The sequence below is a fragment of the Bos javanicus genome, chromosome 28 (genome assembly GCF_032452875.1).
Source record: "Bos javanicus breed banteng chromosome 28, ARS-OSU_banteng_1.0, whole genome shotgun sequence".
In the NCBI taxonomy this organism is placed as follows: Eukaryota; Metazoa; Chordata; class Mammalia; order Artiodactyla; family Bovidae; genus Bos; species Bos javanicus.
Window position 1 is genome coordinate 5,723,029 of NC_083895.1, and position 72,089 is coordinate 5,795,117.

Here is a 72,089-nt window from a genome sequence, read left to right on the forward strand (position 1 = left end):
TACCGTTTGAGTCATCAGGGAAGGCCCAAACACTTAGTGTGCCAAAACTACTTACTGCTACTGCTAAGTCACTTCAGTCGTGTCCAACTCTGTGTGACCCCATAGATGGCAGCCCACCAGACTCCCTTGTCCCTGGGATTCTCCAGGCAAGAACACTGGAGTGGGTTGCCATTTCCTTCTCCAGTAAACTACTTACTGCTTACTATAAAAGCAGTGGAGCCTCTAGTTCAGTGTCCTTCATCTGTGACAAAAATTTGCTACGTGCACGGAATTCATCTGGGCTCCTTTGCATGTCTCCTGTGAAAATTGGGAAGCAAAGGAAACCAATGCTACATGATACATTGCTTGTTGTGAGTAATTCAGTTTTTTATCTCTGCCCACAATTCTAACCTTCTCTGTTAGCATCTGTGAAATAGTAAAAGGCTGATGTTGTTAAAGTGCTACACTCAATATGCCAGTAAATTTGGAAAACTCAGCTAGTGACCACGGGACTGAAAAAGGTGTTTTCATTCCAATTCCAAAGAAAGGCAATGCCAAAGAATGCTCAAAGTACTGTACAATTGCACTCATTTCACATGCCTAGCAAGGTAATGCTCAAAATCCTCTAAGTTAGGCTTCAACAGCACTAGAACTGAAAACTTTCAGATGTACAAGCTGGATTTAGGAAAGACAGAGGAATAAGAGATCAAATTGCCAACATCTGTTGGATCATACAGAGAAGGCAATGGCACCCCACTCCAGTACTCTTGCCTGGAAAACCCCATGGATGGAGGAGCCTGGTAGGCTGCAGTTCATGGGATTACTAAGAGTCAGACACGACTGAGCAACTTCACTTTCACTTTTCACTTTTGTGCACTGGAGAAGGAAATGGCAACCCACACCAGCGTTCTTGCCTGGAGAATCCCAGGGACGGGGGATCCTGGTGGGCTGCCGTCTATGGGGTTGCACAGAGTTGGACATGACTGAAGGGACTTAGCAGCACCAGCAGCAGCTGGATCATAGAAAAAGCAAGGGAATTCCAGAAAAACATTTACTTTTGTTTTCTTGACTACATTAAAGCCTTTGTCTGTGTGGATCACAATGAACTGTGGAAAATTCATCAAGACATGAGAGCACCAGACCATATTACCTGTCTCCTGAGAAACCTGTATGCAGGACAAGAAGAAACAGTTAGACCAGACATGGAACAATGGACTGGCTCAAAATCAGGAAAGGAGTGCGTCAAGGCTGTTTATTGTCACCCTGCTTATTTAATTTCTATGCAGAGCACATCATGCGAAATGCCAGGCTGAATGAATCACTAGCCGGAATCAAGATGCTGGGAGAAATATCAACTACCTCAGATATGCAGATGATACCACTCTAATGGCAGAAAATGAAGAGGAATAAAAGAGGCTCTGGAAGAGGGTGAAAGAGGTCAGTGAAAAAGCTGGCCTAAAACTCAGCATTCAAAAAACTAAGATCATGGCATCCAGTCCCATCACTTCATGGCAAGTAGGTGGGGAAAATGTGGAAAATAGTGGCAGGCTATTTTCTTGGGCTCCAAAATCACTGCGGATGATGACTGCAGCCACAAAATTAAAAGATGCTTGCTCCTTGGAAGGAAAGCTATGACAAACCTAAACATGAATTGAAAAGCAGAGACATCACTTTGCTGACAAAGATCCATATAGTCAAGGCTATGGTTCTTCCAGTAGTCAAGTACAATGTGAGAGCTGGGCCAGAAAAAAAGGCTAAAAGCCAAAGAACCGATGCTTTCAAATTGTGGTGTTAGAGAAGACTCTTGAGAGTCCTTTGGACAGCAAGGAGATCAAACCACTGAATCCTAAATGAAATCAACCCTGAATATTCACTGGAAGGACTAATGCTGAAGCTAAAGCTCCAATAATTTGGCCACGTGATGTGAAGAGCTGACTCATTGGAAAAGACCCTGATGCTGGGAAAGATAGAGGGCAAGAGGAGAAGGGGGTGACAGAGGATGAGATGGTTGGATGGCATCACTGACTCAGTGGCCATGAGTTTGAGCAAACTCTGGAAGATAGAAGGGCAGGGAAGCCTGGCATGCTATAGTCCATAGGGTCACAAAGATTCAGACAGGACTTAGCAACTGAACAACAACAACTTATTAGCTTTTGTAAGTAATGTAAAATTTCATAGCTTGACAAAAGTATTATATTATAACTCTGTGATAAAAACACTGAAGTGTTTTTGTCAAACGTGTTTATAATGGTTACATAATTACCATTCCGATGGATACATCATAATTTATACAACTAACCCTTGCTTATTCTTACACAGAAAATTGTTTCCAAATTTAGCTAGTCTCTAGTACGTTGAATCCATATCTAAGTCTTTGTTTACATTTCTGAGTAGCTGCCTAGGATAAATTTTAAAAAGTGTAATTGCTCAGGTCAACTGGTATAAACATTTTTAAAAGTCTCTTTTTTAATTGAAGAATTGTTGATTTACAATATTATAGTGGTTCAGGTGTGCCGCTGGTGCTGCTGCTGCTAAGTCACTTCAGTTGTGTCCGATTCTGTGTGACCCCGTAGACGGCAGCACCCCGTCCCTGGGATTCTCCAGGCAGGAACACTGGAGTGGGTTGCCATTTCCTTCTCCAATGCATGAAAGTGAAAAGTGAAATAACTGAGAAGTTATTTCTGAGAAGTCACTCAGTTATGTCTGACCCTCAGCAACCCCATGGACCGCAGCCTTCCAGGCTCCTCCGTCCATGGAATTTTCCAGACAAGAGAACTGGAGTGGGGTGCCATTGCCTTCTCTGAGTAATTCAGGTGTACAACATAGTAATTCAATATTTATAGATTACATTTCACTTAAAGTTTTACAAATTAATTTCTATCTTTCTTTGTGCTGTACAATATATCCTTGCATCTTATTTATTTTATACATAGTATATTTTAACCCCCTCCCGCATCTTGCCCCTCCTTCTGACTCTCTCCCTATTGGTAACCAATAGTTCTTTTTTAATTGGGGAATAGTGAATTTACAATGTTGTGTTAGTTTCAAGTGTACAGCAAAGTGATTCAGTTAAATATTTTGTTCTTTATATCTGTCTGTTGCTGTTTCATTGTATTGATTTCTCTTTTAGATTCCACATATGCGACAACATACATTTCTCTGTATGATTTATTTCATTTAGCATAATACCTTCCAAGTCTATGCATGTTGTTGCAAATAGCAAAAAAAAAAGATGCTGGGAGAAATATCAACTACCTCAGATATGCAGATGATACCACTCTAATGGCAGAAAGTGAAGAGGAATACCTTCATTTCATTATATCACATTTATTTATCTACTCATCTATTTTCTGTGTTGATGGGCATTTGGGTTGCTTCCGTATCTAGGCTATTGTAGATAATGCTGCTATGAATGCTGGGGTGCATGTATCTTTTTGAATTGGTGTTTTTTTGTTTTGTTTTGTTTTCTTTGGGTATATACTGAGGAATGACATTGCTGGATCATAAGCTCATTCTATTTTTGGTTTTTCTGAGGACTGTGTTTACTGTTCTACACAGTGGCTTCTCCAATTTACATTCTCACTAATAGTGTATGCAGGCTTCACATCATTTTAAAAAGTCTTAGTACCAATTGCCAAAGTGCTTTCTAGAAGAGTTGCTCCAAAATGTATTCTCATCAACTTTGTCTCCAACTCATTATACACATGTGAGCAAAACACATTAACATGTTTTTCTGTGTATTTTTTAATACCGCTTGAACTTTTTTTCACTTAACTAATATACACTTCTCTGTGTTACAATACCTTAATATCATTTCCAAATTCCCACTTCAGTCTTTCATTTATTATTAGACACTCGTTTCCCCTCTGTTATACTGCAGCTATAAATATCTTAAACATCTTAAAAGTGTACCTTTGTGCATAACACTGCCCTCGATACTGCACAAGATAACTACACAGACTTAGTATTCAAGCTTTGCTGACTCAGAATAATGTCTACCTACTAGTCAGATAACCAGTTTAATATAAAAAAAAACCCCACTCATAGCACTTCAAAACTGTAAAGTTCATCAGCTCAGTTGCTCAGTCGTGTCCGACACTTTGCAACCCCATGGACTGCAGCACACCAGGCTTCCCTGTCCATCACCAACTCCTGCAGCTTGCTCAAACTCATGTCCATCCAACCAGCTCATCCTCTGTCGTCCCCTTCTCCTCCTGCCTTTGATCTTTCCCAGCATCAGGTTCTTTCCTAATGAGTCAGTTCTTTGCATCAGGTGGCCTAAGTATTGGAGTTTCAGCTTCAACATCAGTCGTTCCAATGAATATTCAGGGTTGATTTCCTTATGATTGATTGGTTTGATCTCCTTGCAGCCCAAGGAACTCTCAAGAGTCTTCTGCAGCACCACAGTTCAAAAGCATCAATTCTTCGGTACTCAGCCTTCTTTATAGTCCAACTCTCACATCCATACATGACTACTGGAAAAACCATAGCTTTGACTAGATGGACCTTTGTTGGCAAAGTAATGTCTCTGCTTTTTAATATGCTGTCTAAGTTGGTCACAGCTTTTCTTCCAAGGAGCAAGTGTTTTTTAATTTCATGGCTGTAGTCACCATCTGCAGTGATTTTGGAGCTCCATAAAACAAAGTCTCTCACTGTTTTCATTGTTTCCCTATCTATTTGCCATGAAGTGATGGGACCAGATGCCATGATCTTCGTTTCCTGAATGCTGAATTTTAAGCCAACTTTTTCACTCTCCTCTTTCACTTTCAAGAGGTTCTTTAGTTCTTCACTTTCTGCCATAAGGGTGGTGTCATCTGCATATCTGCAGTTATTGATATTTCTACGAGCAATCCAGTTTGTGCTTCATCCAGTCCAGCATTTCGCATGATATACTCTGCATATAAGTTAAATAAGCAGGGTGACAATATACAACATTGACATACTCCTTTCCCTATTTGGAACCAGTCTGTTGTTCCATGTCCAGTTCTAACTTTGCTTCTTGACCTGTATACAGATTTCTCAGAAGGCAGATCAAGTGGTCTGGTATTCCCATCTCTTTAAGAATTTTTCACATAGCATAAAGCTAATAAAAATATAATGAACCTAGGAATCAGATCAGATCAGATCAGTCGCTCAGTCATGTCCGACTCTTTGCGACCCCATGAATCGCAGCACGCCAGGCCTCCCTGTCCATCACCAACCCCCGGAGTTCACTCAGACTCACGTCCATCGAGTCAGTGATGCCATCCAGCCATCTCATCCTCTGTCGTCCCCTTCTCCTCTTGCCCCCAATCCGTCCCAGCATCAGAGTCTTTTCCAACGAGTCAACTCTTCGCATGAGTTGGCCAAAGTACTGGAGTTTCAGCTTCAGCATCATTCCTTCCAAAGAAATCCCAGGGCTCATCTCCTTCAGAATGGACTGGTTGGATCTCCTTGCAGTCCAAGGGACTCTCAAGAGTCTTCTCTGACACCACAGTTCAAAAGCATCAATTCTTCAGTGCTCAGCCTTCTTCACAGTCCAACTCTCACATCCATACATGACCACAGGAAAAACCATAGCCTTGACTAGACGGACCTTTGTTGGCAAAGTAATGTCTCTGCTTTTGAATATGCCATCTAGGTTGGTCATAACTTTCCTTCCAAGGAGTAAGTGTCTTTTACTTTCATGGCTGCAGTCACCATCTGTAGTGATTTTGGAGTCCAGAAAAATAAAGTCTGACATGGTTTCCACTGTTTCCCCATCTATTTGCCATGAAGTGATGGGACTGGATGCCATGATCTTCGTTTTCTGAATGTTGAGCTTTAAGCCAACTTTTTCACTCTCCACTTTCACTTTCATCAAAAGGCTTTTGAGTTCTTCTTCACTTTCTGCCATAAGGGTGGTGTCATCTGCATATCTGAGGTTATTGATATTTCTCCCAGCAATCTTGATTCCAGTTTGTGTTTCTTCCAGTCCAGCGTTTCTCATGATGTACTCTGCATATAAGTTAAATAAACAGGGTGACAATATACAGCCTTGACGAACTCCTTTTCCTATTTGGAACCAGTCTGTTGTTCCATGTCCAGTTCTAACTGTTGCTTCCTGACCTGCATACAAATTTCTCAAGAGGCAGATCAGGTGGTCTGGTACTCCCATGTCTTTCAGAATTTTCCACAGTTTCTTGTGATCCACACAGTCAAAGGCTTTGGCATAGTCAATAAAGCAGAAATGGATGTTTTTCTGGAACTCTCTTGCTTTTTCCATGGTCCAGCGGATGTTGGCAATTTGATCTAGGAATAAATATAATCAAAGTTAAGCAAAACTCAATCATTGAAGGACTTTAAAAAAAGAAATAAATCAGGAGAAATTACCATAGTTAATAGAGTTAACTCATTGCCATAAATTCTCCCCCAATTACTCTATATACCCAGTGCATTTTAATTAATAGATTGACAAGGTTTTTCATAGACCTTGGAAAGCCAGTTTCAAAATAAGTAGGAACCATACGATTTAGCAGTTCTATTCCTAGGTCCATACCCAAGAGAACTGAAAGCGTATGTTCACACACAGACTTGCAGGCAAATGTTCACAGCAGTAGTACTCATAACAGCCAAAAAGTGGAAACAACCCAAATATCTATTATCTGATAAACAGATAAAGCATAGCACATATATATATATTACATATACACATCTTTACAAATGAATATTATTCAGCCATGAAAAGATTGAAGTACTGACATATAGTATGAGGTAGATGAATTTGCAAACATTTTGCTGTGTGAAAGAAGCTAGACACGAGAAGGCACATATTGTATGATTCCATTTGTATGAAATATCCGGAATAGGCAACTCCACAGAGGCAGAAAGTAGATTAGTGCTTTCCAGGCACTGAAGAGGGAGGATGGGAAATGACTGCAAATGTGCCACTGGTATATAGACAAACAGACCAGTGGGACAGAATAAGAAACTCGAGACAGAGCCAAGCATGCATGCAATACTGATGACCTCTGTGTTGCTCTAAATCAGTGGAGAAACGATAAAACATCAATATGTGGTCGTAAGATAATCATTTATCAATATATACACTTATTTCAGGTAGAATAAAAACATAAATGGAAATGCAAGTTTTATACTTTTATAAGAAAATATAGGGTGATATTTTCATAACCTAATGTGAAAAGTGAAAGTGTTAGCCACTCAGTTGTGTCCAGCTCTTTGTGACCACATGGACTGTAGCCTGCCAGGCTCCTCTGTCCATGGAATTCTCCAGGCAAGAATACCTGGAGTGGGTAGCCATTTCCTTCCAGAGGATCTTCTTCACCCAGGGATCGAACCCAAGTCCCCTGTTTTGCTTCTTTACTATCTGAGCCACCAGGGAAGCCCCCAACCTGATACAGGAAAGACTATTAAACAAGACATCCAATACACAAATACAAAGGAAAAAATTGATAAATTTGACTACATTAAACTTTAAAGCTTCCTTTCAACTAGTTACTATAACAAAACTGTTACCATCACAAAAGATGATCTACAGATGGGGACCATGTAGCTGCATATCATTTGCTCATTCTTTCAACAAATGTTGAATGTGCATGCTGTACCAGACGCTATATGACAGCCAGTTGTCTGGTGGTGGGAATGATGCAGAAGAAAACAAACAAAAAGTATACATAGGAGAGAAAGGGAAGAATTCCTGTCACACAGGGCAGGGCAAATACCCCAGATATTTGCATGGCCCATTTGTTCTGCTCCTTCAGACCTATGGCACATGCCCCCTTCCCAGGAAGGCCTTTTCTGACCATCCTCTCGCAGATGCAACTCTTAACCCCATCCCAGGAAACCTTCATCTCTCTTTTTTTTTTCACTTTTTCTTTATAGCCGTTATCACTTCCTAGTGACAAATACTTTATTTATTTTGTCCTTCACTCGTCTCCTTTCACTAAAAATAAACTTTATAAGACCAGGGATCACCAGTACTTAGAACAGCATCTAATAGGTTGGTGCAAAGGTAATTGTGGTTTTTGCATTGTTGAAATTTGCCATTTGATATTGGAATACTTTCTGTATAAATTTGGTTTGATATACATCATTTCAATGTGCATTTCTCACTTTATGTTTTTTTCCTAATGACTTATTATTTGCTGTTTATTTTATATTTATTTTAGATTATGGAAATGTTGTTAGACAAAAAGCAAATTCAAGCAATTTTCTGATTTGAGTTCAAAATGGGTCATAAAGCAGCACAGACAGCTTGCAATACCAACTACGCATTTCACCTAGGAACTGCTAAGGAACATACAGTGCAGTGGTGGCTCAAGTTTTGCAAAGGAGACAAGAGCCTTGAAGTTGAGGAGCACAATGGCAGTGGCTGGCCATTGGAAGTTGACAATAATAATTGAGAGCCATCATCGAAGATGATCCTCTTACAACTACATGAGAAGTTTTGGCAGAATTCAACATCAACCACAGTTGATGTTGTGGTTTACAGTTGTTCAGTATTTGAAGCAAATTGGAAAGTTTAAAAAGTTCCATAATTGGGTGCCTCATGAGCTGACCAGAAATTAAAAAAAAAAAATCATTTTGAAGTGTCATCTTTCCTTATTCAACATAATACAATGAACAATTTCTGGATCAGACTGTGATATGTGACAAAAAGTAGATTGTGTATGACAACCAGAGATGACCAGCTCAGTTGCTGGACTGAGAAGAAGCTCCAAAGCACTTCCCAAAGCCAAACTTATACCAAAAAATCATGGTCACTCCTTGCTGGTCTGCTGCCGAGCCACTGCTGGTGGTCCTCCGCAGCCTGCTGAACCCCAGTAAAACCATCATGCCTGAGAGGTATGTTCAGCAAATTGATGAGATGCACTGAGAACTACAATGCGTGCAGCCAGCACCGGTCAACAGAGGGGCCCGATTCTCCGCAGCAGTGCCCGACTGCACACTGAACCACCACCACTTCAAAAGTGGAACATTAAGGTTTTCCTTCATCCACTGTATTCACCTGACCTCTGACTTCTTCAAGCATCTCGACAATGTTTTGCAGGGAAAATGTTTTCATAAAGAGCAGGAGGCATAAAAATGCTTTCCAAGTGTTTGTTGAATCCTGAATCATGGATTTTTATGCTATAGGGATAAGCAAACTTATTTCTCATTGGCAACAATATGTTGATTGTAATGGTTCCTATTTTGATATAAGATGTGTTTGAGCCTAGTCATAATGATTCAAAATTCATGATCCAAAGCCACAATTATGTTTGCACCAACCTAATATAATATGGTAGGTGCTCAACAAATACTTATTGAATAAATAAGAAAATACTTGTGTCCTTAATGGCACAAATCATATTGCTAGGAATAAGCTATGCACAGAAATATTTGTTGAAGATTACCTGATCCTTAAAGGAAAAATATTATATATATATTTTATTACAATTATAACTGTGGTGTTGGAGAAGACTCTTGAGAGTCCCTGGACAGCAAGGCAATCAAACCAGTCAATCCTAAAGGAAATCAACCCTGAATATTCATTGGAAGGACAGTTGCTGAAGCTGAAGCTCCAATACTTTGGCCACCTGGTGTGAAGAACTGACTCATTGGGAAAGACCCTGATGCTGGGAAAGATTGAAGGTAGGAGGAGAAGGGGACAACAGATGATGAGCTGGTCGGATGGCTTCACTGACTTGATGGATGTGAGTCTGAGCAATCTCTGGGAGTTGGTGATGCACAGGAAAGCCTGGCATGCTACAGTCTATGGGGTTGCAAAGAGTCAGACATGACTGAGAGACTGAAAAACAACAACTAATAACATTGAAGTATGTCTACATATCTACACGTATATATTTACAGAATTTGAACAGATTGTTTCTCTTCACTTTTCTAAAAAACTTTTCATAGCTTTATTGAAATATAATTCACCTATTTACAGTTCATCCAATACAAATGTTTTTACTATATTCACAGATATGTGCAAGCATCATTAGTCAATTTTAGAACATTTTCATTACCTCAAAAAGAGATCCAATGCCCTTTAGCTATGATTCTTCTATCCCCTGCTCCCCACTTCTCTCAGTCCTAAGCAATGAATTTTCTGTCCCTATGGATTTGTCTGTTCTAAACATTACAAATGAATGGAATCATATGTATGGGCTTCTGTGACTGACTTCTTTCACTTAGTATAATGTATCTGTGTAGTAGTATGGATAATATTTCATTTCTGTTTGTTGCCAAATAATATTCCATTGTATTGCTGTTGTGCAGACACTAAGTCATGTCTGACTCTTTGTGACCTCATGGACTGCAGCACACCAGGTTTTCCTGTCCTTCACTATAACCAAGAGTTTGCTCAAACTCATGTCCATTGAATCAGTGATGCCATCCAACCATCATATTCTGTTACCCCCTTCTCCTTCTGCCTTCAATCTTTCCCAGTATCAGGGCCTTTTCTAATGAGTTAGCTCTTTGCATCACGTGGCCATGGTATTGGAGCTTCAGCTTTAGCATCAGTCCTTCCAATTCAGGGTTGATTTCCTTTAGGATTGACTGATTTGATCCGCTTGCTGTCCAAGGGACTCTCAAGAGTCTTCTCCAATACCACAATTCAAAAGCTCAATTCTTAGGTGCTCAGCCTTCTTTACAGTCCAATTCTCACATCCCTACATGACTACTGGAAAAACCATAGCTTTGACTACATGGACCTTTACTGGCAAAGTTATGTCTCTGCTTTTTAATACACTGTCTAGGTTTGTCATAGCTTTCCTTCCAAGGAGCAAGTGTCTTTTAATTTCATGGCTACAGTCACAGTATGCAGTGATTTTGGGGCCCAAGAAAATAAAGTCTGTCACTGTTTCCCCTTTTCCCCCATCTATTTGTTATGAACTGATGGGACCAGATACCATAATCTTAGTTTTTTGAATGTTGAGTTTTAAGCCAGCTTTTTCACTCTCTTCCTTCACCCTCATCAAGAGACTTTAGATCCTCTTCACTTTCTGCCACTGGAGTGCATCTGCATATCTGAGGCTGATATTTCTTCCAGCAATCTTGATTCCAGCTTGTAATTCATCCAGCCCAGCGTTTCTCATGATGTACTCTGCATAGAAGTTAAATAAGCAGGGGACAATATACAGCCTTAATGTACTCCTTTCCCAATTTGGAACCAGTCTGTTGTTTCAGGTCCAGTTCAAACTGTCGCTTCTTGTCCTGCATACAGGTTTCTCAGGAGACAAGTAAGCTGGTCTGGTATTCCCATCTCTTGAAGAATTTTCCATAGTTTGTTGTGATCCACACAGTCAAAGGCTTTAGCATAGTCAATGCAGCAGAAGTAGATGTTTTTCAGGAATTCCTTTGCTTTTTTGATAATCCAACAGATGTTGCAATTTGGTCTCTGGTTTCTTTACCTTTTCCAAATCCAGCTTGTACATCTGGAAGTTCTCAGTTCATGTACCGTTGAAGCCTAACTTGCACATTTTGAGCATTACCTTGCTAGGCATGTGAAATGAGTGCAATTGTCCAGTAGTCTGAACATTCTTTGGCATTGCCCTTCTTTGGGACTGGAATGAAAACTGACCTTTTCCAGTTCTGTGGCCACTGCTGCATTTTCCAAGTTTACTGACATCTTGAGTGCAGCACTTTAACAGCATTATCTTTAAGGATTTGAAATAGCTCAGCTGCAAATCTAACGCCTCCACTAGCTTTATTCATAGTAATGCTTCCTAAGCCCCACTTGACTTCACCCTCCAGGATGTCTGGCTGTAGGTGAGTGACCACACCATCACAGTTATCAGGGTCATTAAGACCTTTTTTTGCATATTTCTTCTGTATTCTTACCATTTCTTCTTAATCTCTTCTGCTTCTGTTAGGTCCTTGCTGCTTCTGTCCTTTACTGTGCCCACCTTGCATGAAATTTTCCCTTGGTATCTTCAACTCCATTGTTCTGATATACCATATTTTGTTTCTCCAGTCATGTGCTGATGTAAATGTGGGTAGCTTCCACCTTTTGCTTATTATGAGGAGTGCTGCTATGATCATTTGTGCACAAGGTACACACCTAGAATTATTGGGTCATATGCCAACTCCACGTTTAAGTTTTGAGACTGCCAAACTGTGTTCTATAGTGATTGCACCTTTTTACATCCTTCCTACCAACATATGAGACTTCTAATTTCTCTGTATCCCCACTAATACTTGTTATTTTCTGTAATTTTTTTTATTATAGCCATCCTAGTGGGATGTGAAGTGGTATCTCATTGTGGTTTTGCCCATCCCTATTACTCCCTCTAATATCAACTTCCTTCTTCAGTAAAGATCTAGAACATTAATTTCCTATTACTTTCTAGCATTGCTTGAAAAATATATCTGTGAAATGGTATGTGTACACTTCACGATACCACTTTAGATCCTACAAGTATCTTTTAAATATTGTAGTTATCATTTTCGAAATGGTCACTCAAGTTTCTGGCAGTTTCTCACAGCTCCCTGTCCCACCTCGTTCCCTGGTCCCCCGCCCCCCCGTGCTTTATGTAATAAACACACAATAATGTAAACGCGGAAGCGCAGACCCTTGTGCTGGCCTGCGTTTCATCTCTTACTTGACTTTGTGCTTTCTTAAGTAACCAAAACCAGTTTTTGCATGCAGTACTTTTTCCTGTAAAGGTGACAAAATGTGAGGATTTATGGACTGAATAAAAACAGGTGCATTTAAAAGGTGTAGGACTTTATTCAGAGTCAAATATGGCCAGATAGAATGCAATATGAGGAGGAAAGAACACCATTCCAGATGTGGACTCCTACTGAAAATCTTTTACCTTCCTTTCCCCAACTTAGGGTGGTAGCTTTCCCTTAAAAACAAAAGAAAATATGTCCCACTAAGTACCAAAACTATGTTTATGCATTTGAAGCAATAAAACAAGGAGACACGGTGGAGATGCTTTCTGCAGGTGCCACACAGGTTGAGAGGCATTTCCTGCCAAAGGAGTAGCTACAGTTGGGACACCTGGGGTAACGACATATGCAAATGAGTACTGGGAAAGTATTCCTGGGATTCACCTCCATTAAGTATTATACTCTGAGGCATCATTATAGGTTATGAAACATTATAGGTTAGAAACTAAGTTTCTATGAGAAAGAAGTGAAAAGCAGTTCAATGAAACCCTGCTGTAGTTGAACAGGTGAACAGAAGTGGTGGTTGGAGAAAGAAAAGGATATGATGGATCCAGGTTTTGGAAAGTTGAGGTCTTGTGAGCTGCTATACCAGTGGAGTGGGGAAAAATACCCTTTTCCCACTATGTAGTTCAAGTAAGCACTGACTCTAATAATGTTGTAAATAACTGGCTTCCTTAGATGTAGGAGTCACGTTAAAATGATTACAATTACATGAAAGTTGTCTCTCTCTCCCTCTCTCTTTTTGTCATGGTCAAGTAGAAGACCACTGGCAGGTAAGGGTCAGTAGGATCAGACTTCACACAAACTCGAAATTTTATGACCAACATCATCAGCAAAGCAGTTCAGTACATCAACAAAGCAGTTCATTACATCAGCAAAGCAGTTCAGTCCAGGTCTTCAGGAGCCTACTTTATTCACAAGGAATCTGGCTAATTGATGCTGCTGCTGCTGCTGCTAAGTCGCTTCAGTCGTGTCCGACTCTGTGCGACCCCATAGATGGCAGCCCACCAGGCTCCCCTGTCCCTGGGATTCTCCAGGCAAGAACACTGGAGTGGGTTGCCATTTCCTTCTCCAATGCATGCAAGTGAAAAGTGAAAGTGAAGTCACTCAGTCGTGTCTGACTCTTAGCGACCCCATGGACTGCAGCCCACCAGGCTCCTCCATCCATGGGCTTTTCCAGGCAAGAGTACTGGAGTGGGGTGCCATCGCCTTCTCTGTGGCTAATTGATACATGTATTCAAAGCTGCAGAGACGAAATGAGTGTTTCCCAAGCATCTTGCTCCAGAGCTGAAGAGACCCTAGAGATGAGCTAGAATAGAAAATCTTCCTATGACACAGGTCTGTCAGGTGCTTGAAATCACTGCCGTTATTTCATTTCAATCACTGTTCCTTTTGTTAGGTAGGTAGAATAGGGAAAAGGAGTCCAAAATGGCGGTGGCTAAAAGACAAAGGGAAAAGCCCGCGAAAATAGATCAAAAGAAGGTCCGAGGACCTGAGTGAGGACCTCAGGTAAAACAAATAACACTCCTGGCTGGCCCAATTTACACAGGACAGACCCAGGGAGAGAAAAACATATAAAAAGAGGAGCCAAAGCTAGCTCTCTCTCCCCCACACGCTGGGCGCTCTTCTCTTCCGGTCTTTGGATCTACATGCCCTCACGCCTGAAAGATGGATTTTCCTGCTATCTTCTAAATAGAGCTGTAACACTGAGCTGTAACACTGATTTGTCTAAGAGCTATAACATGGCCCTTTTGAGACCTGAGAGCTATTAATGTCCGTCATTCCAAATCTTTGTTGTGATGAGACAAAGAACCGAGGAACATACACTCGCGTGACACTTTGTTACTAAATAAACAAGGAGCAAAGACTGTGTATATAAAGTGTCTACAATAAAGAGGTTATTTAGGGAAAACGTACTAAAATATAGTACTTGTGTTTTCCCAATCAGCCCCAGGCCGTCCAGCCTCAGCCTGAGTCCTACCCTAGAGGATGCTGTAGCACATGTTCCTTTTGGAAAGCGACGGTGGGAGAAGGGTATCAAAGCTAATCTTTAACTGAGACTTTACTATGTAAGAAACTCTTCTGCGGTTCTTAGTGGTAACTCATTTAAGGGTCAAATAATCCTACGAGGCGGGTCCAAATTTACCCCTATTTTTCAGATGAAGAAATTGAGCTAGAGATGAATTACTTCCTTAAGGTCACGCAGTCACTCAGCGACGGAGACCACTGCGAAAGCAGGCATTCCGGAGAGGAGCATAACCGAGGCCACAAGAAGAGGGAGGGAAAGGGGGAGAGGAAGGGGCGGGAGGGGGACACACAGGGGAGAAATAACCAGCAACGTCTTGCACTAATTGATATGCATATTTTCATCACTTTAGCTTCTGGCGTCACCTCCCGAAACGGAAAAGACTTCTATCTCTGTAAGGTTCAGCCTCGATAACAAAACCCTTGCAGAGGAGACGCGGGGAAGCTCCTTTCCTCATCCGCAGGTTCCCCGGCGCCGCAGAGCGGCCTCCAGCGGCGAACTACAACCCCCACTATGCACCGCGCGGGGGCCAGGGGCCCATGCGGGTGCGCACGCGAGGGTGTTCCAAAGGCGCCTTGAGAAAAAGAAAAAAAGCATACATCTTCCGTTCGCCTCCAGCCTTCACACTGCTCTCACTCTCAGAGGGCTGCAGTCGTCTTTTTTATGATCAGTTAATACGGAAAAGCGTGTAAAGTCGCTTCTGTTTTCAGGCACAACAGAGGGCAGCTGCGACAACAGCACCCGGGAGCGAGGTCCTCGGGCCAAGCGCGGGGCAGAGCCAGCGGAGGCGGGGCGGGAACGCGGCCGGAAGTGTGCGCGGGCGGAGAGAGAAGCCTGAGTGGTTGCTGGTGCGCGCTTCCGGCTAGTGCGTTAGACGTCGGCCGGCTGTACAGGGTGCCGCTGAGGGCTCTTCGGCCGCCGCCGCGCGTACCCTGCTGTCCCCCAGGCGCTTAGTCTCCTCTCTTCTCGCCGTAGGCCGTGACGACATGAGCAGCAAAGAAGGTGGCATCCTCAAGAGCTTTGGGCGTGATTTATTTATTTAATCCAGGCTTTTTGTCGCATTTTCCACTTCCCACCCTTGAAAGATGCTTTCTCCCCGCGCAGACTCGGGGGGCGGCGGCCCTGGTGATTTCCCCGGCCACATGGGCCCTATTTACCTCTTTTCCTTAATCCTCGAGCCATTTTTATCTTAGTTCGGTAATTGCCCCACCTTGTTCCAGATCAGGGAACCTATTATGGGAGGTTTGGATGAGCTTAAGGTTTGGGAGGTGGTGGGGGAAGGTAGGGCTGCTTTTCTGTCCGTTTGCTGAGAAAGTCTCTGCGATGACGGCCCAGGGGAGGTCTGGTTTTAAGGAAGAAAGGGGTTTACCTCTATTATGTGTTGTCAAGTCCTGGCGATGGGAGAGCTCTGTCCAACCTTTTTTTCCTTCTCTATGTAAGGATCAGGAGGGTTCAGGAAAAGGAAGCATGACAATTTCCCACATAACCAGAGAAGAGAAGGGAAGGATGTTAATTCATCTTCACCTGTGATGTTGGCCTTCAAATGTAAGTTCTCTATCATGTACACTGGTGAAGGGAAGAGAACTAAAGACGTTGTAAAAAGGATCACTTAACTATGTTATGCTTCAGTCTCAATTTTCCTGGAGGTTTTGCAGTGGTGCTCGGTCTGTCATGAAAAATTGAGATTACAAAAGTCTTGACTTTATTTTTCCCTTTTAAGTTTCACAGGTAAACATTAACATCAGACCTGCCACATAACTGAAAATTACTGTGCACCTGATACAGAAGCATACATATCAACTATATATGTACGGATATTTTAACGTGTATTGGTTTTCTTTTCTCCGCTAGGCTTTTGGAGACTTTTTGGGTTTTTTTTTTTTTTAGATTTTTTTTTATCTGGAACATTTTTAAAGTTTTTATTGAATTTGTTATAATAACTGCTTCTATTTTATGTTTTGATGTTTTGATCATGAGGCATGTGGGATCCCCGACCAGGCATCGACCTCACACCCTCTTCATTGCATGGTGAAGTCTCAACCACTGAACCAGGAGGGAAATGCTGTATTTTTGTTTTCACTATATCTCTTTGCAGAGAGTGGGCACTCAAGTGCATGTAAATTATACGTGTATATTTATTCCCAGATTCTCTTTTCTCAGTATATTAACTTGGGAAAATTGTTCCTCATTGCAAAACAAAGTATAAAACAAAATTCACATAACTCTTGTCTTCTGTCCAGCATCCTATTTTTTTTGGACACATCGTGTGGCAGGCAAGATCTTAGTTCCCCTACCTGGGATTGAATCCATGCTCCTTTGCAGTGAAATCGCAGAGACCTAACCACTGGACCAGCAGAGAATTCTCCCAGCATCCTATTCTTTATCGTTTCTGTAGTTCAGGAATCCAAGACAGGCTTAGTTACCTGTTGGTTCAGATAACTTGGAGTCATCTGAAGACATGACTTGAGTTGGAGGATCCACAACTATCAGTCACTTAGGCCTTCTGCTAGCAGCCAGCTCTGTGTTCCCCCATGTGGAGCCCTCCATAGTACTACCTGAGAGTCCTTGTGTTACAGAGCTTGGCTTCCCCAGATAGAGGGAGGGAGAAGACCACAGTGCTCTTATGTCCTAATCTTGGATATCACACATGTCACTTTTGCTATAGTTTATTAGTTAGGAAAGAGGCAGTTTTAAAACTCAGCCTCACATTTGAGAGAGAGGGAATTAGGTGCCATTTTTCGAAAGGAGGAGTATTAAGTAAATTGTGGACATATTCGAAGATTTTCATAGCACATAACAGTGATCTTAAGTGGTGTAAGACCACTACTTGTGACTGAGGAAAGAGTGTATTGACAGAGCTATATGCACAGTGGAGAAGCTGCACTGGGTCAAGTGCTCCCTGTCATGGGCTCATGCACTCCATTGCTTGTTTCCAAGCATGTTTTGCGGTCTTATGTTTCTTCCTGCCTTTGTCTTTGTAGCTCGTTAGGCCTGGAATAGCTTGTAGCTTGGTGCCCCATTGCCCCGCTGATGTACTGCTCTTCAGGCCTGGAATAGCTTCTAGCTTGGAGAAGGCAATGGCAACCCACTCCAGTACTCTTGCCTGGCATATCCCATGGACAGAAGAGCCTGGTAGGCTGCAGTCCATGGGGTTACTAGGAGTCGGACACAACTGAGTGACTTCACTTTCACTTTTCACTTTCATACATTGGAGAAGGAAATGGCAACCCACTCCAGTGTTCTTGCCTGGAGAATCCCAGGGACGGGGGAGCTTGGTGGGCTTCCGTCTATGGGGTCGCACAGAGTTGGACACGACTGAAGCGACTTAGCAGCAGCAGCAGCAGCAACTTCTAGGTTGGTGCTCCATTGCCCTGCTGATGTACTGTAGTTTTTTTAAAGACCCATTCCAAGTAGCTTCTTCCTGCTTTCCTGATTTTTTTCTGATTTTTCTCCCAAGCAAATTTGGTGACAGACATTACATTCATTGAACATCCATCCATTTACTCAAGATGTATTTATTGAACATCTGTGTTCTAGCAAGGGCTTCCCAGGCGGTGCTAGTGGTAAAGAATCTGCCAGCCTAGGCAGGAGATGCAAGAGACAGGTTTGATCCCTGGGTCGGGAAGATTCCCTGGAGTAGGAAATGGCAACCCTCTCAGGTGTTCTTTCCTGTAAAATCCCATAGACAGAAGATCCTGTGGGGCTACAGTCCATGGGGTCTCAAAGAGTCAGGACTGAGTGACTGAACACTACTAATACTGTGTTTTCACATATGTTGATAGTGAACAAGAAAGACATAATTCCTCCTTTACTGAACCTTTTCTATATATTTATTATAGCATGATCACATTCAATTCTTTCTTTCCATCTGTCTCATACTGGACTGAGCTTGAGGATAGAAACTGCCTTATTTAACTTTTTATTCAGAGTATCTAATTCACAGTGGTCATTAATATAGTCAAAATGTGAATGCATTTGATTGTCTTCAAATATTAGGCAAAATCCAGCCTAACTATTATCTCAGTAATAAACGACCGGATGTATTTAGGCCTTTGTCAGCTGCTAATTTGGTTAATAGTTCATTCACGTTCTGAATACACTTTTGTATTCAGGTTCAAAGTATGTCTGTGGACTGCCAGACAACTTGCTAGTTCTTTGGAATGATAATTCTTCTAAAATAAAGTGATTATTAAGTAAGTGCTGTATGGGTATTTCAACAGCTAGGGCTTGAGAATTCAGAAAGTTGATGTTATGAAGGTTTAAAGCATAATTTGAAAATCCTGGTTAATTTTTTGTGGATATTTACATTGTACATGGTAAGGTAATTAAAAATAACTTTACATAATTTAGTGAAGTAGTTGAAAGTATTTTTTGTAAGTAGTTATATGTGATAACAATCTCTTTATTAGAACAGATAATTTGTTTCACTATATATACATCTCATTGTGAGGCTCTTGAGTGGTAAAATCTAGTTAAGGCATACCTGTATTTAAAGAAAGAATATCTTGGTTAGTAGCAGAGTTTTTGATTTCCAAGTATTTTAAAAGTAAATAAGTTGATTTTTCTCCTATATACTGACAATATTGTTTCATTATACTTTCAAATGTAGAACAAGCATGCTTATGGTCATAATAATGTGTTTTTAGCATTTCAACAGGAACTTGATGCAAGACATGACAAATACGAGAGACTTGTGAAACTTAGTCGAGATATAACTGTTGAAAGCAAAAGGACGATTTTTCTCCTCCATAGAATTACAAGGTAAGTAAATATCTTTAAATTTGTTACAGTTGGATACAGGTTGATATGTATTTTATATTTATCAGGAAGTCAGTGGGCAGTAACTAGCTGATTTTTTTTGAACACCAGGATCAAGAGGATGTTAGTAGCAGGTGGATTTTATTTTAAGAATAAACATTTTTTAAAAAATAGGACATTTTTCTTATTTTCAGAACAGCTAAGGATTTGTCTTAAGATCATTCACAGAGATAGAACTTTTGTTTATGAACATATTTAAACTTTAATGGTTTATTAGAGCCTATTAACATTAAAGCTTTTCTTGGATGATATGTGCAAAAATTTTAGTATTAGGTAAACACTGCATTCTGCTTATCTTCCCATTCATTTTTCAGTTCATTGGACATTGGGCTTTCTGCCTCACCGAACTGAAATTGAAATTGCCTTTGCTCACTCATATTGATAAATCTAGTATATACTCTTCTAGTGTTTTCTTATTTAATTTTTGCAGCGTGTGATAGTGTTGACTGTTTAATTCTTTGGGGGAATTCTGAAGTTCTTCCACCTTCAGCTCTGTGATATTCTTAAACTATGACTTGACTGTTTTTCTAGGTGAAAGTATTAATTGCTCAGTCCTGTTTGACTCTTTGTGACCTCATGGACTGTAACCCACCAGGCTCCCCAGGCAAGAATACTGGAGTAGGTTGCCGTGTCCTATCCAGGGGATCTTTCCAACTCAGGGATTGAACCCCGTGTCTTCTTCCAGGGGATCTTTCCAACTCAGGGATCGAACCCCGGTCTCCTGCATTGCAGGCAGATTCTTTACCGTCTAAGCCACCAGGGAAGCTTAAATTCTTTGCAAGTTCCCCCACCTTCAGCTCTGTGACATTCTTTCTGTAGGACTTTACTGTTTTTCTAGGGAGCTCTGTATATTTGATAGATTTCTTTGTTGCAAATAAAAGAAGCGAACTTGAACTAGCCTAGATTAAGAGGAGGGAAGTGGAATATTTTATGAATGCAGCTGGGTATCTCCATTTTCTCATCTTGGTTTTTGTATTTCATTTGACTAGCTTTCTTTGCTTTTCTGTTCTTCATTGAGGTAGAAATCATCCATCCTGTAGCTCACAAAGAGAGATTTTTGTTATATTGCCAATTCCAAATGCCTCCAGAAGGCTAGCAAGGATTGGCTCCCCACTGTGTGTCTGACAAAGTATTTAAGCAAGTCCAAGTGTAATTTATGAGCTTTTTATTAAAGTAGTATTGAAGTATTCTATCCACGCACAGCTTTTAAGGTAAGTCTGAAATACTTGAATTTTTATTCCATTAGGTGGAAACAATTTGCCATATGTAGATTAGTGGAATGTGGCACTATTAACCTTTTCTTTTTTATACTTGGTTCTAAAGTTAGTTTTTTGCTTGTTTTTTGAACCAGTTTTCAGATAACTTATACACACTTGAGCTTGTATTATGAAAAAAAGCAACACTGATCTGGTGAATTATGAACACTTTTTTCAATAGAATTTTCAGTTCTAAAACAATTGGCAATATTCAGCAGTTTAAAGAAATAGTAGAGCTGTAACAGGAGAATTTCATATTTTGGAGAAAACCATATTACTGTGTAACGTCATCTTATGGTTGTCTACCAAAAAATAATAAATATTCATTATAGTAAACTTAGAAAATAATAATCTTTAGAAATATTAAAAATGACAGAGAAGTTAAGGTACTGAGTGAAAGAAGTCTGAATGAAATACACTGACAGCCATTATCAGTAAGCAGATTTCGTATGTTATACTTTTTTATCCGAATTGTTTCTGTATTGTCCATAACGTTTTTTGATTAGTAAACTAATAGTAAACTTCAGAAAAATTATAAACTAGAGAAAGTAAAACACTTCATGAAAGAAATCAGACAGAATACATAAAGATAACTACTCTTAATGAGTACTTTTCATATTTTAACTATACTTTCATTTTCTTTAATAGATAAAGGCTAAAATAAATAGATAAAGGTAGATTCCACTTTCATGCATTGGAGAAGGAAATGGCAACCCACTCCAGTGTTCTTGCCTGGAGAATCCCATGGACGGAGAAGCCTGGTGGGCTGCAGTCCTTGGGGTCTCACAGAGTCGGACACGACTGAAGCGACTTAGTAGTAGTAGTAGAATAAGATTCTCTTTACCAGTGAGCTTTGGTATTTTGATCTTTTAAAAAAAATTTTCCATTTTGTTTCATAATGTTCTTTTATTTCTGTAGAGTCTGTTATAATATTCTCTCTCATTCCTGAAGTTGTAATTTGTATCCTCTCTTTTTCCTGATCTCTCTGGCTAGAGGTTTATCAATTTTATTGATCTTAAAGGACTACTGTTGATTTCACTGATATTCTGTATGGTTTCCTGACATACTGATTTCTACTGTTTCCTTCTTTGTGTGTACTTTGGATTCATTTGCTCCTTTTCTGAAGCATTTCTTAAGGTGGAAGCTGGGATCAAAGAAGAAACTGAGATCATTTCTTATTTTCTAATACAGTGCTGTCTGTTTCCCTTTTACATCTCTAAGTACATTTTAGCCACATTCCACAAATTTTGATAAGTTGTTTTTCATTTTCATTCAGTTCAACATACTTTCTAATTTTCATTTTCATCTGTGATTTCATCTTGGGTTGTTTAGATGTTGTTTTGTTTCCAAATACTTGGGAATTTTCCAAGCGTAAATTTTTATGATTTGAATTCTTTTAAATTTACTGAAACTTGATTTTGACCGAGAATATGGTCTCTCTGGACCTTGTACACTTGAAAAGTATATGTACTCTGCTGCTGTTGGGTGTAGTGTTCTATCGTGTCAGCTAAGTCAAGTTGGTTGATGATATTGTTCAATCATCTATGACGTTTCTGATTTTTATTAACATATACTTGTTCTGTCAATTATTGAGCGATATTGAAATCTCTTGACTAATTGTGAATTTGTCTGTTTCTTTTTGCAGTTCTATCAGTTCTTGCTTGATGTATTTAAGTTCTTTGATTTGATGTATTAAATGACATTTAGGATTGTTCTGCTGGCTTGACGTGATGAATTGACCCATTATTGTCATGATTATATCCCTGGAAATATTCTTTGTTTTGAAATCTGCTTTGTTATTAATAACTACTCTCATTTTCTTTCAATTACTGTTAACGGGGTATATCTTTATTCATCCTTTTATTTTTAATCTATTTATGTCTGGACTTCCTGGTGACTCAGACAGTAAAGAATCTGCCTGCAATGCTGGAGACTGGGTTCGATCCCAAGGTCAGGAAGGTCCCTTGGAGAAGGGAATGGCAACCCACTCCAGTATTCTTGCCTGGAGAATTCCATGGACAGAAGAGCCTTGTGGCTTCAGTCCATGGGGTCACAGAATCAGGCATGACTGAGTGGCTAACACTTTAACACTGTATATATTTAAAAAGGCTTTCTTATATTTCTTGCTTTTTAATCCATTTATCAATTTTATCTAATCTCTACCTTTTACAGAGGTGTTCAGACTATTTATATTTAATGTGATTATTGACATGGTTGGAATTCAACCTGTGATCCGTTTTCCTTTTTTTTTTTGCCTTATTTTGGATTGATTATTTTTTATAATTCCATTTTTTATCTTCTTTGTTGGCTTATTAGTTGTACCTTTTTTTGTTTTTGTAGTGGTTGTTTTATGGTTTATATGACTTGTCACAGCCTGCTGTCCTTACTTTGTACAATACCATGTTAACTGAAACTTGTGCATTTCCGAAAATCATGTCTTTCCTTTTCATGGTTCTGTGGTAATAGTTACTTTGTAAATTGAGGTCACAGTGTTGATATGCACAGACTTCAGTTAACATGATGCTGTGCAGAGTAAGGACGGCTTGCATATCACTTTGCCTGTAATATATGAACCCTGTATAATTCTGTTCTTTCTTTTCCATTTTACTTTTACAAGCTTGGCTGGCCTTTGTAATACTTCTGAAATACAGCTACTTCTATCTTATTTATAATCCCTATGAGTGTATACTCAGTTATGTCTGACTCTTTGTGGCCCTATGGACTGTAGCCCTCTGTGCATGGAATTTTCCAAGCAAGAATACTGGAGCGGGTTGCCATTTCCTACTCAGAGGGATTTTCCCAACCCAGGGGTGGAACCTGCACTCCTGCATTGGCAGGCAGATTCATTACTACAGTGCCACCTGGCTTAGCCTATAATCCCCATAGTATACCAGAAATGGTAAATATCTGGAAAAAGATAACTTTTTAATGAAAAAATCATATTGTTTAAGTAAAAAATAATAATTATTTTGGGAATTATTTTTTTTTGGAGAAGGCAGTGGCACCCCACTCCAGTACTCTTGCCTGGAAAACCCCATGGACAGAGGAACCTGGTAGGCTGCAGTCCATGGGGTCGCTAAGAGTTGGACACGACTGAGCGCCTTCACTTTCACTTTTCACTTTCATGCATTGGAGAAGGAAATGGCAACCCACTCCAGTGTTTTTGCCTGGAGAATCCCAGGGACAAGGGAGCCTGGTGGGCTGCTGTCTATGGGGTCACACAGAGTTGGACACGACTGAAGTGACTTAGCAGCAGCATTTTTACTTAAAATTTAAAAATAATATTCTTTAAATAAAAGTACTAATCCCCATAATACATTATTATTTTTAAACAGTATGATTTTTCAAATTAAAGTTATCTTTTTCTATATATTTACCATTTCTGGTGTCCCTTATTCCTTTATTAATAGAACCATGTTTTCATCTGGCATTATTTTTCTTTTGCCTAAAGAACTTCCTTTAACACGTTTTGTAGTGTCAGTGTGCCAGTGATGAATCAACTATTTCTGGTCTTGTATGGGCTCTTGAGATTATTTTGTGTGTTCACTTAGAGTGGGCCTTTTTTCAGCCTCACAAGTTCGCACTAATCGAAATTCAGCTGAAGACATGAGTAGTCCCCTTCTTTAGATCTCTGAAACTCTCTGCATGTGTGTTCTCCTTTGTTTCTTTGCCTTGCAAGTTTTAGCCATCTTGACCACTGTGAACTCCCATCTCCTCCACCTCCACTGCAGGAGACTCCCAGGGTCACCTAAGTTTCTCATGCCTACACTGTCACTTGGAAACTCTGCAGGCAGTCAGATGCAACAGTCATAGGGCACATGTCCTTTTTTTCACTCATGTCTCATGCTGTCCTATGCTGCTTGTTTCACAATGTCTGAAAACCTTTTTATTTGTTTATTTTTTATATGTTTGTTTCTCTTTAGTTGTTTATGGTGGGATGACAAATCCTGTTCATGTGCCATCTGACTAAAAGTAGACCTCTCTAGATGTCTTGTTGTTGAGGATAACTGCTTTACAATGTTGTGTTAGTTTCTGTTGTACAATAGCGTGAATCAGCTGTGAGTATACATACATCCCCTTGCTCTTGAGCTTCACTCCCACCCAACCCCAACCCACCTGTCTAGGTTGTCACAGAGCACCAAGCTGAGCTCCCTGTGCTATACAGTAGCTTCCCATTAGTTATCTCTTTTAAATATAGAAGGAAATCAGTCCTGAATATTCATTGGGAGGACTGATGCTGAAGCTGAAGCTCCGATACTTTGGCCACTTGATGCGAAGAACGGACTTATTGGAAAAGACTGTGATGCTGGGAAAGATCGAAGGCAGGAGGAGAATGGGATGACAGAGAATGAGATGGTTAGCATCACCAACTCAATGGGCATGAGTTTCAGCAAGCTCCGGGAGTTGGTGATGGACAGGGAAGCCTGGCATGCTGTAGTCTGTGTGGTCCCAAAGAGTTGACATGACTGAGCAACTGATCTGAACTGAGTATATATATATGTTAATGCTACTCTCTCAGTTTGTCCCACCATCTCCTTCCCCTGCAGCGTCCACAGTCTGTCCTCTACGTCTGCATCTCTATTCCTGCCCCGCAGATAGGTTCAGCGGTACCACTTTTCTGTACTCCATGTATATGCATTAATATACAGTGTTTTTCTCTTTCTCACTCACTTTCTCACTCTATGACAGACTCTAGGTCCATCCACATCACTGCAAACAACCTTATTTCATTCCTTCTTATGGCTAAGTAATATGTACCACAACTTCTTTATCCCTTCATCCATATATCATTTTTATGAACATAATTTCTCTTGTAGTTATGGTTATGTTATAAATACAGCTTCTTATACTTGTTTACACTGAATATTTCGGTAAAGCATTTTCCATTTTTTAACCTATTTTTAGTAAATTATAGTTGTACTTTTGAGTTAGAAGTTTCAAGATACATAGGATATTTATTTAGCTGTGCATTTGTTGATATGTATTTTATTTCAGTTTTTCACTATCAAAACATCTGACTGATATTTTAAAAGTTCCCAATATCTTGATTGTAGTGCTCCTGATATGGAAGAAATATTGACTGAATCAGAAGTTAAATTGGATGGTGTCAGACAAAAGATATTGCAGGTAGCCCAAGAGCTCTCAGTAGAAGACATGCATCAATTCCACAGAGCCATTACTACAGGTGAGTCTAGGTTTACTTTAGTGGTAACATTTAAAAGAAAATAGTATGTTCAATGATTTATGTATGCATTGCATGAATTATAATTAACACTTAGTGAAATACTATTGGCTTTAAAAAATTGGGACTTCCGAGTAGTAATATAATTTCTTGCTTGGCTTTATTTTCCTATGTAGTGATGATTATTGATAGATTTTGATAAAGTAATTGAGGAGACACTCTTAATAGAGAAACTTTATTCTTGAATGAGTAGAGTGTATTCAGACAGGGTGTATCTCATTCCCCACTGAGTATATTTCACTTGTGGCTCTAAGTTTCAGTCACAAAAGGTTCATAAAAAGAGGATGTATCACCTAGCCAGATGGACCAAAACATCTCATAGTGCGACTCCATATTGGGAATTCTAGGATAATACTGCTGCTGCTGCTGCTGCTGCTGCTGCTGCTGCTGCTAAGTCACCTCAGTCGTGTCCGACTCTGTGGGACCCCATAGAGGGCAGCCCACTAGGCTCCTCTGTCCCTGGGATTCTCCAGGCAAGAACACTGGAGTGGGTTGCCATTTCCTTCTCCAGTGCATGAAAGTGAAAAGTGAAAGTGAAGGCGCTCAGTCGTGCCCGACTCTGGGTTTTATATATTCATTTAAAAAGTTTCATGGAGTATTGGATCTTGGTGATTATCACTATTTATAAATCAGTTGCACAAATGTTTAAAGTACTTGATCTGATCCTCTTCATCCTTTTCTTGTTGTGAGTTCACTGATAGGAGAGAGAACTGTATAATTTAGGCATACCCTAAAATTGGCAGAAAGACAAAGTCAAAGTTTGATTCATATTTACAGAAGTAAATGTTAAGTTGCTTTCTATCAAAGAGCTGATTCCATTGAGCTCAGGTCAGTTCAGTAGTAAGAAATGAGTTCATTTGGTATCTGTTCAATATATGTTCAGGTTTAGTCTGAATATTTATCGTTTCAGCACTTGTTTTTCAGAAATGTCAACCTGTGGTTGTTGAAATGTCTTAATATTAGAGAAAGTGCCTGCATACATCAGTTAAAGTTGAAGATACGTTATTACAAGCTAAAGTGATAAAATAGTTTTATGAAGAGTCATTATGGTATCTTCTGAAAGGAGATACATTTCCATCCTCATAATTTATTATTTACTATCAGGGATTTATTTGATTTTTAAATTAATAGCACACATAATTTAAAAGGCTTTATGAATTCCGTTTATGTTGTCAGGCTGCACATCCTTGCATATGACAAATTTGGAAGGATTGGGAGAGAAGATCAGAGGTCATGATAGGAAGAAAGGTGAAGTGAAAGTTAAACAAGCCTCTAGAAGAAAACATATGAGAATGTCTTTATGACCTTGTAGTAGGAAAGATTTATTTTTTAAATGACAGAAGAAAGTATTAACTACTAAAGGAAATTTGGATCAATTGAATTTTGTTAAAATTAAGAAATTCTCTTTATCAAAAGACATCATTAAGGAAGCAAAAAGGCAAACTGAAGTCTGAGAGATGACGTTTAAATACATACTTTAGATAGAGAACTCATATAGACTATGTGGAGAATTCCTACAAATCAATAAGAAGTCAATTTTAAAAATGGACAAAAAAAGTTGAATAGGGGCCTCAGAATGTGAATATTCAGATGACTATGAATATTCACGAAAAAGTGCTCAGCATCATTATTCACTAGAGTAGTGTAAAGTGAAACCAAATGAGGTACCATTCAATCACCAGCATAACTAAATTGTAAATACTGACCATACCATTTAAAAAAACAGTTTGGCAGCATCCAGCCAAAAACCTGCGTCTACCGTATGATTACTTCTGAGTATGTACCTGAAAAAAGTGAGGGTTATATCACCAAAAAACATGTGCAGGAGACCTCAGAACAGCTATAATCATAATATCCTGAAAGTGAAAGATCAGCAGGTCAGTGGGTACGCTGTGGTGTAGTTGTCCAGTGCAGTACTAGGTAGCATTAGAAACGGTTAAAGGTGTGCAGCATCAAATACGGATTTCTCATTCTGTTGGACAAAATAAGCAGACACAAAAGAGTATCTAACTGTATAATTCCATTTGTGTGAAGTTCAGAGAGGCGTAATTAATCTAGAGATGTTGATTTGCTTCATTTGGCCCAGTAGGTCCTTCATTGATCAACGAGTAAAGTATGAGGAAAGGCTTTAAATAAGAGCAAGGAGCACATGGATAGTGACACACAGAATGTTACTTAAGAAGTCATGCTTGGCTTTGAGAACAAAACCGAGGAATGGGGGGAAAAGGCAAAGGGGACATTTCATTGAATCAGTAGAGTGTTTCTTAAATCAGGAAGGAAGCACTGATTCTTGGAAAAAGTTTAGTTGGGGCATTAGTAAGAATGGAGGAATCTTTCTTCAGATAGTCCCACTTCAGGATCACTGAGGATTATGAATTATTAAATCATAGTCATAGGATTATGAATTTTATGACGATTAGTGCTTATAAGCACTATATTTCATTTAGGGCTTCCCTAGTGGCTGCCCACAATGTGGGAGACCTGGGTTCAGTCCCTGGATTGGGAAGATCCCCTGGAGGAGGGCATGGCAACCTACTCCAGTATTCTTTCCTGGAGAATCCCGTGGATAGAGGAGCCTGGTGGGCTACAGTTCATGGGGTCACAAAGAGTCAGACACGACTGAGTGACTAAGTACATATTCCATTTAAGACCTTTGTTTATGATTTGTACGTTTTGAGATTACCTACTCATGAATTAAATATCTAAGGATTCTCTGTATCTCACTTTTCTTTAGGAAGTCTTTAAAATAAAATGAGGTCCTTTAAATTGATGCAATAAAGATTTATTTCCTTAAAGTTAAGGAATAAAACAGTCAAGAGAAGTGTCTGGGACTTAAAAATTTGCTCATAGATATTTTACTTGATAAAATAAGTTTATTTATAATTAGAGTAGCAGTAACAATGTGATGCTTATGAATAGCTTGCTGCTTGTAATTGTTAAATGCTTGTTTTGGTGTTACTCCAAATAGTTGTTCTTTTGACTTGAAGATAAAACAATTCTGGCATTGAACTAAAGGAGTTCCGTGCTTTTCCTCATTAAGAATAGTGCTAATGGCACGCAGAGCATTTCCCTGAGGGATACTTGTGTGAGCTCAAACATTGAGTATCCTACTAATAACTGAACAACAACAAAAAGTTAGGTCTGTTTTCTACACATTTCTTATCAGAGTACATTACAGATTGTCCCAAGGGATTGTTAAACAAATGACAAATAATTAGTTACTTGAAATAAATCACTTAAAACTTTTTGGTGCCCTGTCATATTTTTAGTTTTTTTTTTTTCCTCTTGTTGAAAAATTAACAGTTGGGAGAAATGTCCTCCATCTCAAAGAAAAAAATATTTTTTTGGTTTAATTTATATCATTGTGATAATATTAAAAATTGTCATTTAATTTTGAGACATCCTAGTGCAGAAAACTTAAGTTCAGACACTAACTAATATTTCAGTTCTCTTATCCGAGAATGCGAATGATGGGTTTAGTGAGTGTTTTGGGCCAGCTACAGATATTTTTTTAAAACTGTTGTTCTTTATATATTAAATATTTATGTTTATGTGACCTTTACAGTATCCCTGAGTCATATTTTTACCACTTCATAAGTGGGGAAATTGAGACTTATAAGAGTTAAGCAACTTGTTCAAGGTCATAAGCTAGTAAGTGGTACCACTGCTTGCGTATTGTGTGGATTTAATTTACCTGTTGAACTTGAGAACCTTACCCCAACTAAAGGCTTTATATTGCTTAAATTTCTCTTTGCCCAAATATGAAGGTTTTTCTTAAATAAACCAGGACACATTATAACTCTTGTGTTGCTATTTTTTCCCCCATAGCACTTAACAACTTTGACATACTCTCTAATCTCCTTATTTATTATGTTTCTTTATTGTTTCTCTTCCTCTACTAGAATGTGGACTCTTAGTTTCTACAAAAAGTTTCTTGTTATTGTTAACTGATGTATCCCAGACACTTAATAGCTGTTTGATAAATGTTGACAGAATGAAGAGCAAAAGTATTTTAAAAGGGCTTTTTTGTTCTTGTTGTTCAGCCAAATCTTTTATCTAATGATTTGCTTTTGCAGATTTTTGTTTGACGGTTTTTTGTTGCTTCCAAAAGGAAACATGTTTCCAGGGGCTGTTGCTTAGATATAATACAAAAATAGGATCAATATTAATCTTTGCAGACATTCTAAAGCTTATATCAGTACAGAAAAATTTGATATCGTTTCAGTATATTAGCACAATTGAGACAGCTTAGTGAAAAAGTGAACATGAAGACATGAAGATCTGCAAGCTTTTGGAATAAATAATGGAAGAATTTAGTGAAGGGAAAAAGATATAGCTAAACATTGAATTTTTCTTTTTGTGAGATTTTTGTATGCAGAGATGTTAGTTCAGGTCCTTTACCTGAACTAATGGGAATGAAGCGTCCCATTCATTCACAGGAAACAAATGGATAAACTTACGGTATTTTGGTGGCTTAACAAAATAGGAATCATTTCTTTCTCATATGAAGTCCAGGCTTTGCAATGGTGGTTTGAGTGTGCTCTGCCTACTTAGTCATTCATAGACCCAGGATCTTGGGGCTCTGATATTACCAGTACGTGGTTTCCAAGATGAGCCAGGACATCAACATACAGCTGGCAGGTTGTGGAAAGGATGAGTACAGAGTCATGCCTGAGGTTTTTATGGCCAGCTCTTGAAATGGCATCCATCACTAGTGCCCACATTTTATTGGCCAGTTACATGTCCACACCTAACTTCAAGGAAGAATGGGAAATATGCCCTCTGTGCCAAAGACAATGAAATATGTTTGATGGATAGTTAATTTTTCTTTGCCCAGTTCAATAATTTGATGTCCATTTGGTTTAGTGGGAAATCCAGGCATATGCATGTTGATAGATTGATGTTTTTTTTTTCATGTATTTTAATTTGGTTTGAAAGCATTCATTTGCCTAATGTGAAAATAATTTTAAAACTGAAAGAGACATTGGAAGACATCTTGTGCTACCATCTCATTTTGTAAATGAGCTTAGAGATGGTATTGGAATTGGCATCTGACTTGTTTATTTACCCTGATAAACTTTTTATACTAACTCACTTTGCTAATTAGTATTTGGTACTTTACACTGTAATTGTTTTCTGCAAAGCCAGCAGCTTTTATTTGATGATCTTAGATCCTATATCTGGTTAAAGAGTCTCACTTCCTTTTGTTTTACATAGATAAAATATTTTAATAAAATATTAATACATTTTATTACATTTATTTAATAAAAAGTTTTAATTACATAAAAATACGTAGTTTAAATTTGCATTAAAATGTGAGATGATTCAGGGTACATTTCTTGTGACTGCTTTGATTGCAATTGTTTATATCATACTACAAACTTTCGCGGTGAGTCCTGTGACCGTGAGAAAATCTCTCATAAGCATTTTCTGGGTCAGAGACTGTTTGTGACCATTCTTTTAAGGTAGATGTTGGATACACACTACTTAGACTGTCTCAAGTGTAGGCAGGCCTTTTCACCCAGTTTCTCTTTTCATCTCTGAACATTCTTACTGCTTTTCTGAAATCCTGTTTCATCAAGTTACTCTTGACATCTATCAGTTGGTAAGGCTTGGGGTGGGAATGCTAAGTAGGAAGCGTGGATGAGACAACTTCCTACTCAGTTTGAACATGCATGCACCAAGTCAGAGATGTCCTTATTCCAACAATAGTGTCCCTTAAAGTAATTTATTATTACTTCTTAATATGATAGTGCACATTGAGCTAGGGTAACATTTTGAAAGAATAATGGCCTCTAAACTGTGAGCTAATGCATTGGAAGGAAGAAAGAAAAACCCTGAAAACCATTGCTTTGTTTAAGGAAGTTTTAAATATTGTCTTATACAGTCAGGAAAAGCAAGACTTGGAGCTGACTGTGGCTCAGATCATGAGCTCCATATTGCAAAACTCAGGCTTAAATCAAAGAAAGTAGGAAAAATCCCTGGACCATTCAGGAATGACTTAGATGAACTCCCTCATGACTAACAATGGAGGTGACAAATAGATTCAAGGGATTAGATCTGGTCAACAAAGAGCCTGAAGAACTGCAGATGGAGGTTCATGACACTGTGCAGGAGGCAGCGACCAAAACCGTCCCAAAGCCACAGAAATACGAGAAAGCAAAGTGGTGGTCTGGGGAGGCTTTACATATAACTGAGGAAGGAGGAGAAGCAAAAGGCAAGGGAAAAAGGAAGAAATACACCCAACTGAATGCGGAGGTCCAGAGAATAGCATGGCGAGATAAGGCCTTCTTTTTTAATTTAATTTTATTTTAGTTTTTAAATTACTTTACAATATTGTATTGGTTTTGCCATACATCAACATGAATCCGCCACGGGTGTACACATGTTCCCCCTCCTGACCCCCCTTCCTAACAAGGCCTTCTTAAATGAACAATGCATAGAAATAGAAGAAAACAATAGAATGGAAAAGACTAGAGATCTCTTCAAGAAAATTGGAGATAACAAGGGAATATTTCATGCAAGGATGGGCATGATAAAGGATAGAAACAGTAAGGATCTAACAAAAGCATAAGAGATAAGAAGAGATGGCAAGAATACACAGAACTATACAAAAAAAGTCTTAATGACCCTAATGTGTGGTCACTCATCTAGAGCTGGACATCATGGAGTGTGTGAAGACAAGTGAGCCCTAGGAAGCATTACTATGAGCAAATCTAGTGGAGGTGATAGAATTCCAGCTGAGCTATTTAAATCCTAAAAGATGATGCTGTTAAAGTGTTGCACACCATACACAAAAATAAACTCAAAATGGATTAAAGATCTAAACGTAAGACCAGAAACTATAAAACTCCTAGAGGAGAACATAGGCAAAACACTGTCTGACATACATCACAGCAGGATCCTCTATGACCCACCTCCCAGAATATTGGAAATAAAAGCAAAAATAAACAAATGGGACCTAATTAAACTTAAAAGCTTCTGCACATCAAAGGAAACTATAAGCAAGGTGAAAAGACAGCCTTCAGAATGGGAGAAAATAATAGCAAATGAAGCAACTGACAACTAATCTCAAAAATATACAAGCAACTCCTACAGCTCAATTCCAGAAAAATAAACAACCCAATCAAAAAATGGGCCAAAGAACTAAATAGACATTTCTCCAAAGAAGACGTACAGATGGCTAACAAACACATGAAAAGATGCTCAACATCACTCATTATCAGAGAAATGCAAATCAAAACCACTCTGAGGTACCATTTCACGCCAGTCAGAATGACTGCGATCCAAAAGTCTACAAGCAATAAATGCTGGAGAGGGTGTGGAGAAAAGGGAACCCTCTTACACTGTTGGTGGGAATGCAAACTAGTACAGCCACTATGGAGAACAGTGTGGAGATTCCTTAAAAAACTGGAAATGGAACTGCCTTATGACCCAGCAATCCCACTACTGGGCATACACACTGAGGAAACCAGAATTGAAAGAGACACGTGTAACCCAGTGTTCATCGCAGCACTGTTTACAATAGCCAGGACATGGAAGCAACCTAGATGTCCATCAGCAGATGAATGGATAAAGAAAGCTGTGGTACATATACACAGTGGAGTATTATTCAGCCATTAAAAAGAATGCATTTGAATCAGTTCTAATGAGGTGGATGAAACTGGAGCCTATTATATAGAGTGAAGTAAGCCAGAAAGAAAAACACCAATACAGTATACTAATGCATATATATGGAATTTAGAAAGATGGTAACAATAACCGTGTATACGAGACAGCAAAAGAGACACTGATGTATAGAACAGTCTTTTGGACTCTGTGGGAGAGGGAGAGGGTGGGATGATTTGGGAGAGAGGCATTGAAACATGTAAAATATCATATATGAAACGAGTCACCAGTCCAGGTTCGATGCACGATACTGGATGCTTGGGGCTGGTGCACTGGGATGACCCAGAGGGATGGTATGGGGAGGGAGGAGGGAGGGGGGTTCAGGGTGGGGAACACGTGTATACCTGTGGCACATTCATGTTGATATATGGCAAAACCAATACAATATTGTAAAGTTATAAAATAAAAGAAAAAATAAAGTGCTGCACTCAAGGTATCAGCAAATTTGGGAAACCCAGAAGTGGCCACAGAATGGAAAAGGTCAGTTTTCATTCCAGTCCCAAAGAAGGGCAACGCCAAGGAATGTTAAAACTACTATAATGTCATTTCATATGCTAGTAAGGTTATGCTCAAAATCCTTCAAGCTAGACTTCAACAGTTCATAAACCAAGAACTTCAGATGTACAAGCTGAGTTTTTGAAGAGGCAGAGGAACCAGAGATCAAATTGCCAACATGCGTTGGATCGTGGAGGAAAAAAGGGAGCTCCAGAAAAACATCTGCTTCATTGACTAAAGCCTTTGACTGTGTGGATCACAACAAACTGTGGAGAATTCTTTAAGAAATGAGAGTACCAGACCACCTTACCTGTCCATTGAGCAACCTGTATGTGGGTCAAGAAGCATCAGTGAGAATCGAACGTGGAACAACTGACTGGTTCCAAATTGGGAAAGGAGTGCAATAAAGATGTATATTGTCTCCCTGCTTATTTAACTTCTGTGTACAGAGTGCATCATGTGAAATGCCAGTCTGGGTGAATTGCAAGCTGGAATCAAGATTGCCAGCAGAAATATCAACAAACTCAGATAATGCAGATGATACCACCCTAATGACAGAAGGTGGCAGAGAGTGAAGAGGAACTAAAGAGCCCCTTGATGAAGGTGAAAGAAGAGAGTGAAAAAGCTGGCTTAAAACAACATTCAAAAGACTAAGATCATGGTATCCAGTCCCATCACTTAATGGCAAATAGATAGGGAAGAAGTAGGAATAGTGACAGATTTTATTTTCTTGAGCTCCAGAATCACTGCAGATGGTGACTACAGCCATGAAATTAAAAGACGCTTGCTCCTTGGAAGGATAGCTATGACAAACCTAGACAGCATATTAAAAAACAGAGACGTCACTTTGCTGGTGGAGGTCCGTATAGTCAAAGGAATGGGTTTTCCACTAGTCATGTATGGATACGAGAACTGGAACATGAAGAAGGCTGAGTGCCAAAGAATTGATGCTTTTGAACTGTGGTACTGGAGAAGACTCTTGAGAGTCCCATTGTCAGCAAGAAGATCAAACCAGTCAATCCTAAAGGAAATCTACCCTGAACACTCATTGCTGAAGCTGACGCTCCAAAAGACCCTGATACTGAGAAAGATTGAAGGAAAAAGGGAGAGGGGACGGTAGAGGATGAAATAGTCAGATAGCATCATCGACTCAGTGGAAATGAATTTGAGCAAACTCTGGGAGATAGTGGAGGAAAGAGGAGCCTGGTGGGCTGTAGTCCATGAGGTCACAGAGTCAGACACGACTTAGAGACTGAACAGTAACGGCAACAACAAAATATTGTTCTAACAAAAGTTAATGCCCAGCATTCTTATTTTAATAATTCCCACTTCAGTTTAATTCAGTAGTTACAGAGGGCTCTTGTACCAGACACTGACATACTATTTTATATAAAACCTGCAATGTAGGTAGATGTTTGTATTTTACAAATGAGGAAATTGAAGTGCAGCAACTTAATAGACTTCCATTAGTTTATACACCTAGTAAGAGACCAGTTTGACTTTTGGACCTCAGATATCCTCACTTCAAGTCTGCTTTCCCTTATGATTTTATCATATTTATTTGGGAGGAAGGCTGGAGGCAGGGAGGTGAGTCAGGAGGCTCTGGCAGTCATTCCTGGTGTGGAGTTAGGACGTCTCCATTTTGTCTTAGCAGTGGGGAGGAAGAGGAAAGGGCATGTTCTTAGAATATGGCCTTTTTAAAAAGTACAAAGAAAAGGGAATAAACTAGGAAAACCTTTAGGTTTCTGGTTTGGCCAGCTGGTTAAGCACGGATGTTATTTATTAAGAGATAGAAGACAAATTGGGTTTTGGATGTAGTTAATATGGCACCCAAACAGTTTCCTAATGGGTTTAGAGACTCGGGGTGCAGTCACAGCCATGGAGGTATCAGTTATAAGCTGTAGTTGCATTTATAGACAAGGATAAAATGGTCCAAAGTAAGCGTAGAGTCAGAAGAAAGCCAAAGACCTATGGAGTCTTAACTGAAGGAAATAGAATAGAATATTTGATGGACTAGGATCCCAGTAGCAGAAGCCTGTCTCCTCAGGTTGCAGTAACAGGTTGTGAGGTCAGTTCAGGGAACCTTGGTTTGTGTGAGACACACTCCTGGAGGAGAGGGGAGCAGCTGTTTCACACAGAGGAAGGGGTCTGGGGAGGGGACTCTGCCCTGGGTCCTAGCAGACAATCAAAGGACACACACACCCAAATGACATCATGTGCTTCCTTTCTTTTCTCCTCTGCTCTCTTCATCCTCCAGTGGTTAAAAGAGAGTGAATGATGAGAACGGAGCAGAGGTTTGATGAACGATAGGGAGATATAGCGGACATGGAGGCAGGACTGGAAGTCCCACATGGGCAGGATCCCCAGTCACCTAGTGACCATCATTTTAGTGGAAGAAGTCATGGGAAAAGTTTGATGATGTTCCCAATATCAATCATGGCTCATTTAGCTGAAAGACAAATCAAATGAAAGATCACCCTAACAACATCTGAAAATCAAGAAATGACTGAAGAATTATCAGGATGGTTTGATGGATTGTTTATGATGTATCTTAAATCACTTGAGAAGCGGGTTTTATAATACATGTATTTTAATATTGTAAGGGAATAAAAGAATATATTTAAAATTCTAGGTTTATATTGATAATAATTTATATTCCTGTTAAAATATTTTGACTATCACTCCAAAGGACAAGTGAGTTCAAAGTGCTGACAAGAATTGTTTCAGGGGGTATTATAGCGATTGCAATAGGAAGAGTCTGATCCTTTCCCAGGATCCCAGAGTCAGCTCTAGGGGATTCAGAAGCTCTCAAGATTGCTATTAACTTTTCTGCTCATTCAGATTTGCTTTTAACAGATAAAATTTACTCAGTGAGGTGAAGCAGAGAGAGAGACTTTGCTGCAAAAGCGACCTGGGCTTCTTTGTTGGGGAACTGTAACAGCTGCATGGACTGCTTTGAAAATTAAATGGTATATGTTCGTGGAAAGCATTTTTTACTCTGGGACATAACTGTTAACAAAAGTTCTCTCTCTTCCCTGTGGAATTTAGCAGAATTAATCTGTAATAGTATGCTAAATCCTAAAATTTATTTTCATTTTAGGTAAAAACTCAGTAATACCGATTTGCCCAACATACACTCTTCAGTGCTAAAGTAAAAGCCTTGCTCAGATAGACAAAAATCCCAATTAGTGGATTTGCATTTGTTTTACTGTTGGTAGTACATATTTATTATCTGTATAAAAGTTACATGTTTGAGAATACATTTTATTAGCAGAGTGGCCTGTGAATCAAACTTAGATGTAATTTTACTTTAATGTTTCAGTGATCTGGTAAAGGTAACTTTTGAAAAAATTCAGGTTGTACTCTTTAAAACAGCTATAAATGCCATTTTAAAGATTGAGATATAATTTGTGTATCATAAAATTAACCTTTTTAAATTGTACAGTTCAGTGATCTTTAGCGTAACCACAAGGTTGTGCAGCTATCACCACTAGCTAATACCAGAATATTTTCATCATCCCTAAAGGACACCCCTTACCCATTGGCAGTCATTCCCTATCTACCTTCCCTCACCCCAAGGCAAGCACTAATCTGCTTTCTGTCTACATGGATTTGCCTGTTCTAGACATCTCATAGAAACAGAATCATACAGTGTGTGGCCTTCTGTGTCTGAATTCTTCACTTAGCATAATGTTTCAAGGTTAATCTATGTCATTGCCTCTATCAGCACTTTCTTTTTTATGGCTGAATAGTATTTCATTGGGCATATATACTACATTTTGTTTATCCATTCATTAGTTTTTGGACATTTGGGTTGTTTCTGCTTATGATTATTGTTAATGATACTGTTATGCATGTTCATATAAGTCTTTGTGTGAACACGTGCTTTCAGTTCTCTTGGGCGTATACCCAAGAGGAATTGCTGGGTCAAATGTCAGTATTCTGTAACACTAGATGCTTGGAAAGAAAGTTGAGACTTGTAGTTTGAGTTATGATGAAAGTACTCTATGATTTTTGATGGAGATTTGGGTGGAATGTATATTGCTTAAATATTATAAGAATAAATAAAAGTAATCAGAAGCCTTTCATTGGGTTTCCTTGTACATGTTCTCATAGAAAAAGATGGAAAATAACAAATTACATAAAAGCAACCTACAGACTTCTCTCTTACTGGCAGCTGATTTTGTAAATAATTCTGATTGGATTTCATCCAAGGCAGAAGCAGAAGGGGAAGGCATTGTTTGATAGAATATGGCAGTAGATTGAAAATTTTCACCTTGGGGATTATTCACTGGAAATAGCGGATGTCCTTTTCATCAAGTTGAAACATAACTTGTTTAAACATCCTTTTACCTTGGGGCCAGACGTCCTTGAACTTTCTCTATGGTATATATTGAAATCTAATTTCTGTGGAGTAGAAGTTGGTTCCCTTATCTCTGAGGTGACTTAATCAAACACGTCACAAGGACAACTTAAATAATGACTTTAGATAAACTTGAAAATGTAATATTTGACAGCCACCCACCTTAATAGAGATTAATACCACAGATGAATTTTTAGGGCTCTTATTCCATATCCTTTTTTTCCTGTATGAAAATAAATCAGATAAGCCCTCTAATTCTGAACTTCATGGGTTTAAACTCTATACATTTGTAAGAATATGTCTTTCTTAGTGGACTTAAATCCAAAGTACTATAGATAAAGGACAATTAGATAGTTCTAAACATTTGAATACCAAATGCCAATATTTTTGTCAAAACACTTGAGTTTCATAAAGCTATTGAGGAGGAACAGTCATTATAAATTGCATTAGAAGCAGTTTACTAAGCATTTGAGTCTGTTCTGTATATGAAGTACTATCGTGGGGAATGGAGGAAGGAGCAGAGTTGTATCAAAGGGAGGATTCTTGTCTTCATAGTTCTAGGGTGTAAAATAGGTGATCATGCAAAGCCTACTGAAGCATTTAATTGAAGTATAAGCTTATGTAGTAGGTTTGAAGAAATGAGTGCTACCTTGATTAGAATGTATCAGAACATTTAACTCTTTTTACAGGTAAAAAAGATTTGAGAGAGAGCAACATAGGCACAGACTAGCACAGAATCGTGAAAGAATATAGTATCAGAGGCAAGAGAACAGGTAAATGAAGCATGGAGAAAAACTGACCTAGGGGTTTAGTGGGGGAAAATGTGAGAAAAAATGGGTATGTTTTACATGGAGTTGAATAAGGTAAAGTGGGAAGGGCTTGAATTTACTCCTTAAGTGGTCTGAGTGGATTTCTAGCCACAGTTTGTTCATCCATAAAGTAAGGATAGTAATACAGCCATGTAAAGTTACAGTGAGCTTTGAAAACGTGGATGTGTAGACTACCAGATACATTATCTTATATTGACACTCGACTTAGACACTACCAATGTTTTTTTTATATATTTTAAAAGATTTTTGTTGGAGACTTCTGAGTATATACCCAAAAGAATCGGAAGCAGGAATCAAGCAGATATTTGTACACTCATCATCATAGCACTGTCAGTCACCATACCTGAAAGGCGGAAGCAACTCAGGTGTCCATTGATGGGTAAATAGATAAAATTTGGTATATTTGTGCAGTAGAGTATTGTTTGGCCTTATAAATTGGAAAGGAAGGGCATTCTGACACACGCTACAACACAGCTAAATGCTCAGTGAGAGAAGCCAGTCACAAAGGGACAAATACCATTTGTTGTTTCGCTGCTCCGGTGCGTCCAACGCTTTTGCGACCGCATAAACTGCAGCCTGCCAGGCTCCTCTGTCCATGGGATTTCCCAGGCAAGAATACTAGTGTGGGTAGCCATTTCCTTCTCCAGGGGATCTTCCTGACCCAGGGATCCAATCTACGTCTCCTGCCTTGGCAGGCAGATTCTTTACTACTGAGCCAACAGGAAAGTCCGACAAATACCATATGATTCCATTTATACGAGGTACCCAGAGGAGCTGAATTCATAGAGACAAAGTAGAATACTGGTTGTTAGAGGCTGAAAGAGAGGGAATGAGAAGTCATTTAATGGGCATAGGGATTCAGTATTTTGTTTTTGTTTGTGTGTGTGTTTTGAGGGGCCAAACCATGTGACTTTGTGGGATCTTAATTCACTGACCAGAGGTCGAACCTGAGCCCTCAGCAGTGAAAACATGGAATCCTAACCACTGGACCTCCAGGGAATGCCCAGTGGTGGGAATTGGTTGCAGAGCAAAGTCAGTGCACTTAATGCAGCACACCTGTACACTTAAAAATGGTTGAAATGTTTAATTTTATGTTCTTTACCCTGTTTGGTGAATTATATTTTTTTATGTGCATTTATTCATAAAATGGCAAAATTTTAGCAACATCATTCAGGGAAGTGCTTTGTTCTAGAGGCAAATGGCATTCCTGTTCAGTTGCCACATAATTTGGTTTCACTAAGATGAATTTTTTTTGATATTTCAATAGGAAGAATAGTTCATACCAGTCTAAATTTGAGAAGTACCACAAAGATCATGGTGTCTAGTACTTTTGTTTTATAGTTGAGACATAGTCCAGGAAGTTGGTTGTACTTAGTTGATTTTATTAACTACAAGTCATTTTTAAAAATCATTCATTAAAATAAATTTCCATGATTTGAATTGGCTCATGTGAATAAAACAATTCTACAACTAATGAATTCAGCCAGGTATCTTTTTCTATTCATAAAGAAGTGATGTTCTACCAGTATGTTCTCTATACTAACTATGTAGTTAGTATCTTTTTTAAAGTTCATTCAGTATTAGGAATGGTATTAAAAATATTAATTTGCTTTTTCACACTTGTTTTCTTTTCTTTTTAAAAATTCTTATTCCTTTCCCACTGCTGAACTTTGAAACTTGAAATATTTCTCTTCAGGTATGGAGGCCGTTTCACCTCTGTGGTTCTTGCCCTGAATTGAGCTCCACTTCTCCCCTTGCACATCCGAACATTCCTGAAAGGACATTTACTCTGGGATGCCGTTCTTAAGCATTGTGGTAGATAGGTCCTGGAATTTCAGTCTTTCCTTGAACAGAATCAAATTCCTGGACATAATTTTCCCCCAGTGATTTCTGTAAGCAGACTGTCTCAATGTAACAGTATTTCCTCTAGGATGATTTAAACCCCCTTACTTAGAGAGCCAAGATGGTAAGAGTTCTTGTGACGTTAAGTCACAAATTTTTCCTGTTTCCTTCTGTCTTTATAATCATAGTGTATATATTGTGTTTTAATTTTTATTTATTTATTTTGTGCTTTTTTCTGACATGCACATTTTCCTATTTATTAACTGTCCCTGTAAAACATTTAAAATTTTAAATTATGGAGTAGGTCTTCAAAAATGGATCTACCTCATTTAACTATATTTTTGTACCTGTTATATCAGGCACAGAGGGTAAGTAGTGAACAAGGTAGTCATGATATTGCCCTTCCAGCAAGGGATGGAAGTGGACGTTTGTTAGAGATTGTTATGTTATTTAAATATTACAGATTTGACTAATGCCACAAAGGAAGGGCTTATGGCACTAGGAGAACATATAACAAGGCCTTGACTTGGAATGTGGTGGCGTCAGGCAGTTTCTTCAGAGGTGCTATTTGATGGGACTTGAAAGGATTATTAATTCATCAGGTTGAAAAAGAGGAGAGAATGGAATGAAGGCTGAGGGAGCAGCATACAAAATCCCCCGAAGTCAGAGAGGGCACAGTGTGGGTGAGGAACTGAAAAAATCTAGCACAGAGTCAAGGAGAGAAGACAGAAATATGTGCATAAGTTATGTGCACACTTAGTTATGTGAGCATTCTATCTCACCAGACACACAATTCCTAGAATTCTCCAGGGAAGCAGAATCAATAGGACTCATGAGGTAGGGGCATGGGGCGGGTAGGTAGTAATTTATTTTAAGGGCTTGACTCACATGATTTGGGGGTTAGCAACTATGAAATTAGGAGAAGGCAATGGCAACCCACTCTAGTACTCTTGCCTGGAAAATCCCATGGACGGAGGAGCCTGGTAGGCTGCAGTCCATGGGGTTGCTAAGAGTCAGACACTACTGAGCGACTTCACTTTCATTTTCATGCATTGGAGAAGAAAATGGCAACCCACTCCAGTGTTCTCGCCTGGAGAATCCCAGGGACGGGGAGCCTGGTGGGCTGCTGTCTATGGGGTCGCACAAAGTCGGACACGACTGAAATGACTTAGCAGCAGCAACTGTGAAATTTGTAGAGCAGGCCAGCAGCCTGGAATTTCTTTAAAGAGTTGATGCTGCAGTCTTGAATCTGAAATCGGCAAGCTGGAAACCTAGGCAGCATTTCTCTACCATAGTTTCGGGCAGAATTACTTAGTTGGGAATCCTCATGCTTCAGCAGGTTGGATGGGTGTTCCCTCCACCCCCACCCCTCACCATCTTGGAGGGGTATCTGCTTCACCCAGAGTCTTGATTTAAATGTTAATCACATCTTGAAAGTACTCTCACACCCACAGTTAACAGGTGTTTGGCCTGAGCACCAGATGAACCATCACATAGTGTTACCATGAGAGAGCAGGGAAGAGACTGGCTCAGTGTAAGTGGTAACCTCCCTTCTGACTGATTTCCTCTACCTTGAACTACGCACTGGGATTTGTATCCTGTCTGTCAAATCAGCTTGAGATTATAGGTGTACAGATAAAGTCATCCTTCACCTACAGGCTTACACTGGCTTATACCCATTAAACTGAGATAATGCTTGCTTGATGAAATCATTGAGCCTTAACCATAAAGCCCCAGGGAAGCTTGCTTGCACCACCTTCAACTGATAGAATCTTACATGACAAGAACTTTGCTGCTTGTATTTGCAGCATTTAACATACTATTTTTGTTCAATATGACCCTGAAATGTAAGCCAACTTTAGGAATTTGGGGGCAAGGTTATGCCTAGAAATACTGAAGAAGTAGGAAAATTCAGAGAGTGTATTCAAACAATGTACTTTTGTTAAAGGATTTGTATGGATTTACATATCCGTCTTTGAAATGTATAACTACATGAGTATAGTTATATACTATATAAATGTATAACTACCTGCCCATGGCATGAGTTGATGTAAATAGGGGTTGAAATTAAGCAGGTGCTTATAAACCATGTTAATGATTTTCCTCTGTATTCTAAGAGCCATGGAAAGCTATTTAGGCTTTAAGCAGGGTGGTGATGTGGTCATTATTATTAAGCTGTTATTAATTATAGTTATTAAATAGGCAAAAAAGACTATTTACAAGACTATTAAAAACTCTGTGGTGTGAGAATGGACGAGAAAGGGGGGAAAATAGATGGCGGTAAGGCCAGGATCCTCTTAGAATTGGCAAAACAAAGAGGGCTAGGTTTAGAAGGAATATTGTGAATTCATTGTTGATTATGTTGATTTTTGAGGTCCCTCTGATGGGATTGTCAAATATGCATTTGGATATATGTGATTCTAAACCAGAGATGTAAAGTTGGGAGATGGCAGCATTAATTGAAGCCAAGTATAGGTAATTTGCTGGAGAAGGAAATGGCAGCCCTCTCCAGTGTTCTTGTGTGGAGAATCCCAGGGACGGCAGAGCCTGGTGGGCTGCTGTCTATGGGGTCGCACAGAGTCAGACACTACTGAAGTGATTTAGCATAGGCGATTTGAGAGCCTAGGACTGGCACAGACTAAGAAGACATGGCCAGAGAGGTAGAAAAAAGGGGAACTAGGAAAAGATGCCATAAAAAGAACCAATGGGAAGCTTGTTGAAGCAAGGGAAAAAGTGGTCAAAATGCTGAATGCTGCTACATAATTAAGACTGAAAACATGTCCATTAGATTCATTAACTGGCATAATTTTAAGTTAGAGCTGTTTTGGCCTAGAGATGTGCTCAAGCTGGAATGAAGTAGGCTGAGAAGTGTGAGATGTGGTTATTAAGAAATTTAACTGTGGAGGGGAGTAGAGATATCGGGCAATAGTTGCGAGGAAAGGTATGGCTTATGGATGGGAGAGATCTGAGTGAGTGTAAATGTTGACAGCATCCAGTAGAGAACATCAAGTGGAAAACCTCAAATAAGGAAGGGGGCATCTGTGTTAAGGTTCCTGCTAGGATTGCGTCTTGATTCTAAGGACAGGCACCTTGGCCGGCCTTTCACGCTGGAATACCTGTCTGTAGGGTACTAGGGGTGAAGGAGATACAGTACCACTGTTTATTTTTCTTAAGTCCCTACGGTAGTTATCAGTGTCCAAACAGGAAATAAACTGCGTTGTTGTTCAGTCGCTAAGTTGTGTCCGACTCTTTGTGACCCCATGGACTGCAGCGCTCCAGGCTTCCCTGGGCTTCACTATCTCCCAGAGTTTGCTGAAACTCACATCCATTGCGTTGGATGAGATGTCCATCCAGCCATCTCATCCTGTCACTCCCTTCTCCTGCGCTCACTCTTTCCTGGCATCAGGGTCTTTTCCAATGAATAGGGAAGGTTTAATATAAAGAATTGACTGTATAGGGGACTTCTTTATAAGAGGAAACATGAACTCTAAAGAGTACAGGAAATCAGAGGAGGAATCCACATCCATGGAAGGAACACATCTGGTGAAGTCACCCCTGCCCCCAGCTACCCCGTTAAAGTCATGGGCCATTGGATGGCTGAGATGTTGCGCTGATGCATCAGTCTCTCCACGGGGAGGTGCTGCACCATGACTCCTTGCTCATGGAGGTGGCTCACTGGGAACCGCTCTCTGGGTCACAGAGAGAACCTGCCTCCAAGGAGAGGCCTCGTGCTGCTGCCCGCCTCCAGCCGCTGGCTCCCCACGCTTAGATGGCTGCCACAGACTGGGCACACTGGAACCAGAGCTCGTTCCTCCTGTGATGTCCTTCCAGGGCCCTCTAGCAGCTACACTTGATGTGTGCCAGCGGGCAAAAGAGAGCCGTTTGGAGGTCCACCTCCATTGTGTGCGTTGATAAAACTGAGACAGTAAGTGGACAAGTGGCACTTCTGTTACTGATCTTGTACATTTTCCCATTTTTGTGTTTATAATGATTGTAATAATGGATATCTTTATACATAAATCTTTGTGCACATATCTTCTTTAGCTCCCATTAGTAAGAGCTAATCATGGTAAAGCTATTTAGTTATGTAATGAGTGATTCTTAAGTTTTGCTGTTTGCTTTTGTATGCCTGAAGTATTTCTGGAAGGAAATGAGAAATATAGGTTGTTGTTACGAAAGGAAACTGGATTTTATTAACCTATTCCTAAAACTGAAATTTTACGAAAGTATTTTTATTGTAAATGTTAAAAGATGTTATCTGCTGTGTTAAACTCAACTGTATTGCTTCATTTCGCAGCATGTTACGGTTTATTGAACAAAGTGCTCTATTGTGTCTTGCTCTGGCAGCACCTGTTTTCTGACTTTACTTCAGCATCATTTGCTGTTCAGAATGAGTCAGGATATTTTCATTTAGTTATTTCCTTTTATTGCTGTAAGAACCAGGTCATCTATCTCCTTTTTGTCTTTGACCCTTGCGTGGCACGTGATGTGACGATACGGCAGTGGTCAGCCTTCTGACACTGTTGCTGCCGGGCCTGGTTGTTAGTGTTAGCTACTGGGAGGTCATGTGAGCGCAGGACTCTCAGGAGAAGTGTTAGAAAGAGAACTTAAATACAGATGACCCTACCAGGTTCTGACATTTATCTGAACTTATTTTCCTCTTCCTATTTTTTACGATAAAGCCTTCAAAAAGAAGACCAAGTTTCTTAAACTGGCAGTAATGATAATAATTTTAAGAAACACTTTTTTCCCTGTAAGTACTACCTTATAGATTAAGACATAATAAAATAATGCTGAAAAGTATGGCTATAGAATTTGGTTGTTTTAAATAGCACTATTTTTGACCTTTGCTGCTGCTGCTATTAGGTTGCTTCAGTCGTGTCCGACTCTGTGCGACCCCACAGACGGCAGCCCACCAGGCTCTTCCGTCCCTGGGATTCTCCAGGCAAGAACACTGGAGTGGGTTGCCACTGCCTTCTCCGTTGTGTGAAAGTGAAAAATGAAAGTGAAGTCGCTCAGTTGCGTCTGACTCGTAGCGACCCCATGGACTGCAGCCTACCAGGCTCCTCTATCCATGGGATTTTCTAGGCAAGAGTACTGGAGTGGCTTGCCATTGCCTTCTCCGATTTTTGACCTTTATCGACCTTTAATTCAGAGTGGACTCTGTAGGATTTACATCTGGTGCAACTGGTATTATTACTTGTTAGTTTTTTTTTTTTTTTAATTCAACTACTGAAGCAGAAAGGATTTAATTTGAAGTATGAGGAAAATGTTATTTTGAATTTTGACACTTTAACCTTCATTATTTACAGTGTTTTGGGTTTTTGACCTAGGAACATTTTAAGGAAGAGCCAAATTATCTTTAATTTTATCTCATGTGATTGTCTATTTTTGCTGCTTAAGGGAACAAAGGCTAATCTGTATAAGTTCTATTAAAGCCTACCAGAATTTGGGTAATAGCCCTTTCTTAAATCCTTTAAAAAAGTATTTTTCGGAAAATCTTTGCCATTTCTCTGTAGGAGAGAGTAGATTTGTAAAACTAAGGGACTCATGAAATACAAGGAAGACCCTGAACGCATTTCTGTCTGAGCCGCCTTACGTTCAGCCCCAGGAACGTGCGCTGTGTGCAGCGCTAGTCCCCAGCGGCTGTCCCCAGTGGTGTGTTCTCAGAACCCAGTCTCGGGCTGATGCAATAGATACCGTTAAGCTTCTGTTGAGCTAGATGATGATTAGTTTGAAGTTCTTTACTATGATATTCTTACTAAGTTAGTGGTTGTTCCTTAGTAATTTTCCTGTTGGTTTTTCAGGACTGCAGGAATATGTGGAGGCTGTCTCTTTTCAACACTTCATCAAAACACGATCACTTATCAGTATGGATGAAATTAATAAACAGTTGATTTTTTCAACAGAAGACAATGGGAAAGAAAATAAGACTGTAAGAATTTAAAATCATATTTCACATTTATTACACAATTTACACAGCAGTGTGATGATTGTAGGAGATTCATTGGCTTATAATGCAAAGAATATTGCATATTGTTCTTTCTAAAGTGTGATTTCATAGATTCCCAGCTAGGGAAATGGTCTTTCTAAATACATTAGTTAGTGGCTCAACGACTGTGGGTAGGTTGGGGGGAACAGTACCCTTTTATGTAAAGCATTACGGAGTGGTTATTGCGTTAAGTTCACTTTTAGTTTTACTGTGTATTTGCTCTGTGCCCTTTATAAACACTGTGTCATTTAATCCTTTTATTAAACTTATGAGGTAAGAATTACTACCCTCATTTCACAAAAGGCTTTTACAGAGTTTAAGTAACTTATCAAGCCCTAGTCAAGCAAGTGTGACAGCTAACTTGGAAACCAGGTGTCTTGAATCCAAAGCCAGGAGTGTCCTTGTCACCCTTCCAGTGTTTCTCACCATGTGCCACGGGGACCCCATGCCAGGTATCTACCTCAAAGGAGTGTTTTAAAGGATTTGATTTAAAGATTTTAAATTAGGTAGTATACAGCACATGCCACATAGGTGCCCAATAGTTAGTAGTCATTATAAGAGCCAATGTAAAGTTGTTATGATATAGTGAGAGATGTTAATCTAATCACTGAGTTCATAATGCTTGTATCTGAAATAGTGTAATTCATCTTTTAAATAAATACTGTTTTTTCCCCCCTGAGTTTCAAGACATAATATTTAGGCCATGAGATAAAATTTTGAGTATTAGATAGTCTCCTAAGATATTAATACACTTAAAGGTACAATTAAACAGTTTTTTTCTTTTCTTTATTTTTCATCAGTTTTTCTTTCATTATTATTTTAAAAAATCTGTCAAGTAGGCAGAAAGTGGAAGAAGGTATGGAAATCATATTTTCTTGAATGTTAATAAAATATTAATACTGAAAAGTAAGATAATTTGGCATGACAGGTGTAGCTTACTTCAGGGAAACCATATATTTTCTCAATTTTAAAAATTATGCGAATTTTATTGAGTAAATTCATCTTGAGAAGTAAAATTCTTTCATATTTTTAGTTCATTTAGTAAAGATTGAATTACAGAAAGAAGTAAGGGGAGCCTATGTGACCCTGCTTTTTAAATATATTCTAAGATTAGGATGTCATAATCATACACATGTGTCTTCTCAAAATGTTAAGACCACGTTCATAAATAATATTTCCTTTTAGTGCTAGAGATTCATTTTGGTGCTGAAAATTCTGGAAATCCAATAGAGGAAGGTATTTTGCTCTGACTTACATATTGAGAGTAGTGTCAAACCATTTAATTCTTTAAAACTTCTTATGAAAAATTCAAATGCATAAGAAAAGTGGAGAGAATAGTCATACATGAACACCCATGTACCCACTATCTGGGTTCAATAATTGTTAATATTTTGCCTTATTTGCTTCATCTAAATGTTTTTTGCTCAGTTAGTTTAAGTTATAGGTATCCTGATATTTTTCCCCTAAATACTTCAAGTCTATTGTGAAAAATTGCATTTTAAGTAATTTTATTTTCCCTGGTTTCTAATATATATTATCAGTAAAGCAGAATTTATTTCCTTGACAGTTTGTTGATTTTCTTAACATGCCTTTTTCTTCAAAATCAACTTTTAAATTATATTCAGGGAACTCCTAATGATGGAAACAAAGAACAGTAATGTTTTCTTAAGCAAAAATTATTTGTATAAATGACTTATAAAAACGCCAGCTGCTTCCCCACCCCCCCACCATTCCCACCATAATCTATGCTTTCCAAAAAGATATCAGTTCTCTTAACAATTAATAGAAATGAAATATAGCAGGTCAGACTATACTTGGGGAGCTGACTTTGGATACTTACCCAGTTCTAACCATTAACTAGTGATATTACCTGCATTGTTTCTGGGACCTCATTTCTTATACTCCATATTGAGAAGATTGGAACATATGGTCTCTGAAAAGTCCAACAGTGTTAGGAGTCATGTCCTGGATACAAAGCAACCAGAATCATCTATAAGACCTAAATTTCACTCTGTCATTTGCTCACTTAATTCTCAGTGTCTCTATTACCTGTAGGTAAAGTTCTAATTTCTTATCGTGGCTTTCTCCCCTTGCTCTATCCCTTGTTCTGTCTTTCTAGACTCATCCCATACTACTTCTTACTTTAAATTTTACTCTAAAGAAATACCTCACTTGTTCCTCACGTACACAGCACAGTTCTCATCTGCATGCTATTGCAGTTTCCTCTGCCTGAAATGTCCTTCAGTATAATTGCAACCCACCTAAGTCTCATCAGACTTTTAATAACAGTTCAGACATCGCCTCTTTCAGAAAGAATCCATTAGAGAGAAGTTGATGTGGAGAGAGGAGATTGGTGTGGTGACGGTAATGGTGATAGCAGCTAACATTTATTGAGTATTTACTTTGTGTTGGGCATTATGCCAAGAACTTGGTAAATGTTATCTCATCCTTAAAAATAAACCTCTGAGGTAGGTACTGTTATCCCATTTTACAGATGAGGAAACTGAGGTTTAGAGAGATGAAATAACTTGCCCAAGGGCATACACCTTATGAAGCAAGGTCCTGGAAGAGGTGGGAGGAGATGGGTCAAGGTCATTTGGAAGAGTTAACCTCAAACAAGAGGAGGGACAACTCATCATCTGAGACTGAAGGATAGAAGGTAAAGATGGATGTGGACATAAATAAGTTTTTTTGTTTTGTTTTATTTTGTTTTTAGGGATAAGGTAATTGAGTGAGCTTATGCCAGGGGATCTGGCAGATAACCAGGCCAGTGAAAGTAGGCAAGATTGTTTACTGAGAGTGAAGAGGTTTGGGATTGAGTAAGGGGCTGAGGAGAAAAGTAGTGAAGGTTTGAAATAGTGTTCAAAGAGATGGGCGAGAACCATCTAGGAAATAAGTAAAGGATTGGTGAGTAATTTGTAGTGGTACAAACGCTATATAGTTGTGATCGTTATTATTTTTTAGCCTAGTGGTACTCAGTACTTGAATAAAGCACTAACAAGAATAGTTTTTAATACTGATTCAGGGTGTGTTTTTGCTGGGCAGGTGCAGTAGAAAAATAGGAGTCTGAAGAAACTGAGGAGGATATAGCAAGAGAGTGTTAGTGTTAAATCATGATGGTCAGTGCTGAGTGGGGACGGAAGAGAGGCCAGAAAGGGACTAAGTGACTGAGAAAATCATGACTGGATCATAAACCTGGAGGGCTTTATGATTTGCCATTTAAATATGTAAGCCATTGTCATGTGATGAAGTCATTAGGCCTTAAGAATATCTTTATTTTATATGTCAAGTGAAGTTGGAAATGGTTGATTTTATAATGATACAATATTAGATTTCAGAATTATCTTGAAGTCGTAAATTCAACTCCTTGCTGAGGGCATGAGTTCTTCTTGTAACATCTTGATGGTCATTTAACAAAATGGATCATTTTATTTAGAGAAGATTAGTATGGTTGACTCGCTGTTGATTTTGTGCCTTATATGTATACATAGTCACTCTTTTTCACAGTGTATTTTCTTTGTGTGTGTGTGTGTTTATTTTTTTTTACCAGCCTTCCTCTGATGCACAGGATAAGCAGTGCGGAACTTGGAGACTGAGAATCACGCCTGTTGATTACCTTCTGGGAGTGGCTGATTTAACTGGAGAGTTGATGCGAATGTGTATTAACAGTGTCGGGAACGGGGACATTGACACTCCCTTTGAAGTGAGCCAGTTTTTACGTCAGGTTTACGATGGGTTTTCATTCATTGGCAATACCGGACCTTACGAGGTTTCAAAGAAGCTGTATACTTTGAAACAAAGTCTGGCCAAAGTGGAGAACGCTTGTTATGCCTTGAAAGTCAGAGGTTCAGAAATCCCAAAACACATGCTGGCAGATGTCTTTTCAGTTAAGACAGAAATGATTGATCAAGAGGAGGGCATTTCTTAGGATAACATTACTCAGTTTTTCTCTTAAGAACTCCTAAGAGAGACCAATTTGTAAGACTGTTATTTAGTATATCATTTGACTTTATTGTGGCTTTAGAAATGTTTTCAGTTGTACTTGTTTTAAATTGTATACAGGCTGTACATAAAATTACCAAAATGAATCATTTCTTATATCTTACTCATGAAAATTTGCATACAGATGTGTTTGCATATATGCCTATTTGAATTTTTGTTGGCTAAACTTCGTCATTTATCTTTGTTAAATGTGAACATGCTTCAGAGTGCACTTTCTGCCATACCTGTTTTAATTTACTTTGTGTGAATTTTGGAGTGGTAATATTTAGTGGAAGACATTTATAGTTTAAGTTGGTGATTTTTTTTAATATATAGAAAGATTTCTTAGTTACACATCTGGACTTGAGTTTCCTATTTAAATTTCTTGGTAATATTGTGCCAAGCCTCCAAAATAGGCTTATTCCATAGAATAAGAATTAAAATTATTATTAATGTACTTTAATTCTATGAGGTATTGTAGTGAGAATTCATACTATATTCTGGCTAATTTTAGGTCATTTTGAATCCATATGAAACAGCCTTCCAGAAAAATTGACAGGTACCCAGATGTTAGTTTCTACATTTAATTTTTGTCCTTTATCACAGAAAGTCTGATAGAGAATTGGCACTAACATTGTAATATTGCCACTAATGTTTGAATTGAATTATATAATTGCACACACAACTGAAAAGCTAATGATTATTTAATAATTTTTCTTGTTATTATATTTCATTAGGCATGTGTGGAGGCTTTCCTATTCTAACATCTATAAGAAATTACATCTAAATATTATAATGAAGTTTTGAAATCTTTGAAATATTAAGTTAACCCAAATCTTTATAGTTGTCCAGTTGTGTTAATTGATACATAAAAAGTTGCCAAAGAAGATTTATCACATACAATTCAGCAATAAGACAATTGTCAACACAGTTGGGAATAACAAGTAGTATCACTAGTAATAGAAGCAGCCTCACTAGTAATATTTAGAATTGGAGTTTGCCTACTAAAGTTAGTTGTAGATTATTCCCTGTGGTGTGAAACTGACTTGAGCATGGCACTGTTGGCTGACAACTAGACATTTCCTTTTGGTTTTGTGAGTTTTGAGAGTCTAGATATTGGATTTTATTTTTGGAAAGATTAGCAGCTCTGTTTGCAAGGGCTTATTCTTGGAAAGTGTAATTTTCCAAAAATTATCACCTAAAGGAAAATAAAATATATACATGCCTAATAGACTAGGTTTGTTTGTTGTTTATTCTGGTGGTAGTATGTATTTTTGGTTTCCCTATTCAAAGATACTGAAATAGTTTTATTACATATTTTTGTTTCTTTTGCCACTTGAAGTTGATGGATATCTTATAGATGTTTAAAACTGAACTCTTTGAATAAAATATTAAAATATAATAGTTTAGCTTATTTTTTGATCCGTTGAGAAATACTTCATCAAACTGTTAAGAAGTTTTAGCCTTAACAGGAAACTTGATACAGACTTGCTTAATATAGAGATTTATGATTTCTTAAAATGGGTCCAGAAGTAGTGAGAGTTTCAGGAAAGACACCCTTTCACCTCTCATTGACCCAAACTGGGTCACTTTCCTATCCCTTTAAACCAGCTGGTGGAAAGGAAGATGAGATCACCTTAATGTATCAAAGTGTCCATTATCTGAGAGAAGAGTGAACACAAGAAACTGAATTAGGGTGTTACCATCATAGGGGAAGGGGAAATGGCCTTTGGGTTCATAGTCAGCACTATCCGCTACAGGTGGATTGGCGCCATGGCTGTTGGTGCATTTCTGCATTACATGCCATACTAACACAGTAGGTGTTAGGCCTGGATGGTGGAGGATCTCTAAGTAGATCCTGAATGTCTCTCAGTTTTAAAATGGTTGCTCTGATACCATCACCTGTGATAATGTTTTTCATCTTTATTATAAAAAGAAGCTGGTTCTAGGTAACACGGCAAGTTCCTGAAAAATTCTAAAATAAAATTGGGTATTTCTTTCATAAGTAATTGCTGCATGTATTAAATCAGTGTTTTTTCCATAATAAAGATTGCAGAACCCTAGGGCTTTTTGAAGGTGCCTCAAAGAAAGGTGTTGTTTAAATGAGAGATTGATGAAATGAATTAAAAAACTTTATCCAAACTCTCTGCTAACTGCAAAAGACTCACTTTAGATTGAGACTAACAAATAGATTAAAAGAATGGGAAAGGACATTCCATGCAAACAGTAACCAAGAGAGCTAAACAAATAGACTTCAACACTTTTTTTGGCTAGAGACAAAGAACAACATGGAATGGTAAAAGGCTCAATCCATTGGGAATATATAGCAATCAAAAAAATACATATATATAAAACAACAGAGTCCCAAAATACATGAAGCAAAATCTGAGATAACTGAAGGGAGAAATAAACAGTTCAGCAGTAATAGTTGGATAATTTAATACCCAGCTTCCTATAATGGATGGGCTGACAAGACAGATGAGTAAGGAAATGGAGGACATGAACAACACTGTAAACCAAACTAGACCCAGCACCATGATTGTGTACCATGACCAACACTGGAATTCCATCTCAGGAATGCAAGGTTGGTTCAACATGAAAATCACTACATAAATGGTGTTAATAGCATGAAGAGGGAAAAAACATGATGCCTGTCAGTAGAAACAGGAAAACCATTTAACAAAATCCAACACCCTTTCATGACATAAACACTCAACAAATGCACAGTAGAAGGGAAATTTCTCATCCTGGTAAGTGCATGCATGCATGCTCAGTCACATCCAACTCTTTGCAACCCCATGGACCTATGTAGCCTGCCAAACTCCTCTGTCAATGGCATTCTCCAGGCAAGAATACTAGAGTGGGTTGCCGTGCCCTTCTCCAGGGGATCTTCCCAGCCCAGGGATCAAACCCAGGTCTCCTACCTTGCAAGCGGACTGTACCATCTGAGCCAGCAGGGAAGCTCCTGGTAAAGGGCATCTGTAAAGCACACACCATTGTAATGGTGAAAGAACTGAAAGTTTTCGCTCTAAGATAAGGAACAAAGCAAGGATGTCCAACGTTGTACTGGAGGTTCTAGCTAAGGCAATTAAGCAAGAAAAAGAAAGGGCAGATTGTAAAGAAAGAGGTAAAACGATCTCAATTTGGAGATAACATGATATTATATGTAGAAAACCTCTATAAAAAATCCTTGAAACCCCTCAGACCATTAGGACTAATTAACGAATTAAGCAAGGTTGAAGGATACAAGATCAATATTTAAAAATCATTTGTATTTATATACACTAGCAATTAGAAATCTGAAAATCAAGACAATAATTGCATTTACAATAGTATTTTTGTTGTTGTTGTTTAGTCACTGAGTTGTGTCTGATTCTTTGTGACCCCATGGCATTACAAAGAATAAAATATATAGAAATAAATTGACCCTAAGTGCAAATTGTACACTGAAAGCTATAAAATGTTGCAGAAGAAAAAGGCACCCTGTGTTCTTGGAATTGTAGATTTAATATTGTTAAGATAGCAATACTCTGCAAATTGATCTGTAGGCTCAGTGCAGTCCTTATCAAAATTGCAACTTCACTTTGCAGAAATAGAGAGTCTGATCCTAAAGTTCATTTGAAAATTCAAAGGACACAGAATAGACAACAAAATCTTTGAAACAAAGGACAAAGTTGAAGGATTCACATTTTTAAAAATTTGAATCTTAAGACAAAGGTACAATAATCAAGATAGTGTAGCATTGGTGTAAGAACAGATACATAGATCAATGCAATAAAATTCAAATTCTAGAAAGATCCATATATCTATGGTGAATTGAATTTTTAATTAAAGATTTTATTTCTCTGGAGCAGTTTTAACTTCAGAGTAAAATTGAGAGGAAGGTACAGATATTTTCCATACATCCCCTGACCCACATGTACCTCTCCTGTCATCCCCCAGCAGAGTGGTTGGTGCATTTGTTACAATGAGTGTGACTACATTGACTTGTCATAGTTGCCCAATGCCCATAGTTTATAATACAGTTCACTTCTGGTGGTGCACGTTCTGTAGGTTTGAATAAGTCAGTAGATTTTGGACAAAGGTGTCAAGACTATTCTATGGGGGAAGAATAGTCTTAAAAAAATGGTGCTGGGACATCTGAGCATCCCTTGAAAAGAATGAAGTTAGATTCTTCAAATTCTACAGAATTTAAGGGCTTTCCTGGTGGCTAAGTGGTAAAGAATCTTCCTGCCAATGCAGGAGACACGGGTTCTATCCCTGGTCTGGGAAGATACCACATGCTTAGGAGCAAGTCAGCCCATGAACCACGAGTATTGAGCCTGTGCTCTAGAGCCTGGGAGCTGCAGCTACCGAAGCCTGCATATTCTACACCTGTGCTCCGCAACAAGAGAAGCTATTGCAATGAGAAGCCCATACACTGCAACTAGAGAGCCCCACTCGCTGCAACTGGAGAAAAAGCCCTCTCATCAACAAGACCCAGCACAACCAAAATAAATAAAAAATTTTTTTAAATTTAAAATAGAGCAAAGACAAATATAAAAACTAAAACTATGAAATCCTTAGAAACAGGTGTACATTTTCTTGACCATAGATCAGGCAATGGTTTCTTAGGTCTGACATCAAAAGCACAAGCATCAAAAGAAAAAAAGTGAAACATCCATCAAAAGAAAAACTTAAGTGTCAAAGGACACTATCAAGAAAGTGAAAAGGCAGCCCACTGAATGGGAGAAAATGTTTGCCCATCATAATCTGATAATGGTACAATGATAATAGATAAATGCATCTAAAATATATAAGGAACTCAATATAAAGTGACAACCTCATTTAACAGTAGGCAAACCAATTGTAAAGATAGTTTTGTAAAAGTGACATGCAAATGGCCAGTGAGCACAGGAAAAGATGTTAAACATCATTAACCATTTCATGTGTGTGTACTCAATTGCTTAGTTGTGTCTGACTCTGCAACCCCATGGACTGTAGCCTGCCAGGCTCCACTGTCCATGGAATTTTCTGGGCAAGAAGAGTGGAGGGAAATGCAAATCAAAATCATAAAGTACCACTGTATATTCACTACATATATATTTTTTATGTCTTCTATATAATGAAAGAAGGAGAGAGAGAAGGAAAAGAAGGAAGAAGAGGGAGGGAGAGAAGTAAAAGAAAAAAAAACAGAAGGAGAGGGAGGCTTGTGTATGAATATTTCCAACAGTGTTACCTACAGCCAAAAAGTGGGAACAACCCATGTCCATCAACTGATCATACTCCTGCCATGAAATACTTATTCAGCCATAAAAAATGAAATGCTAGTACTTGCATCATGGATGAGCCTGGAAAACTGCTAAGTGAAACTAGATATACTTGGACCCAGAAGTCAAGAAAGTACCTCATGGTCAATAATTTGTTCAAGTCAATAGGTGTCACATTTGCAGCTCATAATCTTTTTTGCTGTTGAGACTTGGAAGGTTTTAAATGATTTATACTTTAAATTCCAACCCATGAAAAAAAAATAAAATAAATTCCAACCCATGGGTTAACAGTGGGACAATAGGACTTACTACCTTTTGTCTACAAGTGCATTTATATAAATTCAGTTGATTCTTAGAGCTCTGATGTAGGCAGGACATGGTAATATCTGCTCCTCGATACCCCCTTTATACATAAATAAATATACAACTAGTGTGACTAAGACCTAGAGAGAGGTTAAGTAGCTTGCTCAAGGTTACCTACTACACTAGACAAAGATTTGGAATTAGAAACCATGTTTAATGAAACTTAAGTGACAGCCTTTCTGCAATAGCACACCACTTTCTGAACCTTAGTTTTATTATCAAATAATGCCAGCCTTACTTTTCTCAGGTGTTTTTATGACTGGACGGTATAATCTATGTGAAAATGGTTTTCAGGGCATGAAGAACCCAGGAATGTCACTTCTTGAATAGTCTATATCTGCAAAATTTTGCATGTAATTTAAGGAGATGCATGCGCCTTCAGAAGTCCATCTGTGGACACTGTAAAACTAAGTCCCTGAGACCCAGATTGAGAGACCTTGTTTCTGTTTGGTTTGGCTGTGCTGTGTCTTTGTTGCAGCGTGTGGGCTCTCTAGTTGTGGTGTGCGGGCTTAGTTGCCACTAAGCAGGGTCTTAGTTCCCCAACCAGGTATCAAACCCACGTCCCCGGCATTGGAAAGCAGATTCTTAACCCCTGGAGGGCCACCAGGGAAGTCCCAGGAGACCTCGTTATTGGAGCAATTCAAAGTGTCTTTCACATTGTACACTTGCATAAGCATGCAGTTTCCATTGTGATATTCCAAAAGGGGCAGATACTCAATTTTGTTGTGTGAGTGAAATGCTAATATTATATTAGAGAGTTTCTCTACTGAGAAATGCCTGTGACTTTCATGTCATTCTCAAATGGGTCTTTGACCTTAAAAAGCCAAGAATTACTGGTCTAGATGTTTTCTTGTTACCATGCATCATAAAAGACTATAAATCCAAAGATCCTAAGTAGATGAAGCAATTTCTAGGATTTATGAAGTAGTGGGATTTTCTTTGGTTCTTTTGTTTGTTAAACCATAAGTGAAGTTCTGTTGAAGAATGTTCCAGTTATTGCTTCCCTTGTCCCCTAATGAAAGTTCTTATGGCTGAATAATATTCCATTGTATACAGTCAGCTCTTTTTTATCTTTAGGTTTTGGATCCATGAATTCAACCAACTACAGATCAAAAAATATCAGGGAAAAAAATTCCAGAAAGTTCCAAAAAGTAAAACTTGAATTTGCTGTATACAGGCAACTGTTTACACTATATCTATAACTATTTGCATAACATTTACATTGTATTAGGTATTATAAATAATGTAGAGGCGATTTAAAATATTTGAGAGGATATGTATGGGTTATGTACAAATACTACGTTGTTTTATTTAAGAGACTTGAATATCCATAAATTCTGGTATCTGCAGGAGAAACCAATTGCCTTTGGATACTGAGAGTGACTATATATGCCACATCTTTATCCATTTATCCATTGATGGACACTTAAGTTGTTTCCATATCTTGGCTATTGTGAATAATGCTGCTGTAAACAGGAAAGTGCAGATATCTTTCTGATATCCTGTTTTCATTTCCTTTGAATGTATACTTAGAAGTGGGATTGCTGGATCATATAATTCTATGTTTAATTTTTTCATGAAACTCCATACTGCTTTCTATTATAATGGCTGCACCAGTTTGCATTCCCACCAACAATGCACTAGGGTTCTGTTTTTTCCCCACCCTTACAACGTTTGTTATCTCTTATCTTTTGATAATAAATAGCATTTTCTAATGGGCATGAGGTAACGTTGTGGTTTTGATTTGCATCTCCCTATTCATTAATGATGTTGAGCATTCTTTCAAGTATCTGTTGCCATTTGTTTGTCTTCTTTGGAAAACTGTCCAATTCCTCAGCTCATTTTTAATGTTTGTTATATCAATAGTTTTCTTGTTATTGAGTTGTTTGAATTCTTTATATATTTTGAATATTAACCCTTTTTGGTTATATGACTTGCAAATATTTTCTCCCATTCAGTAGGTTGCTTTTTCATTTTGTTGATGGTTTGATTGTTTCTTTTGATGAGCAGAAGCTTCTTAGTTTGATGTTGTCCCATTTAATTGTTTTTGCTTTTTAAAATTTTTAATTGGATGATAAATACTTTACAACGTTATGTTGATTTCTGCTGTACAACAGTGCAAATCAGTAAGTGTTTTTGCTTTTGTTGCTGTGCCTTTGCCATCAAAAGTACTTTTTTTACTGGTCTACAATTTGGGAGGAAAATCCTATTTGTAACCCATCTCAATGATCATTTGAATAGTAAGCAATTGCACATGCCAAATCCCAAGTCTTGCTTAAGAAACATGACGAAACAGCATCTAGGAAGTATAAGAACTCAAGACTCAAAGTCCAGAACTTTTTTCCATATTCATAATACAAATAAAAGCCTCCAAACCTCCTTGTCTACCTAATAGTACCCACAAGTGCACATGTGCGCATGCACACACACACACACCCACAGTACTTTGAACACCTCTTAGTACGTCCCTGCGTGGAGGGAGAATGGATAGAAGGCTTTGGCAACACCAAAGAGGCAGAATCCTAATGGCACCGATCTTTAGCAATCACGATTTGAGGCACCGCAGGTAAAGCATCTCAATTAACTGAGGTTCTGACTGAAGGCATAGGAACCATAGAAGGAGGTGTAGAAGAAGAAAATTATAAATATCAGCTCTCACCTTGGGAGCAGTTGCAGAAACAAGTCGTATTGAACTAAAAGAGGAACGGAGACCAGAGATGGGTAGAGACTGATGGGACTTCCTAAGGGAAGACAGTGAACCACTTTGGTTGCGTGAAGGATCATTGCCTTACATTAGATGGAAGCATGAAGTGGTTTGAAGGTTCAAAGCTAGCTGAAAGGGTGTGAGTGCCGCAAGCCAGAGGAGTGGACCATGCTGGGCATTGCCTATTGATACTCGGTATGAAGGTCTTCCCAGTTGGTGCAGTGGTACAGAATCTGCCTGCCAGTGCAGGAGATGCAAGAGACATGGGTTCAATTCCTGAGTCAGGAAGCTCCCCTGGAGTAGAAAATGGCAACCCAGTATTCTTGCCTGGAAAACTCCTTGGACAGAGGAGTCTGGTGGGCTGTAGTCCATGGGGTTACGAAGAGTTGGACATGATTGAGGGCACACACACACTCTTGGTACCAGGGCTGCCTTCTGAATTCTCCCTGTACTGTTGGAGGTGGAAGCTTAGAAGCCACACTTCCTTGATTTCCTTGCTAAGAGGGTTTATTTGCCATCTCCCAGTGAGAGGCACATGTAATATTTGAAGAACAAGAGAAACAGAAGCCATAATTGCTCTGCAGCATCGGAGGCAGAGAGCCGGGCTTGCTCAGAGGGCTTACGTGAGGATTTGCAGGAGCTTCTGCACTCTACTAATCACCTGCTTCAGTTCTGCCAGCAGCTGAGCTCATCAGCCATGGTTTCCTGCAGTTCCTGTGACTTACTGATTTCCTGAATTCACTGGCAGCGTTCCCTGAACTTCCTTTCACCCAGCCCTTCCAAGGTTTTGGAAGCACCTGTGTTAAATCCTGTCCTGTGTGATACTTCGAGTGCTTTCTGTTCCCGACTGAATGCTGACTACCAGGGAACAAGCATGAGAAAGAGGTGCCTGTTATCTCTTGCAAGAGAAATGCAAGTAGAAACTACAAGTTGGCCCTTTTCACCTATCAGCTGGATAGAGTGGACGACTGGTAGCAGTATGTTGAAGTGGGGGAAGTTGGCTTCCACGCTGCTGTAAAAAATGGAAATTGACATTAATCTATGAAACTGGTGATTCCCAGGTGGTGCTAGTGGTAAAGAACCTGCCTGCCAATGCAGGAGTCACAGGAGACATGGATTCAGTTCCTGGGTCAGGAAGATCCCCTGGAGAAGGAAATGGCAGCCCACTTCAGTATTCTTGCCTGGAGAATCCCACAGAGAGAGAAGCCTGGAGGGCTATAGTCCGTGGGGCCGCAAAGAGTCGGACACGACTGAAGCAACTTAGCATGCGTGCTATGAAATTGACATTGTTCTCTACAAGGGGTATTTTGGTAATATCTATCACGTTTATTCATACATTTGTGAATTACATGTTTAAAACATACTTATTATAGCATTGTTTTGAAATACTGAAATGTTTTAAATGTGAGTGTCCTTTTATGAAGGACAAATTAAATCCGTTATGGTGCAACCATATGATTAGATGCTATAAAGCCATTGAAAACAATGAGGCAGGTCTGCATATTCTGTTATGGAAAGCTATTCATTTTATTTTAACCGAAACTAGAAAAATGTAGATATGCCACTGCCGTGCAAAGGTTAAAATAATATGTTTTTGTTAACATGCAGATTATTTCTAGAAGAATGCACACAAAAGGACAAGGGTGATTGTTCGCTGCCCTCCTTTCACACATGAATGGGTGAGGAGAAAAATTGGTGGCACATTCGTAGGCCTTTTGTGATGTAAAGAGCTTGAAACCAAGGATAATATTGGATTATTGTTTTTTATTTTTATTAACTTTGTCGTCTCTTAGGAAGATTTGAGATTTAAAAAGATGTGATTTGGGGACAAATAGACCAGAGAAGGGCTTCCCAGGTGGCACTCGTGGTAAAGAACCTGCCTGCCAATGCAGGAGACACAGTGAGACAAGGGTTCGATCCCTGGGTCAGGAAGATCTCCTGGAGGAGGGCATCACAACCCACCCCAGTATTCTCTCCTGGAGAATCCCATGGACACAGGAGTTCTTTAAAACTTTTTAAAACCACATTTGCTCCAGACTTCTTTCCAAAGAATTAAGATGTTACAGAGTTTCACCCCACCTCCACCATCCCCAGAGGCAGTTATCAACCACAAGATTGGAATACATACTCTTTTGATACTTATTTTCTTTTTTTACTGCTTATGTATTAATCCACAAACACTTCTGTTTTGTTTGCATTTTAAAATTTTGTAAATACTGTCATACAAATCTTTTTGCAACTAGATTTTTTTCATTTAGTATTTTTCATTTCATTTAATATTTAAAATTTTGAAATTTACTCACAAGGATATATGTAAATTCCAGTTAATTCATGTTAGCTGCTACATAGTATTCTACTTTTAGGGCTTAACCATTTCCCCTAGACTATAGCTGTACCCCAGACCACCCTCCTGGTTTATTAATTTAGGTTTATTAATTTATTTAGCTCCTGGTTTATGCTCATTCTTTCTGTATCAGACCCATTTTAATTCAATGGCAAATTCAAGATACATGAAGATAATTCTTCTAACATACTGGGCTACCAGGGAAGTCCTGTTTACTACCATGTTGAAAGATCAGTTTACCCCTTTCTAGTATCCCAACTCTAACAGTTCTTAAGACCCCACTGGACCCTTCAATTCATTGACCTTTCCACTACTCATTGACCTCTGAGTAGCCTCTTTCCCTTTATCTCCCAGCTTTAACGTCCTTGCTAATAATTCCCTTTCCTTTGCACACACCTTCAGCTCTCCTGCTTTCTCTTATTCATCATACTCATTGGTGAAACTAAATCCCAGATTAAGTCCATCTCTTTAACTCCTTTACACGTGCCCCTGTGGTGCTGAAGAAAATATAGGAAAAGTAGATGGGTCTCACTTTATGACCATGGATATCATGTTGGTCTCATGCTGCCTGGCAGTCATACTGTTTTTCCTCAGTCCATTCATTCTTCCGCTCTCATCAATGACATTTCACACTGTCTCCTCCTATATCGTCTCCTCCTATATCTCCTCCTCAGCCTCCCATTTGGCCAAGGGCTAGGAAGACTGAAGACGACAGAGGAGAATTTCCACAATCTCATCACACTTATCAGCCAGCATTTGGCTTCACCTCCTCTGCCTCCCTGCCTCCTGCTATCTGTGTTTTCTCTGAGGCCAGCCTCTCCACCTATGTCCTGGGTCCGCTCTCATCTGTTCAGTGGCTCCAGCAAGTCTCATCTCTCTCCTTCCTCAATGATTGATTTTATTCCCTTTCTACTGGAATTTCCCGCCAACATACAAACATATCTTTAAAAACTTCCTGGAAGAGATGTGTATACTTTCTGAATCTAATTCTTCTCCCATTCTCCGGGATCCACTCAGACTTGTCCCCAACAATTCACCTGAACTTCAGCTCTTTTCCAAATGTTGGGTTTTTTTTTTCTTTCTTTAAAAATTTATTTATAATTGGAAGATAATTGCTTTGCAATGTTGTGTTGGTGCACAACATGTACACTGTGTTGTATGTCTGCTGTACAACAACATGAGTCAGCTCTAAGTGTACATACATCTGCTCCCTCTTGAGCCTCCTCCCATCCCTCCTTGCATATGTCTTTGTTTTGTTTAGTTTAATATATAACTGTCTGTCTTACTCAACCTGCAGCAGCATTTGACAGGTGGTGATGGATCTGTCCAGGACCTTCTCCTTGGATGCTGTTTTCCACTGACTTCCAGACACCCCATTCTTGGTCTTCCTCCTGTTTCTCTGGCTGATTCTCAGCCTCCTTTGTTGATTCCTTCTTATCACCCTGACCTCACCTTGGAGGACCTGAGGCTCAATCCTTGGATGTCTTCTCTAATTACATTCATCCTCTTAATGGTTTTTGTGCAGTCTTATGGGTGTATAAAACCATTAAGGGCATGTGTAACTCAATGAAACTAAGCCATGTCGTGTGGGGCCACCCAAGACAGGACGGTCATGGTGGAGAGGTCTGACAGAATGCGGTCCACTGCAGAAGGGAATGGCAAACCACTTCAGTGTTCTTGCCTTGAGAACCCCATGAACAGTATGAAAAGGCAAAATGATAGGATACTGAAAGGGGAACTCCCCGGGTCGGTAGGTGCCCAATATGCTACTGGAGATCAGTGGAGAAATAACTCCAGAAAGAATGAAGGGATGGAGCCAAAGCAAAAACAATACCCAGTTGTGGATGTGACTGGTGATAGAAGCAAGGTCCAATGCTGTAAAGAGCAATATTGCATAGGAACCTGGAATGTCAGGTCCATGAATCAAGGCAAATTGGGAGTGGTCAAACGAGATGGCAAGAGTGAACGTTGACATTCTAGGAATCAGCGAACTCAAATGGACTGGAATGGGTGAATTTAACTCAGATGACCATTATATCTCAGAGAAGGCAATGGCACCCCACTCCAGTACTCTTGCCTGGAAAATCCCATGGATGGAGGAGCCTGGTGGGCTACAGTCCACGGGGTCGCTAAGAGTCGGACACGACTGAGCAACTTCACTTTCACTTTTCACTTTCATGCATTGGAGAAGGGAATGGCAACCCACTCCAGTGTTCTTGCCTGGAGAATCCCAGGGACGGGGAGTCTGGTGGGCTGCCGTCTATGGGGTCGTACAGAGTCGGACATGACTGAAGTGACTTAGCAGCAGCAGCAGCAGCAGACCATTATATGTACTACTGTGGGAAGGAATCCCTTAGAAGAAATGGAGTAGCTATCATGGTCAACAAGAGAGTCTGAAATGCAGTACTTGGATGCAATCTCAAAAACGACAGAATGATCTCTGATCATTTCCAAGGCAAACCATTCAATTTCACAGTAATCCAAGCCTGTGCCCCAACCAGTAACACTGAAGAAGCTGGAGTTCAATGGTTCTATGAAGACCTACAAGACCTTTTAGAACTAACACCCAAAAAAGATGTCCTTTTCATTATAGGAGACTGGAATGCAAAAGTAGGAAGTCAAGAAACACCTGGAGTAACAGGCAAATTTGGCCTTGGAGTATGGAATGAAGCAGGGCAAAGGCTAATAGAGTTTTGCCAAGAGAATGCACTGGTCATAGCAAACACCCTCTTCCAACAACACAAGAGAAGACTCTACACATGGACATCACCAGATGGTCAACACTGAAATCAGACTGATTATATTCTTTGCAGCCAAAGATGGGGAAGCTCTATACAGTCAGCAAAAACAAAACTGGGAGCTGACTGTGGCTCAGATCATGAACTCCTTATTGCCAAATTCAGACTGAAATTGAAGAAAGTGGGGAAAACCACTAGACCATTCAGGTATGACCTAAATCAAATCCCTTATGATTATACAGTGAAAGTGAGAAATAGATGTAAGGGACTAGATCTGATAGAGTGCCTGATGAACTATGGACGGAGGTTCGTGACAGTGTACAGGAGACAGGGATCAAGACCATCCCCATGGAAAAGAAATGCAAAAAAGCAAAATGGCTGCCTGGGGAGGCCTTACAAATAGCTGTGAAAAGAAGAGAAGCCAAAGCAAAGGAGAAAAGGAAAGATATCAGCATCTGAATGCAGAGTTCCAAAGAATAGCAAGAAGAGATAAAAAAGCCTTCCTCAGCGATCAATGCAAAGAAATAGAGGAAAACAACAGAATGGGAAAGACTAGAGATCTCTTCAAGAAAATCAGAGATACCAAAGGAACATTTCATGCAAAGATGGGCTTGATAAAGGACAGAAATGGTATGGACCTAACAGAAGCAGAAGATATTAAGAAGAGATGGCAAGAATACACAGAAGAACTGTACAAAAAAGATCTTCATGACCAAGATAATCACAATGGTGTGATCACTCACCTAGAGCCAGACATCATAGAATGTGAAGTCAAGTGGGCCCTAGAAAGCATCACTATGAACAAAGTTAGTGGAGGTGATGGAATCCCAGTGGAGCTATTTCAAATCCTAGAAGACAAAGCTGTGAAAGAGCTGCATTCAATATGCCAGCAAATTTGGAAAACTCAGCAGTGGCCACAGGACTAGAAAAGGTCAGTTTTCATTCCAATCCCAAAGAAAGGCAATGCCAAAGAATGCTCAAACTACTGCACAATTGCACTCATCTCACACGCTAGTAAAGTAATGCTCAAAATTCTCCAAGCCAGGCTTCAGCAATACGTGAACTGTGAACTACCAGATGCTCAAGCTGGTTTTAGAAAAGGCAGAGGAACCAGAAATCAAATTGTCAACATCCGCTGGATCATGAAAAAAGGAAGAGAGTAAAAAAAAAAAAATTATTTCTGCTTTATTGACTATGCCAAAGCCTTTAACTGTGTGGATCACAATAAACTGTGGAAAATTCTGAAAGACATGGGAATAACCAGACCACCTGACCTGCCTCTTGAGAAACCTATATGCAGGTCAGGAAGCAACAGTTAGAACTGGACATGGAACAACAGACTGGCTCCAAATAGGAAAAGTAGTACGTCAAGGCTGTATATTGTCACCCTGCTTATTTAACTTCTCTGCAGAGTACATCATGAGAAATGCTGGGCTGGAAGAAGCACAAGCTGGAATCAAGATTGCCGGGAGAAATATCAATCACCTCAGATACGCAGATGACACCACCCTTATGGCAGAGAGTGAAGAGGAACTAAAAAGCCTCTTGATGAAGGTGAAGAGGAGGTAGAAAAGGTTGGCTTAAAACTCAACATTCAGAAAATGAAGATCATGGCATCTGGTCCCATCACTTCATGGGAAATAGATAGGGAAAAAGTGGAAACAGTGTCAGAGCTTATTTTTTGGGGCTTCAAAATCACCGCATATGGTGACTGCAGCCATGAAATTAAAAGACCCTTACTCCTTGGGACGAAAGTTATGACCAACCTAGATAGCATATTGAAAAGCATATTACTTTGCCAACAAAGTTCCATCCAGTCAAGGCTATGGTTTTTCCAGTGGTCAAGTATGGATGTGAGAGTTGGACTGTGAAGAAAGCTGAGCATCGAAGAATTGATGCTTTTGAACTGTGGTGTTGGAGAAGACTCTTGAGAGTCCCTTGGACTGCAAGGAGATCTGACCAGTCCATCCTAAAGCAGATCAGTCCTGGGTTTTCATTGGAAGGACTGATATTGAAGCTGAAACTCCAATACTTTGGCCACCTCATGTGAAGATTTGACTCATTGGAAAAGACCCTGATGCTGGGAGGGATTGGAGAGCTGGAAGAGAAGTGGACAACAGAGGATGAGATTGCTGGATGGCATCACCGACTCGATGGACATGGGTTTGAGTGAACTCTGGGAGTTGGTGATGGACAGGGAGGCCTGGTGTGCTGTGATTCATGTGGTTGCAAAGAGTCGGACATGACTGAGTGACTGAACTGAACTGAACTGATGGATGTATATACTATCTACATGCTGACAGTTTCATATCTCTGTGTCGGCATCTCTTCTGAACTCCAGATGCACATGTGTGTTCTCAGTCATGTTCGACTCTGCCACCCCGTGGACTGTAGGCTGCCAGGCTCCTCTGTCCATGGGATTTTCAGGTAAGGATACTGGAATGGGTTGCCATTCCTTCTCCAGGGGATCTTCCCAACCCAGAGATTGAACCCACATCTCTTGCATCTCCTGCGTTGGCAGGCAGATTCTTTACCTACTGTGCCACTTGGGAAGCCTCCCAGTTATACCTGTCAATTCCCAATTCAAAATCTCCACTTGAGTGTCTGATGGATGTATCCAAGTTAACAGGTCCAGAACTTAGCTTGTTTCTCCCGTCAAACCTTCTCCGTCTATCTGCTTCTTCTCATTTGATGGCAACTTCATCCTTGTAAACGATCAGGCATGGTGGTAGTCATCTCAGTTCCTCTCTTTGGCTCACATTCCATATTTAATCTGTCAGGAATTTTGTAGGCTCTATATTTAAAATATACCCAATATCTTTTATCATCCTCATCCACGCCATCACCGCCTTTCACTTGGGTTACTGCAGCAGCTTCCTGCTTCCATCCTTGTCCCCTCCCGAGTAGGCAGAGTGGTCTGTTAACCTGCAGTCAGGTCAGCTTGCCTCTGTATTGAAATCCTTGCAGTGGCTACTGTTTCATTCAGACGAAAATGCTCAAGCCCTTGAGATGGCCACAGGATTCTGCACTAGAGGTCCTCGGCCTTTTTGGTATCAGGGACTAGTTTCGTGGAAGGCAGTTTTTTTTCACAGACCTGGGGAGTGGGAAGGACAGTTTGGGGATGATTCAAGCACATTACATTTATTTTGAACATTATTTCTATTATTATTGCATCAGCTTCACCTCAGATCATCAGGCATTAGGTCCCAGAGGTTGGCGACCCCAGCTCTATACAATCTGCCTGCCTCCTCTTATTTTAGCCTAATATTCTCCCTCAGGGCTTCTCTGGTGGCTGCTCAGTGGTAAAGAATCTGCTTGCCAATGCAAGAGATGCAGGAGATTTGGGTTCGATCCCTGGATTGGGAAGATCCCCTGGAGGAGGAAATGGCAACCCACTGCGGTATTTTTGCCTGGGAAATCCCATGCACGGAGGAACCTGGTGGGCTACGGTCCATAGGGTTGCAAAAGTCAGACATGACTGCACGCGCACGCGCACACACACACACCACACTCCCTTTGACTTACTGCACTCCAGCCTCACTGGCCTCCAGCTTGTTGTTTTAACAAGGTCTGTTTCTTCTTGTCTCTTATTTTTAATTCAGGTATCTGTGCACTATTTTCCTCATCACTTTTAAGTTTGTGCTAACAGGCCACCTTCCAAATAAGGCCTGCTGCTGCTGCTGCTAAGTCGCTTCAGTCGTGTCCAACTCTGTGCGCCCCCATAGACGGCAGCCCCCAGGCTCCCCTGTCCCTGGGATTCTCCAGGCAAGAACACTGGAGTGGGTTGCCATTTCCTTCTCCAATGCATGAAAGTGAAAAGTCAAACTGAAGTCGCTCAGTCGTGTCCGACTCTTAGTGACCCCATGGACTGCCGCCTACCAGGCTCCTCCATCCATGGGATTTTCCAGGCAAGAGTACTGGAGTGGGGTGCCATTGCCTTCTCCGAATAAGGTCTACCAGGATCTAATTTAATCGCCATTTGCAGCCTACTCCCAATGCAATTTCAGAGGCTGGCCTCTACATGGAACACAGTACGAACAGTGTCCTTGGCACTGTAGAAAGTACCATTCCCTTCTTACATGGGTAGTATGTAACCAACCAAAGTGTCACACTTGTTATTTTTCTCCCTTAACTAATATGTAAGCTCTCCAGGGAGAGGAATGTTAGTACTCCCTGGTGTATCCTAGATACATTGAACAATCCATGCGTACACATAATGGGTACTTAGTGAATACTTGTGCAATGAATAGACAAGGAGATTGTTTTCAGTTCTTTGGTATTACAAATAATATTTGTAATAGAGCAGTGAGTACCTGCGGAGAAGGCAATGGCACCCCACTCCAGTACTCTTGCCTGGAAAATCCCATGGACAGAGGAGCCTGGTGGGCTGCAGTCCATGGGGTCGCTAAGAGTCGGACATAATTGAGCAACTTCACTTTCACTTTTCCCTTTCATGCATTGGAGAAGGGAATGGCAACCCACTCCAGTGTTCTTGCCTGGAGAATCCCAGGGACGGGGGAGCCTGGTGGGCTGCCGTCTATGGGGTCACACAGAGTCTGGCACGACTGAAGCGACTTAGCAGCAGCAGCAGCAGCAGTGAGTACCTGTGATGATTAATTTTATGTGTCAAGCTGACTGGGCTAAGAAATGCCCCGACATTTCATCACACATTATTCTGGGTATGTCTGTGAGGATATTTTTTTGGATGAAATTGACATTTGAATCTGTAGACTGCATAAAGCAGCTGGCCCTCCCTAATGCAGGTGGACCCCATCCAACCCTGAATAGGACAGAAGGCTGGAGGGAATTCTTCCCTGACTGCTTGAGACTTTGGTCTTTTCTGGCCTTTGAACTCACTGAAATATCAGTTTTTCTTGGTTATTGAGCCTGCTGAATTTTGAATTGAAACTTATACCTTCAGCTCTCCCGGGCCTTCTGCTTGACAGCTGCAGTTCTTGGGACTTCTCAGCCTCTATAATTGCAGGAGCCAATTCCTTATAATAAATCTCTTTATGTCTGTCTATATGCATGTTACATGTATGTGTCTGTCTACCTACCTATCGGTAGTTACATACACATGCGCCCTATTGGTTCTGTTTCTCTGTAAAACTGATGAATACAATATTCTTAGCTTGTCTCCTTGTAAGCATACGTAAGAATTTATCTAGGTAGATGATATGGGAGAGAAATTGCTTGGTTTTAGAATGCAGACATTAAATTTTACTAGATATTATAAAGTGCTATACTAATCTATATTTCTTTCTGCAACTGTGTAAAAGTTTGTGTTCCCGCATCATTTTGCCAACCCTAATAACCAACCTGACGGTTTTCATTTTTCTTTATTTATTTATTTTTAAAATATTTATTTATTTGGCTGCACCGGGTCTTAGTTGGGACCCTCAGAGTCTTTGATCTTCACTGCAGCATACAGGATCTTCAGTCGTGGTATGTGGGATCTAGTTCCCCAACAGAGCCTTAGCCACTGAACTGCCTGAGAAGTCCCAGCCTGATGGTTTTGAAATGGTATCTTTTAAAATGATTTTGTCCCTCACTGTACTCGTTTTACCTATATGAAATTGCATTTTTGTGAGCCAAAAACTATTGAATACTGATAATTCAGTGGGGTCTAATCTGACAATGACTATCTCTGCAATTACAAACTCTTTGCCATTCATATTTCTTCTTTTACAAATTACTTGTTCATATGATTTCAACATTTTTCTATTATATTATTTCTCCCAACCCCCTCATGGCCTTTCCCCATTTTTGCAATTCTTCTTTATATGAATACCCTTTCCTGGTCTATGGCTGGGAGTGTGTTTTCTCATACAGATATGTGTTATTTTAATGCCATCATATTTAGCATTTTTCTATGATTTGTACTGTTATTGTCTTAAGAACTTCAACCATACCCTGAGGTCATAAGTATATTATCGTATATTTTGGTCTATCATTTACAAAATTTTTATTTTAAATTGAAGTATAGTGTCTCAGGTGTACAGCAAAGTGATTCAGTTTATACATATATGTGAATATACATATATATTTTTTCAGACTTTTCCATTATAGGTTATTACAAACATTGAATATAATTCCCTATAATATGCCATAAATCCTTGTTGTTTATCAATCTTGTATACAGTAGTGTGTATCTGTTAATCACAAATTCCAAATTTATCTCTCCCTCTTCTCCTTTGGTAACCATAGGTTTGTTTTCTGTTTGTGAGTCTGTTTCTGTTTGATAAAGAAGTTCATTTGTATCTTTTTCTTTTAGATTCCACACATAAGTGATTTTGTTGTTGCTCTTGTTGTTATTGTTCAGTCTCTCAGTCATGTCCAATTCTTTGCAACCCCATGGATTGCAGCACACCAGGCTTCCCGGTCCTTCACTCTCTCCTGGAATTCGCTCAAACTCATGTCCATTGAGTCGATGATGCTGTCCAACCATCTCATCCTCTGTCACCCCCTTCTCCTCTTGCCCTCAATCTTTCCCAGCAGCAGGGTCTTTTTCAGTGAGTTGGCTCTTCTCATCAGGTGGCCAAAGTATTGGAGCTTCAGCTTCAGCATCAGTCCTTCCAGTGAATATTCAGGGTTGATTTCCTTTAGGATTGACTGGTTTGATCTCCTTGTTGTCCAAGAGACTCTCAAGAGTCTTCTCCAGCACCACAGTTCAAAAGCATCAATTCTTTGGTGCTCAGCCTTCTTTATGGTCCAACTCACATCTGTACATGACTACTGGAAAAACCGTAGTTGATATGACATTTGTCTTTCTCTTTCTGACTTCCTTCACTTAGTATGATAATCTCTAGGTCCATCCACATTGCTACAAATACCATTATTTCATTCTTTTTTTATGGCTGAGTAATACCCATCATATATCTGTATCTATATCTATCTGTATCTATATACTACCCTTTCTTGAACCAGTCCTCTGTTGATGGACACTTGGGTTGTTTCCATGTCCCGGCTATTATAAGTAGTGCTGCTATGAACATTGGGTTGCATTTATCTTTTCAAGTTAGAGTTTTCTCCAGATATATGCCCAGGAGTGGGATTGCTAGATCATATGGTAATTCTATTTTTAGTTTTTAAAGGCACCTCCACACTGTTCTCCATTGTGGCTGCAATTTACATTCCCACCAACAGTGTAGGAGGATTCCCTTTTCTCCACATCCTCTCCAGCATTCATTTTTTGTAGCTTTTTTCCCCCACATTGTATGACTTGTGGGATCTTAGTTCCCCAACCAGGGATTGAACCTGGGCCCTTGGCAGTGAAAATGCAGAGTTCTAACCACTGGACAACCAGGATATCCCCTGCAGACTTTTTGATGTTGGCCATTCTGAGCAATGTAAAGTGATACCTCATTGTGGTTTTGCTTTGCATTTCTTTAATAATTAGCTATGATGAGCATCTTTCCATGTGCCTGCTGTCCATCTGTATGTCTTTGGAGAAATGTCTATTTAGCTCTTCTGCCCATTTTTTGATTGGGTTGTCTATAAATCTTTAAAAGTTTTTCTTTTTCCATTAAGTTTGGGATCATTGTGGAAATTATTTTG

The 72,089-nt window shown here is 39.4% G+C and overlaps 1 protein-coding gene across 1 annotated transcript; it reads left to right on the top strand.

The window, feature by feature from the left end:
• Positions 1-15,426: 15,426 nt before the first annotated feature.
• Positions 15,427-52,365, top strand: TSNAX (translin associated factor X). The gene is made up of 6 exons (XM_061404826.1): positions 15,427-15,649; positions 16,088-16,192; positions 19,294-19,408; positions 25,776-25,906; positions 46,969-47,096; positions 50,704-52,365. Exons 1-6 carry the CDS (start codon positions 15,634-15,636, stop codon positions 51,079-51,081), a joined length of 873 nt encoding a protein of 290 aa, XP_061260810.1. The 5' UTR covers positions 15,427-15,633; the 3' UTR covers positions 51,082-52,365.
• Positions 52,366-72,089: the final 19,724 nt, after the last annotated feature.

What these genes read in the sequence shown, in the direction of transcription:
- TSNAX (XM_061404826.1), top strand. An exon ending in TGTGATGTTGGCCTTCAAAT is followed by an intron (nt 16,193 to 19,293) that starts GTAAGTTCTCTA and finishes ATGTGTTTTTAG; the next exon opens with CATTTCAACAGGAACTTGAT. An exon ending in CTCCTCCATAGAATTACAAG is followed by an intron (nt 19,409 to 25,775) that starts GTAAGTAAATAT and finishes TCTTGATTGTAG; the next exon opens with TGCTCCTGATATGGAAGAAA.